Below are 72,089 nucleotides of genomic sequence, written 5' to 3'. Positions count from 1 at the left end.
AATCTTATGTTGTCAGTAGTCAAGGGAGAAGTGGTGGAATTGGTATTTTTTGGAATAATATAAGCAATGTTGAGATTTTGGGTGATTCTTTCTATCATATTGATGCAAAAGTGCATGTGGGACAAGATCCTTGGAGGCTCACAGTCATTTACCGGGAAGCACAAACTCAAAGTAGGCATCAAACTTGGGATGTGATGAAGTGAATAGCAATGTTGAATGACCTGTCGTGGTTATGTTTGGGTGATTTTAACGAGGTTCTACGTCCGGAAGAACACCAAGGAGTAGCTAATCGTAGTAATGAACAAATACAAGTGTTTTGGGATGTTGTCAACGTGTGCATGCTCATGGACTTAGGCTATCAAGGCCGCTTCTGGACCTTTGAGAAGAAGGTAGCTGGAGGGTCATATACGCAGGTCCGGCTGGATCGTGCGCTGGCATCCCCCAGTTGGAGTGCCTGGTTTCCCTTGGCATCTCTGAGCCATCTCTCGACCGTGTCCTCTGACCACGGGTCGATCTTGCTTCAGTTTGCAACCACACATGCTAGGTTCCAAGAGCTTTCGTTACGAGGTGATGTGAGAATCACATGAGGAATAGCAGCAATCAATCTCGTCTCGATGGAACTCGGTTTCTTCGGGTTATGGGGTCGGTGATTTCCATGACAAGCTGCTGAAGATCTCGAAAGAACTCACGGTGTGGAGCGGAGTGTCATTTGGTAGTGTCCGAAAGGAAATAAAAGACTTGACGTTCTAACTAAAGCAGCTACAAAATGACCTGGCTAGGACTAGACCAGTACACTTGAAAATCAAATCAGTGACAGACTGGTAGAACTATACCATAGGGAGGAGATCATGTGGCGTCAAAGATCCAGGTTGCAATGTCTGTCTGAGGGGGACAAAAATACTAAGTTTTCCATATGCAAGTGAGTATGAGGTGAAAAAAGAACGTGATTAAGGCGCTCTATAACTCCCTTGGCATTTACATAGAGTATCCGGCAACTCTGAAGGCAATGGTATTGGACTTTTACAAGTCGCTCTACACATCCGAGGGTGTTACTGGTATTGTTGCATGTCCCATGCAAAGTGACGTCGGCTATGAATGAAAACCTATGTGCACCATACTCGAATGAAGAAGTGTAGCATGCACTTTTTCAGATGTTCCCAACTAAAGCACCAGGCCTGGATGGCTTCCTAGCACAATGTTATCAGAGGCACTGGGATATGTGTGGCGATGAAATTACTATTGTTGTTATGCGGATTATCAGAGGAGAGGAAAGTCCAGAGAGCATAAATGATACAGTCCTTGTCTTGATCCCGAAGGTAACAAGCCCCACTCTGCTAACTCAATTCAGACCTCAATCTTTGCAATGTACTGTATAACATAGCATTGAAGGTGGTGGCATATAGACTGAAGATAATTCTACCTGACATTATCTCACACGACCAGTCAATGTTTGTGCCTGGTAGACTCATTACTGACAATATTATTTGTGCATATGAGTGCCTTCATTTTATGAAGAGGAACAGATCGAAATCTAACAATTTTTGTGTGTTGAAGCTTGACATGATGAAGGCATACGACAAGCTTGAGTGGGATTACTTACAGAACATCATGAGTTAACTCAGTGTTGCTCAATGGTCAAAAGCTCAAACAATTTAAACCATCCAGAGGTATTCGACAAGGAGATCCGATTTCCCCTTACTATTCTTAATTGTAGCAGAGGGCCTTTCATGCCATTTAAAATCCAATTCTCAGTCATCATCGCTTGGTGGCTCCGATAACTCCAATTGTGAACCACCTCCAATTTGGACATGGTAGCCTCTTGCTTTTTAAGTCTAGTGTGGAGGGAGCAAACTCGGTATCAAACTTGTTGAACATTTATTGTGCTGCTTCGGGACAAAGAGTAAATCATGACAAGTCCTCAATTTATTTCAGCAAGGGGTGCCCTACTTCACTCAAGGAGGAAGTGAAAAATTGCCTGGATGTACAGAATGAGTCCATCGGTGAGAAATATTTGGGTTTGCCAACAGAGGTGGGACAGCCCAAAAATGGCACATTCAAGTACTTGAGGGATAGAGTTTGGGGAAAAGGTGGAGGGATGGATGGAGATGTTATTGTCTTCAGTTGGAAAGGAGGTTCTTTTTAAATCTGTGACGCAAGCTATTCCTGTTTTCTCTATGTCATGTTTCAGATTACCAAGGGGATTGTGTGACAGCATCACATCGATTATACGGTAGTTTTGGTGGGGAAGTAAGCAAGGGAAGAGAAGGCCTTGTTGGGTGTCATGGGATGTTATATTGCGGCCAAAGAACCTTGGAGGTTTGGGCTTTAAACACATGGAATTGTTTAACCTTGCTTTACTTGCTAGGCAAGCATGGCGCATTCTACAGGAGCCAAACTCCCTAAGTGCCCACATGCTGAAAGCAATCTACTATCCAAACTCGTCTATATTGGATGCGAAGCTCGGATCACACCTGTCTCAGATTTGGCGAGACATCATGCGACTGGGTATTATTCGTAGAATTGGAGATGGTGTTTCAACACAAATCTGGCCACATAATTGGATTCCGTGGGACGGACTTTCCAAACCAATCACACCTCTAGTCGCTAACCCGCCACAGTAGGTGGCCGAGCTGATTGATTCGATGACAGCTAGTTGGAATGAGGAGCTTGTGCGCCAAGTGTTCCTACCGATCAATGCGGTAGCTATACTCAAAATCCTGATCTGCACGAGACAAGTTGATGACTTCTACGTGTGGTCGGAGGATCCACAAGGCCTATTCTCGGTGAGGACAGCATACGATCTTATATATCGGATCAAATCTGGGAGAGAAGCATGGTTGGAGAATACCGAAGACTCGTCAAATCCTGACCAAGAGCACAGTTGGTCTTCGGTTTGGAAACTACAGGTGCCATCGGAACTCGGGGTTTTCACATGTCGACTGGCACATCACTTGCTACCCACTAGCGATGTTCTTCACCACCGGAACATATCGCCCTCCCACATGCGTGCTATATGTGGCGCGGAGGATAGTTGGAGGCACTCATTGCTGGACTATACCCTATCCCGAAGTGTTCGGACTCTATCTAATGATGAGCTAGTTCAGCACATGTGCATGAACAGAGATGAAAGTGCGAAGGGATGGTTATTTGTGGTGAGCAATTCCCTATCGCAGCTTGAGTTCACCATAATGATAACCACACTGTGGGTCATCTGGTATGCTCAGCGGAAAGTTATTCACGAAGGAATTCTGCAGACTCCTTTTGCAACACATGCGTTCATTGACAGGTTCCTTGCCGATCTTCAATGCCTCGTGAAGCCGAATGCCAGAACACAAGTGCCAGCTGCACCGCGACCAATGGGATGGATTCCGCCAGAACATGATCACATGAAGATCAATGTTGACGTCGTTGTGTCTCGGGCGGGAGGCTTCGGAACAGTGGTAGCTATATGCTGAGACAAGACGGCAACTTTCCAAGGTGCTTCGTCAATCTTGTTCAGGAATATTGAAGACCCGGAGGTTCTTGAGGTACTGGTTGTTAGAGAAGCCCTAGCCCTTGCGAACGACTTATATATATCCAGGGTTTCTGTTGCTTCGGATTGCAAAGCTGCGGTGGACGCGATAAGGAAGGGATCATCATCTTCTTATGGTGCAGTTGTGCTCGAGATTGAGCAGTCGTCTAGGAATTTTACTTCTTGCATTTTCTTACATGAGTTTAGAACCTTGAATGTCGAGGCCCACAAACTTGCACAGCATGCCTTAACGCTAGGGACCGGCCGCCATGTTTGGTTAGGCCACCCTGGAGATCTTTGCTTCGTCCCTGTAAACTGTGTGACGGATGAATAAAGCTTTGTGAGTTTGCCTAAAAAAATGTATGTACCCTCTGGTCAAGACACATTCTGATTCACACATTTTCCTATAATCATCGAGTGAATTCCTCATAATATGGTCTAAATTGATTGTACGTAGAAAAAAATCTTGATAAATTTTACAAGCTTAGCAAAACTAGGTACCCCTAAAAAAAAGCAAAACTAGGCGATGCTGAATTGCTAGCCATTCTATCAGGGGTCAAATCCGGACACCGTACTAGGACTTTATACTCCCTCTGTTTGGATCATCATTGGTCTTTAAGATAAGATCATCGCACTCACCTTTTGGTCAAGAACTAATCGTGCTTATGCCACAAAGCAACATCCATATCAATGGCTTTATGCATACCCTGCCGTGCCTAGACGGCTAATTTGACTTATGGAAGGCTCACTTGGCAGAGCACGGCAACATGAGCCGAATTGTCACGCGTGCCAAAGCTGATGGAGTCAAGCTAGAACTAGAATCAAAGACGGACCATGGGACCAGTGGTTTACTTGCAGGGTACGGCTATATCCTCATGCAACTTTGTGTGCTAAACAAGAGCTGCAAGGTCTCGAGGTCAGCCACCATTAATAATAAAGTCAAGAAACTTCAAGGATCATTTTGGACGAATGTTGTTACATGCTTAGCTTCATAGAAATCAATGAAGCTTGCTAATAGAATAGTCAAAGGAACGTTGAGCCATTTTCTCTTCTGAAGTTTCACCAGTATCAATATTTGGCAACAAAAAATTGTTGATTTATTTTTGTCAAATTGTCCAAGGTTTTTGGTTTTAAAAAGTGACCTTTTATTCCCTTTTTCTAGTTTTTTGTTGACTTCCTAGTATTTTTCTTTAAGCGGACATCGACATGTTGAATTTTTCTATTGATTGATTTCAGTGTCATTTTTTAAATGAATTAATTTGTTTTGCGACAGTTAAATAAATTACTTTTACATGAACTTGAAAAAAGAGTGTGGTGGCTGTTGAGTCTACGCGTTTAACTTGTACATACACAAAGCCTATCCGCTTAACACAAATCCAACCTGGTATACTACCATGTGATGCGATGGTATCAGTTTCCAAACTGTCGATTATTTGAACAAAAAGCTAAAACCCGAACGTTCGGATCTCAGCAACAGATCCGAACGATTCGGCAGTAAAAAAATTGAGAGAAAATGAAATTGAACCCAATACCTCCATCGTATCTCACGGTGCCCCTAACCACAAGGAATAAATTGAGGTTGTGACTACTTTTAGGTTAGGTATTTTTTGTACTTGTAAAAACCGTTACATGAATAATAAAGTATCTTTTTTTCTTTTTTACACTGAATTTTCCTTTTTTTCCTACTTTTTTTCATTTTAATAGTCAAATGGCTCGGCTGCCCTGTTAGTATTTTTACTGCACTGTGATGCTTTGACTCGCAAAATAAATGTTGGAACACACCACCGATGATTTGGGTGTAAATTGTATGATAATTTCTGATAACTTATGTGTGAAGAGCATGGTAATTTACGCATCGCACCTGATAACTTACGTACAACACTCTGATAACTTTGGCGGGGGTAGGGGTTGTTGTAATACACCCCTGATAACTTCTGTGTGAATATGATGGTAATTATGCACCGTAGACCTGATAACTTTTGTGCAACACATTGATAACTTTTGACCTGGGAAAACAAAGTTGAGGAACATCTCCCTAGTAATTTTTGTGCGAACTACATGGTAATTTACGGATCGCAAACCTGATAACTTACATACAAACACGGTGATAACTTTGACCCGATAAGTCATGTGTAAATATCATGATAATATATGCACAACTGACTTGATAACTTACTTAGTCAAGATGTGATAACTTTGACCGGGAGGGGGTCTTGTTGAAAAACACTCTTTGGCAACTCATGTGTGAATATCATGGTAATATACACACAACAGAGCTGATAACTTAGTTAGCCCAGGCTTGATAAATTTTTGACCAAAAGATGTTGTCGAAACATACCAACATGAGATCTAGTTTCGAAAGTCTTGTGGCAACGAATTTTTTATGTGAAAATGATTTTTGTATCGGAGCGACTGTTTGAGTTACAGAACATTTTTTTGAGTTTCGATGGAATCCTCCCCGACATTAGAATTTTTCTTTCTCTAGGGCACATGAATGTGCATGTGGGGAGAAGATCGAAGAAATTGTTTTTTATGCCCTGATAATTTCTGTGTAAACAACACGATAACTTACGCTCAACTGGCATGATAACTTGCGTTGCACATGTGTGGTAATTTTTTATCTGATAAAGTCGTCGAAACATACCAACATGGAATCTTGTTTCGAAGATCTCGTCGCGATGAATCTTTTATGTGAAAACAGTTTTTGATCAAAGCAACGGTTTGAGCTACAAAACATTTCGAAGTTTCAAAATAAGGAGAATGTAGAATGGCATCATAGTTTTGTCATCTAGTGCATATGTGCATGTGAACGTGGAAAACAAAGTTGGAAGACTATCTTTTCATCCCTGGTAATTTTTATGAAAATATCTTGGTAACTTATGCATCACAGTCGTGATAACTTACGTAACATATGCCTGGTAACTTTACCCAGAAAAAAGTCGTCAAAACATATCAATATGGGATCTAGTTTCTATGGTCTCGTCGCGACGAATCTTTTATGTGAAGACAGTTTTTCAATCTGGCAGATGGTTTGAGCTACAAAACATTTTGACTTTTCAGTTTTGAAAAAAATTCTGGTGACATCATCAATTTTGTTTTTTTCTGCATGCATGTAATTATGAGATCGAAACTGCTCTGTGTACTATTTATCTTCATCGTACACACTGATACGATCAGACTGCAGCTGCTATGACCCACAAACTGATTTATCTACCATTTATCTCTAACTGTACATGTTGGACGGGGAATTTATTATACGTAAAGCAAGGTCATCGTTATGAGATTCTAATTAAACCATGACAGTTGGACACACCCAAAGAAAAGGATGCATGCATGCTTTTTTCATGGGAGAAAATTGGGGTAGGATTTGTTCAGACCTGTTCCAATCTAGCGACTAGTCGGACGTTAGTCCACTCCTTATTCGAATGATATGTGACAATATATTCCATATACTTATATACATGCCACCCGCAAAAAAAACACTTATATACATGTAATGGAATCTTAAAAAAAATGGAAGTATTTGTGAAATGAAAATTGGGTTTAACACCCAATAATCAGCAGCGGACCCAAAATGAAAGAAAAAGTTTCTTGCATCATCGTGGATTTTAAAGATAATGGCACTCAGATTGGGTTTAACACTCCTTACTGGTCAATAGAAGGTTTCTTGCATCATCGTGGATTTTAAAGATAATGGCACTCAAATTTTGGTCAAGAACAAGTCGTGCTTATGCTACAAAGCATTATCATCTATATCGGCTAATTTGGCTTGTGGTGAGCTCACTTAGCAGAGCACCACAACATGAGCCCAAAATTTCAGGCGTGCCAAAGCTGATAGAGTCAAACTAGAACTTAGGATCAAAGATGCAACCGACGCTTACTTGCACGGGACAGCTATATCCAACTGCGGCATCTTTGTGTGCTAAACAAGAATCGGAAGGCCTTGGGTCAGCCGCCACACTTAAAGGATCGTTTTTGGACAAAATTTATAAAATTCCAGCTTCATAAAAGTCAAGGAAGCTTACTAAAAAAAGTCAAAGAAGCTTAAACCTTTCGAAGTCACAATCAGCTCCCGGAGTGAAAGATTGGACCGAAACAACGCGGGAAAGAAAGCAAACAAAAGTGTTCCCGACAGCACTGTGGTGGCTGGCATTATAATGTACAACCCCAGCCCCTAGATACTCAGTTATCCCGGTGAAATTCTTTTGCTTGACGTGAATTTTCTTTGACGCGAATTACCCTTGTGACTTTGGCAACCTTGGTGTGCAGGTTTCACGCGTCATCATGGTTTTTAAAGATGACGGCACTCACATGTTGGTGAAGCAAACGGTCGTGTTTATGCTACGAAAGCAACATCATATATACAATGGCTTTATCCACACCCTGCCTAATTAGACCGCTAATTTGACTTGTGGGAAGCTCACTTGGCAGAGCACGGCAAGCATAGATGAACCAAATTGTCACGCGTGCCAAAGCTGATGGAGTCAAACTGGAACTAGGATCAAAGATGGACCAGTGTTTTACTTGCACGGGACGGGACGGGACGGCTATATCCACGGTCCACCTGCATCTTTGTGTGCTGAAGAACTGAAGGGCCTCAGGTCAGCCACCACAATAAAGTCAAGAAAAAGTGAAGAAAGAGATAAAGAGAAGATAAAAAAAAGTACCCTTCGTTCCTAAATATAAGTCTTTTTAGAGATTTCACTACGGAGTATATACGGAGCAAAATGGATGAATCTACACTCTAAAATATGTCTATATACATCCGTATGTACTCCCTCCATCCCAAAATTATTGTCTTAAATTTGTCTAAATACGGATGTATCAAGTCATGTTTTAGTATTAGATTCATCCATATCTAGACAAATCTAAGACAAGAATTTTGGGACGGATGGAGTAGTTTGTATTAAAATCCTAGAAAGATTTATATTTAGGAACGGAGGGAGTAGTAGTGTAATAGCCAACCTTATAGCCCACATTATTGTATGGGTATCTATAGATTATGGCTATAAATGATATGCCAGTTCCTTATAGCCATCAGTTGGCTATATTATTAACCATGCTCTTAGGCAATCTTACCTTACCGTATCAACCCGATCTGATTTGGATTGATGAGATTGATATGGTAATGTATCATACCTTGTATAGGTGATTAGACAATCTTACCCTACCGTCTCAACCAAATCCGATTTGGATTGTTGAGAATGATACGGTAAATCTGATTTGGATTGTGGAGATCTTTTTTTCGCGGTTGATTGTTGAGATTGATACGGTGATGTATCATACATTGTACTATATATAGGAGATTAGGCAATCTACCCTACCGTATCTACCCGATCTGATTTGGATTTTTGAGATGTAATTAATGATACCTTGTATACGTGATTAGGCAATCTTATCCTACCTGTTCACGTCCTTGAACTTTGATATAAATCAATCACGAGCTGATCGCCCGAGTGTGGCGTTTCCCTCAAACCATCTTCCTCTCGGACAAAGACAAATAATCACTATGACAAAGAGCCGCTTCGCCTACGTGATGGCCATCTTGTTCATCGGTTGGGTTGCAGGGACTGCAGAGTGTGAGTATTCTTGCCATTACCTTCATATGTATTTCGAACAAAGCCGAATCATTTACCTTTTCAATCAGTGTACCCCCAACCAAAACCTTCCCTTCCAATTAAAACAGCAAACTGATGCAGACATACTCAAATATGCATGCAATAGGTCGTCTCGAGGCTGGAAGCAAGGCCGATCTGGATTATCATACCAAGACAAGTACTGCTGGTGATATCAATGAAAGCAAGCTAAATGTGAAGTTTTGTCTCCGAAAGAAATGTGGTTCACCTGATTCACCATTTGGAGTAGACTGCTACTGCTGCCTCAACAAGCCCGACGCCCCGTGTTTCGCCACAAGTGACGACTGCCAGAAAAAGTGTCCTACTTGCAATCCCAGCTGCGCTCTTTCTGATGTGAAGGAATTTCATCTGTGACCGAGTGCTAGCTTGTTTAAATAAAGATCTGTATTGCAAAAGAAAAGTACTGATATGTTCTATTTCTCTTATAAGGCATAATTGTTTCGCGTTTGACTTGAGCAAGAATTTCTTTTTCTTTACCAAAATGATCTTAGATTGTCACATTTTCTTGGATGGTTCTACCCATGCATGATCTTAGTTATCATATCTTTGCAAAAATGATCTTAGACCGTCATATTAATTCTCTATTGTGGTCTAATTGACCTGAATATTTGTGTCCGAATTATATTACAATTGGACTTCGGAAACACTAACACCCACACGTGTGGGCGTTTGCATCTCGCCCACACACGTGGATCCGCGTCCGTTTGTAGGTGCATGAATCTTGGCATGTCTGTGGTGCCACGTAGGACTGGGCTGGTGTGTGGCATTCACCCGGTCGCCCACACATCCGTTTCACCACACGGAGGGGCCGGTGTGTGGGCGTTTAGCAGTTAGCCCACACGTCAGTTTTCACTCACGCACAAGGGCTGGTGTGTGGGCATTTGCCATCTCGCCCACACGCCCGTCTCCTCTCCCACACCCAAGCTGTCAGTTGCCATGCGTTTTGCGGTGTACATGGCAACTGCACTACTGTGCTTATAAGCAGATGGCAACTTTCTTTTTTTTTATCCAAACATGTCAGTTGCCATATGTTTTGCAGGGTACACGGCAACTGCCCTAGTGTGCTTGTAAGCAGATGGCAACTCTCTCTTTTACCCGAACATGTTGTTTTGCTATGTCTCTTTGTAGCGGTACACGGCAACTTCCTAGTGTTAGTAGGTGGCAACTTCTAAGGTTTTCAAATCATGGCAACTGTAGTAAACCAGACCATACATGGCAACTGTTTAGTGTTAGTAGGTGGCAACCTCTAAAGTTTTCAAATCATGGCAACTATAGTAAACCAGACCATACATGGCAACAGCTGCAGTTGTCCAAAATGGCATCTGGCACTTGACCTGAGATGGCAACTGCAGTTGAGCAACCATGGCAACTGTAGTTGTCCGACATGGCAACTGTAGTTCAGCGACTTGGCAACTGCAGGTAAATGGACATTGAAGAGGGTCCGGACCATGGCAACTGCGGGGACGCGTGGTGACTGTCACGCTGGGCGCGCGGGACCGCGAGGTAGGTGGCTGAGAGAGGTCGTGTGGGCGTTATGCATTTTGCCCATACGTAGGCGTGTGAGAGGGACCGCAAGGAAAAAAAGAGGCGTGTGGGCACTAATTGTTTTACCCACACGTGGGCGTGTGGGCTGGTCTTCTTAGACACCACACAAAATGTGTGGGCAGCCCCCTTAACGCCCACACGTGTGGCAGTTATCGTCGTCCTTGGACTTTTAATGAGTGGAGAATGAGGTGTTTCATTTGATAATTTAATAATTAAAGGCACCACAGGGTAGCCAAAATAGACGAGTTGAAACTGGTGAGCTAGACACAGATCCAAAAGGGATGATCTAGGCAACAAAGTTGAAAGAGTTGCACGACATCTAAAAGTTATAGGGTGTGTTTAGTTTTAGACCCACCAAGAAATTGGCATGACCAAAATTTGAGAAGTGCTTCCATGCTTTCCAGGAGTGTTTTTTTTTGCATGAAAATTAAAGCCATCTAATGGCTGTGATTAGAGGTGCTAGCCCATCAGTTTCATCTAACAAAAGGGTACTAATAATAATACTAATCAGCAGCGGGCCCAAAATGAAAGCTAAGGGATTGAGCACGGCACGAAACTCGTCCCTTGGGCTCCCACTTAAGGACAAGATATTGTCCATCACCGGTTTTGCCCAAATGTAGCGCCTCAAAAGTTACCGGTTATGTATGTACCCTCTGACCAAGACGCATTCTAATTCACACATTTTTCTATAATCATCGAGTGAATTCCTCATAATATGGTCTAAATTGATTGTACGTGGAAAAAAATCTTGATAATTTTTACAAGGTTAGCAAAACTAGGCGATGCTGAATTGCTAGCCATTCTATCAGGGGCCAAATCCCGACACCGTACTAGGACTTTATACTCCCGGTGTTTGGACCATCATGGGTTTTTAAGATAAGATAATCACGCTCACCTTTTGTTCAAGAACTAATCGTGCTTACGCTACAAAGCAACATCCATATCAATGGCTTTATGCATCCCCTGCCGTGCCTAGACGGCTAATTTGACTTCTGTAAGGCTCACTTGGCAGAGCACGGCAGCATGAGCCGAATTGGCAAGCGTGCCAAAGATGATGGAGTCAAGCTAGAACTAGAATCAAAGACGGACCAGTGTTTTACTTGCAGAGTACGGCTATATCCTCATGCAACTTTGTGTGCTAAATAAGAGCTAGAAGGTCTCAAGGTCAGCCGCCACAATAATAAAGTCAAGAAACTTCAAGGATCATTTTAGGCTTCATAGAAGTCAACGAAGCTTGCTAATAGAATAATCAATGAACCTTGAGCAATTTTCTCTTCTATAGTTTCACCAGTATCAATATTTGGCAAAAAAAATATTGATTCATTGTTTCGAATCGTCAGACATTTTTGGTACTTTTTGTGATCTTTTATTCCTTTTTTCTAGATATTTGTTGACTTACTAGTATTTTTCTTTAAGCGGACATCGACATGTGGAATTTTATCTATTGATTAATTTCATTGTCATTTTTTCAATAATAATTACTTTACATGAACTTGAAACAAGAGTGTGCTGGCTGCTGAGTCTATGCGTTTAACTTGTACACACACACAAAGCCTATCCGCTTAACACAAACCAACCTGGGATACTTTTTTGAGCCTGAAACCGTAGAACAATCATTCTACGGTATTTTCATTAATATATTAAAAGTACAATAAAAGATAAAATACAATTAGCCAATGCCCGTTTTAGGAATCATGACACACAAAAAAATGGGTAGAAAGAGCCTAGTCCTGCTCTATATACTGAACCACCTAGTTCCTGATCTTCTCAGCTTTGCTTGGCTTAGCTCTTAATTCTGAGGCCCAAAGTCCTTCCTTGATATAGAATTTCCAGGTATTGAAATGCGGGGCTGCTGATCTGAAGATCTTGTCGTTTCTTACTGACCATATACTCCAACAACTCATGATGATGATGTCCATAGCTATATCTGAAGGAAATGAGGATATGGATAATGTGGCTTCATCATGAAAGGAAATATACCTCTCTTCCTATCTTGAATGAGATAGTTCCAGCAGCTAGTTGCAAATGGACAGTCCCAGAAGAGGTGAAGAGATGTTTCTTCAGTTTTGTCAGCACAGAGCACACAATTATAATCATCCAATTGCATATGCTTGCGATGGAGCAAGTTTCTGGTGTTGACCCTATCATTATATAACATCCAGAAGAAAATTTTGTGTCGAAACCGGCAAGAAGTGCTCCATAGTAGTTTGAAGATGTTGTGAGAAATGTGGCTCTTCTTAAGGGTTATGTACATCTTCATTGGAAAATAATTACTGCTGCTCCATGAATAGCACCATCTATCTTGTGCATCACTAGTCGTTGTATCTATCAGTAGTGATTGGAGTGAAGTGAATTGCTGATAGGCTTGTAGTGTGAGAGGTCTATGGAAATGTTGACTAGTTTCAGAGTGTTCCATGATCTTGGCCAGTGTGATGGTTCCATTTATGGCAAAGGAATGAAGTTCTGGATATTTGTCAACCAAAGGAGTACCATTCCAATTATCAGTCCAGAACAGAGTTGTGTCCCCTTTCCCTGGCTTACAGAGAGCCTGCTGCTTGTAGGAGGGGAGCAATTTCAAAACAGATTTCCACCAGAAGGAACCCACCATTCTGTCAGCTGGAAGATTGCTCTGGTAATAGCTTTCCCAGATGATGCTGACCCATGGAATGTCTTCTTTGTTGAGGAACTTATGAAGAAATTTCATCAGAAGATCTTGGTTGTGGATAGAAATATCTAGTACTCCTAGTCCACCATCCTCTTTAGGGTTACAGACTCTCTCCCAGGCTATAAGAGCAGGACCTTGGTCAGTGGTTCCATACTTTCTCCAGAAACAATGTTTGAGATACATGTTGATTTGTTTGATCACAGTCTTGGGCAGAGATAATGTGCACATGAAAAAGGTGGGCATGCTGGTGAAGATTGATTTAATCAATGTGAGCTTATCCCCAGTAGAAAGCAAAGTGGAACAGCTGAGGGGTCTATTCTCAATCCTCTGCAACATAGGAACATAATACACAACATTAGGTTTGGATGTGCTGAGAGGGAGTCCAAGATATGTGTGAAGCAAGGTTCCAATATTGCACCCTAGAAGAGCAGAGAGCATAAGCATTTTTTCTATGGGTGTGTTCATAGATATCATGGTGGATTTGGAATAATTCACCTTGAGTCTAGTGTATGATGCAAAATGGAGCAACGGGTTTTTTATGTGTGCGAGTTGTTGGGCATCTGCATTGGCCACTAGAATAGTATCATCAGCATAATGGATGATTGGATAATCAGGGCAAGAATGGTGGATCAAAGGTGATACTATCAGATTGCTTTGCATGGCTCTATTCATCATGGTTTGGAGCATATCTGCAGCTATGACAAAAATCAGGGGGGATAGGGGATCACCTTGTCTAACTCCTTTTTTACATTGGAATTGTTTCCCATGTATTCCGTTAAGAAGAATGGATGAGAAACCAGTGCCATAAATCATGGTAATCCAATCAATCCATTTTTCTCCAAAACCTTTTGCTCTCAAAATTTCAATAATTGTATCATGATTGAGCATGTCAAAGGCTTTCTCAAAATCAAGTTTCAAGAGCACAATCTGAAGGAAATATGCCCTAGAGGCAATAATAAAGTTATTATTTATTTCCTCATATCATGATAAATGTTTATTATTCATGCTAGAATGTATTAACCGGAAACATAATACATGTGTGAATACATAGACAAACATAGTGTCACTAGTATGCCTCTAATTGACTAGCTCGTCAATCAAAGATGGTTGAGTTTCCTAGCCATGGACATGAGTTGTCATTTGATTAACGGGGTCACATCATTAGGAGAATGATGTGATTGACTTGACCCATTTCGTTAGCTCAGCACTTGATCGTTTAGTTTACTCCCGAATACCGGAGGAACACATTGTGTGCTACCAAACGTCACAACATAACTGGGTGATTATAAAGGTGCTCTACAGGTGTCTCCGATGGTGTTCGTGGAGTTGGCATAGATCAAGAATAGGATTTGTCACTCCGATTGTCGGAGAGGTATCTCTGGGCCCTCTCGATAATGCACATCACTATAAGCCTTGCAAGCAATGTGACTAATGAGTTAGTTACGGGATGGTGCACTACGGAACGAGTAAAGAGACTTGCCGGTAACGAGATTGAGCTAGGTATTAAGATACCGACGATCGAATCTCAGGCAAGTAACATACCGATGACAAAGGGAACAACGTATGTTGTTATGCGGTTTGATCGATAAAGATCTTCGTAGAATATGTAGGAACCAATATCAGCATCCAGGTTCTGCTATTCGTTATTGACCGGAGACGTGTCTCGGTCATGTCTACATAGTTCTCGAACCCGTAGGGTCCGCACGCTTAAAGTTCTGTGACGATCGGTATTATGAGTTTTTGTGTTTTTGATTAACTGAAGGTAGTTCAGAGTCCCGGATATGATCACGGACATGACAAGGAGTCTCGAAATGGTCGAGACGTAAAGATCGATATATTGGATGACTATGTTTCGACACCGGAAGTGTTTCGGGAGGTTTCGGGCATATACCAGAGTACCGGGGGGTTACCGGAACCCCCCGGGGAGTACATTGGGCCTAATGGGCCCTAGTGGGAGAAGAGGAGGGCGGCCAGGGCAGCCGCGCGCCCCCTCCCCCTCTAGTCCGAATTGGACAAGGAGGCGAGGGCGGCGCCCCCCTTTCCTTCTCTTCCTCTCTCCCTTCCTTCCCTTCTCCTACTCCTACTAGGAAAGGAGGAGTCCTACTCCTGGTGGGAGTAGGACTCCCCCCTTGGCGAGCCCTCCTCCTGGCCGGCCGCCTCCCCCTAGCTCCTTTATATACGGGGAGGGGGGCACCCCTTGGAGACACAACAATTGATCATTGATCTCTTAGCCGTGTGCGGTGCCCCCCTCCACCATAATCCACCTCGGTAATATCGTAGCAGTGCTTAGGAGAAGCCCTGCGTCTGTAGCATCATCATCACCGTCACCACGCCGTCGTGCTGAAGAAGCTCTTCCCGGAAGCTCTACTGGATCGTGAGTTCGCGGGACATCACTGAGCTGAACGTGTGCTGAACGCGGAGGTGTTGTACGTTCGGTGCTGAGGATCGTTCGATTGTGAAGACGTACGACTACACCAACCATATTGTTATAACGCTTCTGCTTACGGTCTATGAGGGTACGTAGACGACACTCTCCCCTCTCGTTGCTATGCAGCACCATGATCTTGCGTGTGCGTAGGAAATTTTTGAAATTACTACGTTCCCTAACAGTGGTATCAGAGCCAGGTTTATGCGTAGATGTTATATGAACGAGTAGAACACAAGTGAGTTATGGGCAATACAAGTCATACTGCTTACCAGCATGTCATACTTTGGTTCGGCGGTATTGTTGGATGAAGCGGCCCGGTCCGACATTACGCGTACGCTTACGCGAGACTGGTTCTACCGACGTGCTTTGCACACAGGTGGCTGGCGGGTGTCAGTTTCTCCAACTTTAGTTGAACCGAGTGTGGCTACGCCCGGTCCTTTTGAAGGTTAAAACAGCACTAACTTGACGAAATATCATTGTGGTTTTGATGCGTAGGTAAGAACGGTTCTTGCTCAGCCCGTAGCAGCCACGTAAAACTTGCAACAACAAAGTAGAGGACGTCTAACTTGTTTTTGCAGGGCATGTTGTGATGTGATATGGTCAAGGCATGATGCTATATTTATTGTATGATATGATCATGTTTTGTAACGGGGTTATCGGCAACTGGCAGGAGCCATATGGTTGTCGCTTTATTGTATGCAATGCAATCGTCCTGTAATTGCTTTACTTTATCACTAAGCGGTAGCGATAGTCGTAGAAGCAATAGTTGGCGAGACGACAACAATGCTACGATGGAGATCAAGGTGTCGTGCCGGTGACGATGGTGATCATGATGGTGCTTTGGAGATGGAGATCAAAGGCACAAGATGATGATGGCCATATCATATCACTTATATTGATTGCATGTGATGTTTATCCTGTTGGCTGTATGCATCATTCTGATGCAGAGGCCGGGGAGTCCCCCCTTTTCGAAAAAAATGTGATGTTTATCCTTTATGCATCTTATTCTGCTTTGTTTGACGGTAGCATTATAAGATGATCTCTCACTAAATTTCAAGGTACAAGTGTTCTCCCTGAGTATGCACCGTTGCCAAAGTTCGTCGTGCCGAGACACCACGTGATGATCGGGTGTGATAAGCTCAATGTTCATCTACAAGGGGTGTAAGATAGTTTTGCACACGCAGAATACTCGGTGTCGGAGTAAATGGCCACGGGTAGCCTAACCGACTCCCCCTGGCTCCTCAAAAAATTATCAGGTCATTTAAGCCTTCAAGCATACGAAGCATAGGGCCGCCTTCCCCCGGCCGGCTATCCCCAGGGCCGACTCCCAGAAGGCGACCCAGTCCCAGAAACCTTCCCCAAGAAAGCTACGAGATGGCCGACTCCAGGAAGCTGGCTCCAAAAGGACCGACTCCCAAAAGCCGGCCATGAAGAACGCCGACTCCCAGAAGCCGGCCAAGACCGCACCCACCAAGACTGTGTCCACCTAACGGTGATAAGACCCCCGAATCCCGAAGCAGGCATGGCCACAGGGCACCGTACGGGTCAGCCATCCCCCGTCCGGCGCGGCACTGTAGCCATGTTGGCCTCAACGTCGTCCACGACAGACGCCAGTACGGCCCGCGGGCGGCGGGCCCCTTTAGCCAGAGAGACGCTCGAAGGCGGCCCGGCCTCCCCTAGTCGGCCAGGGGCGTAGCCGGCCCCCAGGAGCCGGCTACCTCCCTCCCTCGAAACATGTGCCACATTAAGGAGACAAGACGAGGTAAGGCTATAGTGAGAGCCCGTAAGGCGGCTACGCTGTAGCCACGCTTACCTCGACAAAGCCCTCGTCATCAGGGGCGAGGCAACAGTAACCAGCCGCCGACAAGACCCCCAAGCGGTGGGGCTGGCCTGTCGACCAAGAGGCCGGCAGCCGGCGGGACCCACCAGTCGGCGGGCCCCAATGGCCGGCGGAGAAGCCGGCGAACACAGACACTGACGGCTGGGACCCGCGCCCAGCCGGATTACTTTTGTACCCCTGGGGGGTAGGCCTATATAAACCCCCCGGGGCACCCATGCAAAGGGTTGGTCTCATAGAATTACACACACCATATAGAGAGAAGGGGAGAGCTAGCCTTGCTCTTCTTCTCCCTCGAATCCGACAGCTCAAGGAGCACTTGTAGCTACTCTTTTTGATCTAGTGATCATGCGGAGACCCCGCAGAGCAGGACTAGGGGTGTTATCTCCACGGAGAGCCCCGAACCTGGGTAAGATTCGCCGGCGTGCATGTCTTCGCCTCATCCCGTTTCCAGGCACCGGCGACGTCTTACTGGCTCCCACAATGATAAGCCACCCGTTGGCATATGTCGCACCTACCACCCGACATTTGGCGCCCACCGTGGGGCCAGGTGCACCGTCGTCCGGAGACCTGTTCTGGACGGGAACCCTTTTCCTCCCCCGCGAGCGCAGCCAGCCTGCTGCGCCCGATGGCGTTTGCCCCGACGCGCTGCAAGGCGTCGACGACGCCTGCGCAGCGAGCTGCCTCGCCGATCTGCTCGGCGAGACTCGCATCTCCGACGAGCCCGCGTCCGACGCGGGCACGGACTACCCCGAGAGCCGCCTCGTCAGCCTCCTCGACCAACTTCACGTCTCTAGCGAGCCTGCTGTAGACTTGGAGTCGGTCGGCTCCACCGACCCGATGCTTGTCGATTCCGACACGGCATCGCTCGACGCCTACCCCTCCGACGTGGTGGTCTTCGACGACCCTCTCCCTCGAGCTGACAGCGGCAGCAGCGCTGTCACCGAAGTGTTGGTCATCAGCCACGTCGCCAACTCGGGCGAGAACGCCCACGACGCCCTGCAAGCGGCAATGCACGACTTATTCGTCCCCATCCCGGCCGACGCCGACGCTGAGACCCTGGAGGCACGCCGCCTCGCCCTCATCGCGCAAGGCCAGAAGATAGCCTCCATGAGACGCCTCACCGAGGCTCACCAGCGCGAAGTCGACCGTGCCGCCTTTGGCACGCCGCCTCATGGCGGGCCGAGCCGAGCCGGCTTCGTCCAGAAGCGCGGTGCGGCTATCGCCAGCATGCTGGGGGCAGACCGCCCCGTCTACGCCACCCCGCTCGAGAATCTGCGAGCTGCTCAGGCGGCCGCTGAAGAGCTAAATGGGCTGGGAGCCGATGAGCTCCCCTACATGACAAGACGAATCCAACAGCTGATCGATGCGGCCGCAGAGCGGCACGAAGCCGGCGCCCGCGCTGAGAGTCCTCCCCCACGCTGAGAGCACGCCGCGACATCCCGGTCGCCGACTGCGAGCGGTGCCCGTGCAAGGAAAGACAAGGAGCCGGCTGCTAGCCGCAGCCGGACTCGGATCACCATCGAGCGCGACGCGGAAGGCCGCCCTCGAGCAGTGGAGCGCCAAGGAAATCCGCCTCCTCCCCCGCCTCAAGGGGAGAGATATCCCACCCCGCTGCCTGTCACGCATCCGACTCTTGGTAGCCGACTAGGCCACCGCGAAGGAGTCGGCGAGAACGACGCCCGCCGCCGGATCGATCGCCTAGCTCGATCCCTGGCGCTAGAAGAAGAAGACGATGTCGGCCCGCCATGCTTTGGCCCCCGCATCCGCGATGAGCCCTTCCCCAAAGGGTTCTCGCTCCCTAGAGACACGCCCAAGTACAACGGCTCTGTGAAGCCGGAAGATTGGCTCATCGACTACTCTACTGCTGTCAGCATAACCAACGGCAACAGGCGAGTAGCCGTGAAGTACGTCTCCCTCATGCTGCAAGGCACGGCGCGCACCTGGCTCAACAACCTCAAGCCCTACAGCGTCAACAGCTGGCTGGACTTCACGGAAGTCTTTGTCCGCAACTTCACCAGCACGTACACGCGGCCTCCCAAGCCTCGCCAACTCTCCCTATGCGTCCAAGGGCCCAACGAGTCGACCCGCGACTACCTCACGCGGTGGGCCGAGCTCCGCAACTCCTGCGAGGGGGTGCACGAGGTTCAGGCCATCGAGTACTTCACTGCCGGGTGCCGAGAGGGCACCCTCCTCAAGCACCGACTCCTCTGCGACGAGCCGGCTACCCTCGACGAACTGCTGATCATCGCGGACAAGTACGCCACGGCCGACTCCTTGATGAACACCGAGCTCCGAGTGGACGCCTCCGGGAAGGTGATCGCTCCTGCTCCCAAGACGCCGGCTGGCGACTCCAATCGGCGCCCCTACCAGAACGATCACAAGCGCAAGGCCCCTATGCCGCCTTCCACCAGTCGGCACGTGGCCACAGTTGAAGATGAGCAGCCCGAAGAGCGGCCCGCTCCCAAGAAGAAGGGTGGCAGGCCGGCTTGGCAGCCGGCTTTCTCCTACGAGCAGACTCTCGATGAACCCTGCAAGTTCCACAGCGGCGCGAAGCCGTCCAACCACACGACCCGAAAGTGCCACTGGCTCACACGGATCTCCAAGGGCGAGGGGCTGGTGCCGCCTCCCGGCCCGCCGCCTCCAGCCCCCCAGCAGCCGGCGGCTCGGCCAGCAGTCGGAGCCGTTCAAGATGAGTTCCCTGAAGAGCACGCCGCCTATGTCGTCTTCACAAGCCAAGTTGAAGACAAGCGCAGTCGGCGCCGACAGCACCAAGAGGTCAACGCAGTCGCCTCCAGCAACCCCGAGTTCATGCACTGGTCCGAGAAGCCCATCAACTGGAGCCAGGCCGACCACCCAGAGGTGATGTCGTCCCCTGGCTCCTACACATTAGTATTGGACGTCACCCTTGCAATGGAGAGGCGAGCCGCCCGATTCTCCCGCGTTCTGATTGATGGCGAAAGCAGTATCAACATATTGTACCGCGATACCATGGAGAAGCTGAACATCAAGGCGAAGCAGCTCATGCCAAGCCGGACCGTGTTCCATGGCATCGTACCCGGCTTGTCCTGTTCCCCGATCGGCAAGGTCAAGATGGATGTTCTCTTCGGAGACAAGGATCATTTTCGCCGAGAAGCGATCTGGTTTGAGGTAGTGGATCTGGAGAGCCCTTTCCATGCCTTGCTTGGCCGACCTGCTCTGGCCAAGTTCATGGCTGTGCCCCACTACGCCTACCTGAAGATGAAGATGTCGAGCTCGAAGGGGATCATCACTGTAGCCGGCGACTACAAGAAGTCCATCGAGTGCGCTATGGCCAGCAGTCGGCTAGCCGAGTCCCTCGTAGTGGCAGAAGAGAAGAAGATACTGGAACGGGTTGTGGCCATGGCCGGCAAGCAGCCGGCCTTGTCCCCCAACCCCAAAGATTATGATGCGCAGGGCTCCTTCCAGCCGGCCAAGGAGACGAAGAAGATACCTCTGGACCCGGAGAACCCGGAAAGGTTTGCTGTCATTGGGGCAAACCTGGACAGTAAATAGGAAGGCGAGCTCGTCGACTTCCTCCGTGAGAATCGAGACGTCTTTGCATGGTCCCCAAAGGACATGCCGGGTGTCCCGAAGGATTTCGCCGAGCACAAATTACACGTCCGAGCCGATGCGAAGCCGGTCAAGCAGCCCCTCCGCCGACTGTCAGAAGAGAAGCGAAGAATCGTAGGAGAAGAGATAGCCCGGCTCCTCGCCGCTGGCTTTATTATGGAAGTATTTTTTCCCAGAGTGGCTTGCCAACCTAGTCTTGGTATTGAAGAAGAACAACAAGTGGCGTATGTGCATAGACTACACCAGCCTCAACAAGGCCTACCCCAAAGATCCGTTTGCTTTGCCACGGATTGACCAAGTGATAGACTCCACGGCCGGATGCGAGCTGTTGAGTTTTTTGGATGCCTACTCAGGGTACCATCAGATCAAGTTGGACCCAGCAGACCGCCTGAAGACTGCCTTCATCACACCATTCGGGGCTTTCTGTTACCTGACTATGACATTCGGCTTAAGGAATGCCGGTGCCACTTTTCAGCGTTGCATGCAGAAATGCCTCCTCAAGCAACTCGGCAGAAATGCCCACGTCTACGTAGACGATATTGTGGTGAAGACAGAGAAGCGCGGCACCCTGCTGGAGGACCTCAAAGAAACATTTGCCAACTTGCGCCGATTCCAGATCAAGCTCAACCCCGAGAAATGCGTGTTCGGAGTACCAGCCGGCCAGCTATTAGGCTCTGGTCTCCGAACGCGGCATTGAGTGCAACCCTGTGAAGATCAAGGCCATTGAGAGGATGGAGATTCCCACCAAGTTGCGGGACGTGCAGAAGTTCACTGGGTGCCTGGCCTCCTTAAACCGCTTTATCAGCCGGCTAGGAGAGAAGGCCCTCCCCCTGTACCGACTCATGAAGAAATCCACTCACTTCGAATGGAATGACCAAGCCGACCAAGCCTTCCATGAGTTGAAGAAAATGCTGACTACTCCACCTGTCCTGGCGGCGCCGACTGAGAAGGAGCCCATGCTCCTCTACATTGCCGCGACTAGCCGAGTGGTCAGTACAGTTGTCGTGGTCCAGCGCCCGGAAGAAGGCCGAGTCCAGCTAGTCCAGAGGCCGGTGTATTATCTAAGCGAAGTACTATCCAGCTCAAAGCAAAACTACCCGCACTACCAGAAGATGTGCTATGGGGTGTACTTCGCCGCCAAGAAGCTGAAGCCCTACTTCCAAAAGCATCCCATCACGGTCGTGTGCACTGCCCCGCTAGCCGAGATCATAGGCAGCCGGGATGCATCCGGCAGGGTGGCTAAATGGGCCATTGCGCTGGCACCCTACACAATCTTCTACCAACCCCGCACCGCCATCAAGTCCCAAGCATTGGCCGACTTCCTCGTCGACTGGGCCGAAACCCAGTACCTACCGCCGGCTCCCGACTCTACCCATTGGCGGATGCACTTCGACGGGTCTAAGATGCGCACCGGCTTGGGAGCCGGCATCGTCCTCACCTCTCCCAAAGGCGACAAACTGAGATACATGCTGCAAATCCACTTCGCCGCCTCCAACAACGTGGCCGAGTACGAGGCGCTCATACACGGGCTCCGGCTAGCCAAAGAACTCGGCATACGCTGGATCCTGTGTTATGGCGACTCAGACTTGGTGGTCCAGCAGTCATCTGGCGACTGGGACGCCAAGGATGCAAACATGGCGAGCTATCGATTCCTCGTCCAGCAGATCAGTGGGTACTTCGAAGGGTGCGAGTTCCTTCACGTACCACAGGCCGACAACGACCAAGCAGATGCCCTGGCGCGGATCGGCTCCACCCGACAGGCTATACCGACCGGTGTCTCCCTCCAGCGCCTCCTCAAGCCGTCCATCAAGCCGTCTCCAGAGTCGGACTCTATCTTCGTACCGCCTACCCGCGATGCAGCCGGATCCGACTGGAGGAACCCCGCAGGCGGCACGGGGACTTCGACAACCGGCCCGGGGACTGTCGTAGTCACACCCAGCTCGGGGACTTCAGAACCCGGCCCGGGGACTGCAGCAGTCGGCCCGGGGACTGCAGCAACACAAGAAGTGGTGGCCGACTCCAATTCCACGCCATCCGACCCACCCACCCGAGTCATGGTGGCTGTACTAACAGTAGAAGAAGTCACAGCTCCATCATGGGCCCAGCCCATCCTCAAATTCCTAGTCAACAAAGAGCTGCCGGCTGATGAGATCTCAGCAAGACTAGTGCAACGACGAGCCGGAGCATATGCAATAATAAACAGAGAGCTTGTCAAGCGCAGCGTCACTGGAGTCTTCCAGCGCTGCGTCGAGCCAGAGAAAGGAGTGGCAATCCTCAAGGATATCCATCAAGGTGAATGCGGCCACCACGCAGCCTCAAGATCACTTGTGGCCAAAGCTTTCCGCCACGGTTTCTTTTGGCCGACTGCTTTGGAAGATGCCAAAGAGATAGTCAAGAGCTGCAGAGGATGCCAAGTCTTCAGTTCCCAGCAACACCTGCCGGCTTCTGCACTCAAGACCATCCCCTCACCTGGCCCTTTGCTGTCTGGGGGCTGGACATGGTGGGCCCATTCAAGACAACCCGCGGCGGCTTGACACATTTTCTTGTCGCCGTGGACAAATTTACGAAGTGGATTGAAGCAAAGTCGATCAAGAAACTGAACGGGCCGACTGCCGTGACATTCATCACCGACATCACTATTCGGTACGGTGTGCCGCACAGCATCATCACCGACAACGGCACAAACTTTGCCAAAGGAGCACTGGCACGTTTCTGCGCGACGCAGGGTATCCGACTGGACTTAGCGTCCGTTGCCCACCCGCAGTCAAACGGCCAGGTCGAGCGAGCAAATGGACTCATCCTCTCCGGCATCAAGCCCCGACTGGTCATACCACTGGAGCGATCGGCCGGCTGCTGGCTCGATGAGCTGCCGGCTGTCCTCTGGAGTCTGCGTACTACTCCTAACAAGTCAACTGGCTTCACTCCGTTCTTCCTTGTATATGGTGCCGAAGCTGTCATCCCAACCGACATCGAGTTCGACTCGCCTCGGGTCACCATGTACACGGAGGCGGAGGCCAAGGAAGCGCGAGAAGACGGCGTCGACCTGCTGGAAGAAGGCCGGCTGTTAGCACTCAGCCGGTCCGCCATCTACCAGCAGGGGTTGCGCCGTTACCACAACCGCAAGGTCAAGCCAAGATCTTTCCAGGAGGGCGACCTTGTGCTTCGGCCGATCCAGCGAACAGCCGGCCAGCACAAGCTCTCGGCCCCTTGGGAAGGCCCTTTTGTCATCAGCAAGGCACTAGGCAATGACTCCTACTACCTGATCGACGCGCAAAAACCAAGAGCACGCAAAAGGGATGATTCTGGCAAGGAGTCGGAGCGACCATGGAACGCGAACCTCCTGAGAAGATTTTACAGTTAAAAGCAGTATGTATCATGCTACCCTTTTGTATTAAGTACGAAACAACAGGCCCCCCGAGGGGCACTCGGGGACTGCCTTCCTTTATCTATGAATGACGAGTGTCATATTCACGAATGTATTATTACATTTGATTTCTGTCTGGCACCGGGTTCGACTAGTCGGCCCGGGGACTGGCCGCCTTAAGTTATATTAAAGTTCTACCTGAAGTCAGATAAGTAGTGTGCCGGCTCCCGAGTCCTCTCTTGTTGAAAGTCGCAGCTCGAAGAACCGACTGTCCGACTAGCAAGAGCCAAGGCAGAAAGGATGCCCACACGAAAAACGGCTAAGGACTAATGAACTTGTATAGCGAAAAGACGGCCTCCAACCACGCTTGTCGGCTGTCAGAACAGCCGGCTGGCCGGCTTCCCAAACACTTCGCTATAATCCAACAAAGCTAGAGTACTTGCCCTCCCAACTGGCCAAGCACTTCTCCAGCCACAGATTGCAGAGCAACTATCTGACTGGGGAGGCGGCAACCAAGGGAGGGCGGCAAAGGAAACAGTAGAAGGATGAAAAGCAAAGAACAAGGGAAAGCCAAACGCATGCATAATCATATCTACATATAAAGCCCCCAACAGGCCGGCAATCAACATAGTTTGAATACACCCCCAGTGGGTGGAATTGTGCAAACTTAACAAAATATTGTTCCAAAAGTGATAAGACAGGAAAATAAAGATAGCAGACTAGACTAAAGGCGCAGTGTGGGAGCCGGGTTGGTCGGTGGAGACGGCGCCACCGGCTGGAGGAGTGGCCAGCTGGCGGGTCTCGGCTTGATCATCGCCGGCTGCAGGCGGTGCACCCGCGCGTGCCGTGTTGCTGGAGGCACGGTCAAGCTGAGGCTGACCAGCCGCTCCACCATCCGGCCCGGCGTCTTCACCCTCCTCCTCCTCCTCTTCGCCCTCGTCGCTGGAGTCGATCTCCTCCGCCGAGTCTTCGCCGTCTGCCGGGTTCAGCCCGAACCATTCCTCCGGCTGGGCAACACCGTTGTCGTCCACCTCAGGGGCGAAGGCGCTGGTGTCGGTGTAGTCGGCGATCGCTGAAGCCCGTCGGATGATAGCCGGCCGCGCCGGCTCCAGCTCCGTGTCGGCCTGCTATCGCCAGGTGACCAGCTGGTCCAGACTCAGCCCGGGATACCAGGCCTTGACGAACTCCAGCGCCCGCCTGGTGCCGGACCGAGCCGTCGAAGCCTTCCAGGCCTCGAAGCGGCCGACCGCCACCTCCAGCCAGTCGGCAGTCCGACTGGGGGTGCGGGGAATCACTTCACCAGGCCAGAGAGCGGCCAACACCTGCGCCCCGACACGTTGAAGCCGGCGGAGCAGGCGATGAGTCGGCTGGAGGCGGGCCTGGATCGCCAAGAGCTGCTCCTCCAGCGACCGGCGAGCGTTTGGCGCGATCTCGGCGCCAGCCTACCTCTGTGCCTCACGGCGGGCCTCGATGATCTGGTTGGCGGCGGTAGAGTAGTCAAGGAAGTACTCTGCGCAAGAAAGAAAGAGAAAGAAGAGAAAAAACACCAAGTCAAAAAACGAGCCAAAACGGCAAGCGGCAAGCAAGGACGAAGAAGAAGGCGGCTTACCGTCAACCAAATCTTCGATCTGGCCATAGCCGTCGATCAGCGTCTGCTTCGCTTCGGCCCAGCTAGCCGCCTCTGTCTCATACTCGGCTTGGAGGGCGGCCTCGCTGTCCTGCACCGCCTTCAGGGCCACCTTGTGGCTCTCCTCCTGGTCGGCCAACCTCTTGGCTAGACGGTCACGCTCCTGCGCCAAGGCGGCAAACTCGGCCTCCTTAGCACGGAGGGCAGCCTGAGACCCTCCCAGCTGCTCCCTTAGACTGGCGTTGGCCGCTGCAGGGATGGCAGAGTAAAAGAAGCAATAAGAAGAAGTTGTCAAGGAAGATCCGACCCGACTGCTCAGCAGTCGGCCCGAATCTCGGGGACTACACCCAGTGGGTGCGCTGACGCGCCCCCACGTGAGACAAAAAACGAAGCACGTACCCCGGCTCTCAGATAGGTCAGCAGTCTTCTGGGTCAGCTCCCGAGCCTGGGAGTTGAAGGCAACCGCGCGGAGGTTGTGGTAGTCCTGCAAGTTAGGCAGAAGAGCGAAATGAGAACAAGAATAGCAAAATAAGGTCTGCTAGGAAGTTCCAAGCCGCCTGCTCAGCAGTCAACTCGGAACTCGGGGACTACACCCAGTGGGTGCGCTGACGCGCCCCCACGGAAGAAATCAAGATCAAAAAAGCAAAGACAAGAAGACTAACCCGGATGGCCGCCCGCGTCGCAAGGAACTCGTCGTTGTACTTCCTCAGCGCCGTAGCCTGGGCTTGGAGCCGGGTCCGGACGTCCTGCGCGGCCACGTTAATCACGGCTGTCCCTCCGCCCGGCGTCCATCCCGAGCTGGCGCTGGCCGCCTCCATATCCTGGGCCGACGAGCTGGAGCCCGCGGCCGGCTGCGGCTCCGATGCAGCCTTCTGCGGCTCTGATGCGGCCTTCCCCGTGCGCTGGCACGACGGCGTCCGGACCACCAGATCAGTCCTCACGACCGGTTCGCCCCCGGCCGATTGCATAGGCGACAGGTTAGGCCGGCCGCCTTGAGTCGCCCCAGTCGGCGGGGCCGGTGCCGCCACCCTCTCCAAGACGACGACGTCGTCCTCCCTCTTTAGTCCCGGCTGGTCACCGCCGGCTTCTTCTGGCGGGGGCTCTGGGGCCTCAGGCACCGCGACGCGCAGAGGGGTGACTAGCAAGGCCCCTTCTGCCATCGCCGCGGCCACAACCTCCGCTTGGGCCTTGGCCGCTGCGTCGGCGCGCGCCTTCACCGCCTCCTCCTCCTGCGCCGCCTTGGCGGCGGCCGCCCTCAACTCCTTTGCCTCCCGCGCCTCCCGCGCGTTCCGCTCCGTCGCCGCCAGAAGCTCAGCACGGGGGTCCACGCGGCGAGTGGTGCTCCCGGATCCTCCCGGCGACCCAACGACGGAGGCGGCAGCAACCCGCTCGAGCGACAATGGAGCCCTGGTTTTTTGAGAAAGGACAAGGATTCAGGAACTACCAGAGAAAAGAAGAAAGAATACACGACGGAGTATATACTTACGCCGACACCGTCTGCGGCTGCTTCACCGCCTTTCGGAAGCGGGCCGCCTTCACGGCCGCCTCTTCCCGCCTGGTCGCCGCCGCCCCGCCTCTGGGCTTCTTCGGCCGACTACCGCACAAGCCCGGTGCGGCACGACGCTTTTGCCCGCCGCCCCGAGCAGGCGGCGCGGTGGAGAAACCCGCGCCGTGGCTAGACGCCGGCTGGCGGCGTGGGACGACTTCCGCCTCGTCGTCGTCCGGCCAGTCGTCGAAGCTGACTCCAAGCCCGGAGCCGCCTGCCTCGCCGCCGGCTTGGCCACCGCCCGCCTCGGTGTTGTCATCCATGGTGGCCGCCCCCAAGTCGGGGTCCTCCAAGTCGTGCTCCGTCCGGTCGGGGACGAATTGGCGCTCCGCGTCCGACCCGCCTGCAGGCCGAAGAAGAGGGCTCTGTCGAGACAAGCCGACTAGTCAGAGTCGGCCAAAAGGAACTCGGCGACAAAACTGAGAGAAGAAAGGGAAAAAGATAACATACCGTGGGTGGCGGGTGAGCTCGGCAATATGGCTCCTTGCCAAACTGCCACTCTGCGGAGAGCTTGCAGTTCCCAAGGTAGTTCACCATGTGGGCCACTTCGTCGTGCGGCATGTCTTTGGTGCACATCCGACTCGGATCGAGCTGGCCGCTCATCTGACAGATCAGATGAGGGCGGCTCTGGAGCGGAAGCACCCGGCACGTGACGAAGGCGGCCAGCAGGTCGGGCCCAGATAGGCCCTCCGACTGGATCATCACATGCAGTCGGGCGACAGCCGCGGCTCCAGCCAGCGTCAGCGTCACGGCCCGATAGGACCACTGGGGCCGCCTACCCGCCGGCGGGCCGGCTTCGTAAGCCGGCAAATTGACGTAGTCGCCTTGTGGGGCGACGTTCTTCACATAGAAATATGACTTCTGCCAGAGCTTCACCGACTGGATCAGCGTGATGACGGGGAAGGGGTTGTCGGCTGTCACCCTCCGCATCGCGATGAAGGCGCCACTCTGAGCCGGCACGCCCTGCATATGTGTGCCCAGCTTGGACTGGAAGAACTCCCCCTAGAGCTCGAGGGTGGGGAGGACGCCGAGGTAGCCTTCGCACAAGGTGACGAAGGCGGACAGCAGCACCACCGTGTTCGGGGTGAGGTGATGCGGCTGGAGTTGGTAGAATTCAGGAAAGGAGCGGAAGAAGGCGCTTGCAGGCAAGCCGATGCCGCGCAAGAAATGCGAGCGGAAGACCACCCGCTCGCCCTCCTCCGGCTCCGGCGTGATCTCCTTCGCGGGCGCGAGATGGACCCGCACCTTGTCCGCGCCGGGCAGCCGCCGCGTCTTGCGGAGGAACTCGACGTGGTCCTCATGGACGTTGGAGCCGTCCCAATCCCCGCCGTACTGCATCGCGGCCTGAGACCGGCGGGAATGAGCGCGGCGGCGGAGAAAGGAGTGGTGGAACGGTACGGCGGCGAGACGCTGCTGTGAGGGAGAGCAGAAGGAAGAAGATGGCGGAGAGGAGAGGGGCGTGCGAGCGCCTGCCGCTTCCCCCCTCCCCCTACTTATAGCTTCGCGCGGCAAAGCCGAGGAGGCGAGGCGTGGGGTGGGACGTGGGATTAACTGCACCCACTCCCCCCACGCCCCGCGATTACTGCGCCCTAAAGACGTGCCGAAACCGCCGCAGGAAGACGTGCGGGCGGCTTTGGGCCGCAGAGAATCCGCGCCTGGGCCCGGGCGTAGGAGTGGAGGGCCCCCGACCTGCGGCGACGTCTTGTCGCGCGCGTGGGCTGGCAGGCTTTTTAGCCAAGGGATGCCACGTGGTTCACAGGCGGTGAGTGGCCGGCCCGCAGCCCGGCGCGCGAGCCAGCAGACTCCCGCCCTCCGACTTCAAAATCTTTCGACAAGGCGGCGCGCCCAGCCGAAGCCGGCTGCCAGCTCGTCAAGATAGGAAGCTAACCGAGCTTCTCGACTTCCACCCAACCTCAAAGCCCAATCAGCTTCGGGGACTACTGTTGGAGTAAATGGCCACGGGTAGCCTAACCGACTCCCCCTGGCTCCTCAAAAAATTATCAGGTCATTTAAGCCTTCAAGCATACGAAGCATAGGGCCACCTTCCCCCGGCCGGCTATCCCCAGGGCCGACTCCCAGAAGGCGACCCAGTCCCAGAAACCTTCCCCAAGAAAGCTACGAGATGGCCGACTCCAGGAAGCCGGCTCCAAAAGGACCGACTCCCAGAAGCCGGCCATGAAGAACGCCGATTCCCAGAAGCCGGCCAAGACCGCACCCACCAAGACTGTGTCCACCTAACGGTGATAAATCCCCCGAATCCCGAAGCAGGCATGGCCACAGGGCACCGTACGGGTCAGCCATCCCTCGTCCGGCGCGGCACTGTAGCCATGTTGGCCTCAACGTCGTCCACGACAGATGCCAGTACGGCCCGCGGGCGGCGGGCCCCTTTAGCCAGAGAGACGCTCGAAGGCGGCCCGGCCTCCCCTAGTCGGCCAGGGGCGTAGCCGGCCCCCAGGAGCCGGCTACCTCCCTCCCTCGAAACATGTGCCACATTAAGGAGACAAGACGAGGTAAGGCTACAGTGAGAGCCCATAAGGCGGCTACGTTGTCGCCATGCTTACCTCGACAAAGCCCTCGTCATCAGGGGCGAGGCAACAGTAACCAGCCGCCGACAAGACTCCCAAGCGGTGCGGCCGGCCTGTCGACCAACAGGCCGGTGGGACCCACCAGTCGGTGGGCCCCAATGGCCGGCGGAGAAGCCGGCGAACACTGACACTGACGGCTGGGACCCGCGCCCAGCCGGATTACTATTGTACCCCTGGGGGGTAGGCCTATATAAACCCCCCGGGGCACCCATGCAAAGGGTTGGTCTCATAGAATTACACACACCATATAGAAAGAAGGGGAGAGCTAGCCTTGCTCTTCTTCTCCCTCGAATCCGACAGCTCAAGGAGCACTTGTAGCTACTCGTTTTGATCTAGTGATCATGCGGAGACCCCGCAGAGCAGGACTAGGGGTGTTATCTCCACGGAGAGCCCCGAAACTGGGTAAGATTCGCCAGCGTGCATGTCTTCGCCTCATCCCGTTTCCAGGCACCGGCGACGTCTTACTGGCTCCCACAATGATAAGCCACCCGTTGGCATATGTCGCACCTACCACCCGACACTCGGGTTAAACTTGATGAGCCTAGCATATGCAGATATGTCCTCGGAACACTGAGACCGAAAGGTCGAGCGTGAATCATATAGTAGATATGATCAACATAGTGATGTTCACCATTGAAAACTACTCCATCTCACGTGATGATCGGTTATGGTTTAGTTGATATGGATCACGTGATCACTTAGTTGATTAGAGGGATGTCTATCTAAGTGGGTGTTCTTAAGTAATATGATTAATTGAACTTAAATTTATCATGAACTTAGTACCTGATAGTATTTTGCTTGTCTATGTTGTTGTAGATAGATGGCCCGTGCTATTGTTCCGTTGAATTTTAATGCGTTCCTTGAGAAAGCAAAGTTGAAAGATGATGGTAGCAATTACACGGACTGGGTCCGTAACTTGAGGATTATCCTCATTGCTGCACAGAAGAATTACGTCCTGGAAGCACCGCTAGGTGCCAGGCCTGCTGCAGATGCAACTGACGACGTTAAGAACGTCTGGCAGAGCAAAGCTGATGACTACTCGATAGTTCAGTGTGCCATGCTTTACGGCTTAGAACCGGGACTTCAACGACGTTTTGAACGTCATGGAGCATATGAGATGTTCCAGGAGTTGAAGTTAATATTTCAAGCAAATGCCCGGATTGAGAGATATGAAGTCTCCAATAAGTTCTACAGCTGCAAGATGGAGGAGAATAGTTCTGTCAGTGAACATATACTCAAAATGTCTGGGTATAACAATCACTTAATTCAACTGGAAGTTAATCTTCCGGATGATAGTGTCATTGACAGAATTCTTCAATCACTGCCACCAAGCTACAAGAGCTTCGTGATGAACTATAATATGCAAGGGATGGATAAGACAATTCCCGGGCTCTTTGCAATGCTAAAGGCTGCGGAGGTAGAAATCAAAAAGGAGCATCAAGTGTTGATGGTCAACAAGACCACCAGTTTCAAGAAAAAGGGTAAAGGGAAGAAGAAGGGGAACTTCAAGAAGAATGGCAAACAAGTTGCTGCTCAAGAGAAGAAACCTAAGTTTGGACCTAAGCCTGAGACTGAGTGCTTCTACTGCAAACAGTCTGGTCACTGGAAGCGGAACTGCCCCAAGTATTTGGCGGATAAGAAGGATGGCAAGGTGAACAAAGGTATATGTGATATACATGTTATTGATGTGTACCTTACTAGAGCTCGCAATAGCACCTGGGTATTTGATACTGGTTCTGTTGCTAATATTTGCAACTCGAAACAGGGACTACGGATTAAGCGAAGACTGGCTAAGGACGAGGTGACGATGCGCGTGGGTAATGGTTCCAAAGTCGATGTGATCGCCGTCGGCACGCTACCTCTACATCTACCTTCGGGATTAGTTTTACACTTGAATAATTGTTATTTGGTGCCAGCGTTAAGCATGAACATTATATCTGGATCTTGTTTGATGCGAGACGGCTATTCATTTAAATCTGAGAATAATGGTTGTTCTATCTATATGAGTAATATCTTTTATGGTCATGCACCCTTGAAGAGTGGTCTATTTGTGTTGAATCTCGATAGTAGTGATACACATATTAATAGTGTTGAAGCCAAAAGATGCAGAGTTGATAATGATAGTCCAACTTATTTGTGGCATTGCCGTTTGGCTCATATTGGTGTAAAGCGCATGAAGAAACTCCATACTGATGGACTTCTCGAATCACTTGATTATGAATCACTTGGTACTTGCCAACCATGTCTCATGGGCAAGATGACTAAAATGCCATTCTCCCGAACAATGGAGCGAGCAACAGATTTATTGGAAATCATACATAGTGATATATGTGGTCCGATGAATATTGAGGCTCACGGCGGGTATCGTTATTTTCTCACCTTCACAGATGATTTGAGAAGATATGGGTATATCTACTTAATGAAACATAAGTCTGAAACATTTGAAAAGTTCAAAGAATTTCAGAGTGAAGTGGAAAATCATCGTAACAAGAAAATAAAGTTTCTACGATCTGATCGTGGAGGAGAATATTTGAGTTACGAGTTTGGTCTACATTTGAAACAATGCGGAATAGTTTCGCAACTCACGCCACCCGGAACACCAAGCGTAATGGTGTGTCTGAACGTCGTAATCGTACTTTACTAGATATGGTGCGATCTATGATGTCTCTTACTGATTTACCGCTATCGTTTTGGGGTTATGCTTTAGAGACGGCTGCATTCATGTTAAATAGGGCACCATCGAAATCCGTTGAGACGATGCCTTATGAACTGTGGTTTGGCAGGAAACCAAAGTTGTCATTTTCTTAAAGTTTGGGGCTGCGATGCTTATGTGAAAAAGCTTTAACCTGATAAGCTCGAACCCAAATCGGAGAAATGTGTCTTCATAGGATACCCAAAGGAAACTATTGGGTACACCTTCTATCACAGATCCGAAGGCAAGACATTTGTTGCTAAGAATGGATCCTTTCTAGAGAAGGAGTTTCTCTCGAAAGAAGTGAGGGGGAGGAAAGTAGAACTTGATGAGGTAACTATACCTGCTCCCTTATTGGAAAGTAGTTCATCACAGAAACCGGTTCCTGTGACACCTACACCAATTAGTGAGGAAGCTAATGATGTTGATCATGAAACTTCAGATCAAGTTACTACCGAACCTCGTAGGTCAACCAGAGTAAGATCCACACCAGAGTGATACGGTAATCCTATTCTGGAGGTCATGTTACTTGACTAAGGCGAACCTACGAACTATGAAGAAGTGATGGTGAGCCCAGATTCCGCAAAATGGCTTGAGGCCATGAAATCTGAGATGGGATCCATGTATGAGAACAAAGTGTGGACTTTGGTTGACTTGCCCGATGATCGGCAAGCCATAGAGAATAAATGGATCTTCAAGAAGAAGACTGACGCTGACGGTAATGTTACTATCTAGAAAGCTCGACTTGTTGCGAAAGGTTTTCGACAAGTTCAAGGGGTTGACTACGATGAGACTTTCTCACCCGTAGCGATGCTTAAGTCTGTCCGAATCATGTTAGCATTTGTCGCATTTTATGATTATGAAATTTGGCAAATGGATGTCAAAACTGCATTCCTGAATGGATTTCTGGAAGAAGAGTTGTATATGATGCAACCAGAAGGTTTTGTCGATCCAAAGGGAGCTAACAAAGTGTGCAAGCTCCAGCGATCCATTTATAGACTGGTGCAAGCCTCTCGGAGTTGGAATAAACGTTTTGATAGTGTGATCAAAGCACATGGTTTTATACAGACTTTTGGAGAAGCCTGTATTTACAAGAAAGTGAGTGGGAGCTCTGTAGCATTTCTAATATTATATGTGGATGACATATTGTTGATTGGAAATGATATAAAGTTCAAAATGGATCAGCAAAGAAAGGGTTCTTGCCTGTGTTACAAGGTGTGAAGTTGAGTCAGACTCAATGCCCGACCACTGCACAAGATAGAGAGAAAATGAAAAGTCTTCCCTATGCTTCAGCCATAGGCTCTATCATGTATGCAATGCTGTGTACCAGACCTGATGTGTGCCTTGCTATTAGCTTAGCAGGGAGGTACCAAAGTAATCCAGGAGTGGATCACTGGACAGCGGTCAAGAACATCCTGAAATACCTGAAAAGGACTAAGGATATGTTTCTCGTTTATGGAAACTGAAGGAAATATGCCCTAGAGGCAATAATAAAGTTATTATTTATTTACTCATATCATGATAAATGTTTATTATTCATGCTAGAATTGTATTAACCGGAAACATAATACATGTGTGAATACATAGACAAACATAGTGTCACTAGTATGCCTCTACTTGACTAGCTCGTCGATCAAAGATGGTTGAGTTTCATAGCCATGGACATGAGTTGTTATTTGATTAATGGGGTCACATCATTAGGAGAATGATGTGACTGACTTGACCCATTTCGTTAGCTTAGCACTTGATCGTTTAGTTTACTGCTATTGCTTTGTCCATGACTTATACATGTTCCTATGACTATGAGATTATGCAACTACCGAATACCGGAGGAACACTTTGTGTGCTACCAAACTTCACAACGTAACTGGGTGATTATAAAGGTGCTCTACAGGTGTCTCCGATGGTGTTCGTGGAGTTGGCATAGATCAAGAATAGGATTTGTCACTCCGATTGTCGGAGAGGTATCTCTGGGCCCTCTCGGTAATGCACATCACTATAAGCCTTGCAAGCAATGTGACTAATGAGTTAGTTACGGGATGATGCACTACGAAACGAGTAAAGGGACTTGCCGGTAATGCGATTGAGCTAGGTATTAAGATACCGACGATCGAATCTCGGGCAAGTAACATACCGATGACAAAGGGAACAACGTATGTTGTTATGCGGTCTGACCGATAAAGATCTTCGTAGAATATGTAGGAACCAATATGAGCATCCAGGTTCCGCTATTGGTTATTGACCGGAGACGTGTCTCGGTCATGTCTACATAGTTCTCGAACCCGTAGGGTCTGCATGCTTAAAGTTCTGTGACGATCGGTATTATGAGTTTTTGTGTTTTTGATGAACCGAAGGTAGTTCGGAGTCCCGGATATGATCACGGACATGACAAGGAGCCTCGGAATGGTCGAGACGTAAAGATCGATATATTGGATGACTATGTTCGGACACCGGAAGTGTTTCGGGAGGTTTCGGGCATATACCGGAGTACCGGGGGGTTACCGGAACCCCCCGGGGAGTATATTGGGCCTAATGGGCCCTAGTGGGAGAAGAGGAGGGGCGGCCAGGGCAGCCGCGTGCCCCCTCCCCCTCTAGTCCGAATTGGACAAGGAGAGGGGGCGGCGCCCCCCTTTCCTTCTCTTCCTCTCTTCCTTCCTTCCCTTCTCCTACTCATATTAGGAAAGGAGGAGTCCTACTCCCGGTGGGAGTAGGACTCCCCCCTTGGCGCGCCCTCCTCCTGGCTGGCCGCCTCCCCCTAGCTCCTTTATATACGGGGAGGGGGGCACCCCTTGGAGACACAACAATTGATCATTGATCTCTTAGCCGTGTGCGGTGCCCCCTTCCACCATAATCCACCTCGGTAATATCGTAGTGGTGCTTAGGCGAAGCCCTGCGTCGGTAGCATCATCATCACCGTCACCACGCCGTCGTGCTGAAGAAGCTCTTCCCGGAAGCTCTAATGGATCGTGAGTTCGCGGGACGTCACCGAGCTGAACGTGTGCTGAACGCGGAGGTGCCGTACGTTCAGTGCTGAGGATCGTTCGATCATGAAGACGTACGACTACATCAACCGCGTTGTTATAACGCTTCCGCTTACGGTCTATGAGGGTACATAGACGACACTCTCCCCTCTCGTTGCTATGCATCACCATGATCTTGCGTGTGCGTAGGAAAGTTTTTGAAATTACTACGTTCCCCAACACAATCTCCTTCCTAGATTGCTGACATTGATGGATGTACTCATAAGCCCAAGCTAGGCAATCTTGTATGCATCTATTATTCAGGAACCCATATTGATTTGTATGAATCAGTTGAAAGATCACTTTCTATAATATGTTGGCCAGTAACTTAGTAATGATCTTCACTATGCAGTTAAGCAGAGAAATGGGCCTAAATTCTGCTGGTGTGGAGGCTGAGTCTGATTTTGGGATCAAAGTGATGAAGGAGTAGTTGATGCTCTGTAAGTTAACTGTTCCTTTGTGAAAATCTTCAATCAGAGTGTAAAAATCAGGAGCAATGATATCCCAGCATTTCTTAATGAAATCTGCATTGAAACCATCTGGCCCTGGAGCTTTATCAGCAGGGATCTCTCTAACAACCTTATCTATTTCATCCTTTGTAAATGGGGCTTCCAAAGCAGACAGATCATGATGTGGAGATAGGTGAAGGTGAAGCTGTAGGGGATTTTGAGTGGCAGTTGCAGTGCCCATCCTGTTTTTGAAAGATCTGAACAAGATGGCAGCTTTTGCATTGTGTTCATGGTGTTCATGCCCATCCTCATCCTTAAGAAAGGCAATGATATTCTGTCTGAATTTAATAGTAGCCTTTGGCTGGAAATATTTAGTGTTGGCTTCTCCCACTTTAATCTGCCTTATGGTAGCTCTTTGTTTCCAATATATTCTTTGGTGGTCTAGGAGCTTTTCCAGCTGCTTTTTGATGATGTTCCTACCATTAAACTCCCCTGTGCTGAGAGGTCTGAATTCTTCCATGGTATCGTAGCATAGTATCATGAAGTTGTTGTGTTCACCGAGCTTCTTGAGGTCAGGTTTGTCTTTGGCCCATATCTTAATCCCTTTTCTCAGTCTCTTAAATTTTGTAGCAATGACTTTGGCACTGTCTAGCATGTTAACATCTTGGTTCCAGATTCTGGCTACTAATTCTTTGAAATCAATGTGTTGTAACCAGTGATTTTCAAATCTGAAAATCTGAGATTTTGGGATAGTAGTACCAATTTTTATCATGAATGGCACATGGTCAGATGCAGTCCTGGCCAATGGATAGGCAAAAGTGGAAGGATAAATAAGTGCCCATGATTCTGAAGTGAAACACCAATCCAGCTTCTCAAGAAGAGGTGCATCTTGCATGTTGCTCCAGGTGTATTGTCTTCCTTTCAGTGGGATCTCAATAAGGGCTTGTTGGCTTATGGCTTCATTAAAAGTCAACATATCAGTGATAGATCCTCCTTGCCTGTTTCTGTCATGGGGGTATCTGATATAATTAAAATCACCGATCACCATCCAACAATTTGTATTTTCTGCCAGTTGGAAATCTTTAAACCAGTTGATGAAACTTGTCCTCTCGGGATTATTACATGGCCCATAAACATTAGATAGTGTCCAATTTTCTCCTGAGTGCACAGATGTGAAATTAATAGAGAGAGCATAATCATTTATATGAAATAACTGTCCCTTGAGAATCTGTTCATTCCAGGCAATGAGGAGACCTCCAGATGAGCCCACCGCAGGCAAAATTGATACTAGCATGCGATGGTATGGTATCAAGTTCCAAAGTGTCGATTATTCAACTAATGTGTAGGACCATATATTCCATTAAACTTATGCATGTCCATTTCATCGTTAAACAAAAGAAACAACCAAATATTCCAAAGGTCTATTGGGTGAATTAAACCCATATGTCACCCCTTAGAGCTGAAGTCCGACCAGCTAACTGCCAATTAGCGCTTCTTGAGAAGTAGCTTGCTGAGTTATTTTAGGACTTCCTTACTAATAAGCCTCGTGATTAATTAAATCTTTTAAAAATGAAAGTACTTTTAAGTAGAAATGGAGGTAGTTGTGAAATGACAAATGAGTTTAGCACCTAATAATCAGCAGCGGATCCAAAATATAGAAGAAAAAGGGACAATGCGCTTCACAAAATTCACCACTTGTGCTCTCACTTTGAGCAGGAAATCGTCCGCCGCCATACTTGTCCAAATATGACACGCAAAAGAAATCCAAATGTGTATTAATCCTCTTACCAGAAGTCCTTTTTGGTTCAATCACTTGAATTCCATATTAAAATGGTCTGACTTGATCATCCATACAACAAAAGCTATTGATACTTTCATGAAGTCTAGTAAAGATGGGCAATGTTGAATTGCCCACCAATCCATGAGGGTTCAAATGTCTCAAACCTTTCAAGACTTGATGCCTTGTTTGGGGCTTTATTGATTTAAAGGCAGGCGTTTTTTATGCCCTTCGTTTAGAAAAAACAAGGGTTCGAATCCTAACAGACACCATGGTATGATTTCAGCAAAGATTCTTGGATTTATCTCCAGCAGCTATAATTACGGCGTGTGTGGTGCATGAAACATACTGCCATAGACCTATAATGTTTAGGATTTTTCTGTCTCTCGCCAGGGCCGCCTTGTCTCCGGTGGCCTTAGGGCCATGGCGTCACGATGGATCCCGGCCCTTGCTGGCGGGAGGGCTATGTTTTTAGATGTTCCTTCGAGTCTTGTTAGGGTTTGTGTCCTACATAGAAAGACGAGACGACGACGGCTCCCTGAAGATGTAATAATGTTCTCCCCACCTAGCCTCCATCCCGGTGGCATCGTCGATGGGTGTGTGGAGGTGTGTCTCCGATGGATTTGCTCGGATCTGGTCGTAGTTCGTCTACGTTTGTGTTTCTTCAGGTTGGATCATTCCGATCTACTCTACTCTTCACCAGTGGTGGTTGCCGTTCTGCTGCGCTAGTCCCATGGGGCCTTATCACAACGACTTCCCGACCGTCTACTTTAGTGCTTGTAGTCGTCGCTAGGTGGACTATGGATCTAGATGTAATTTTTATTATTTTCGGTCTTTGTTGTACTGTCATGATTGAAATGAATCTCTACTCCTAATGGACGAGTTGGTTGAATAGTCCCCCCACTTCCGTCTGGTTTTTTTCGACTGGTTTTTTTTCGTCCGGTTTATTTTCGTCCCACCACTTTCAACCGTTTTATTTCGTTGGTTTTTTTTTCGTCTCCCATCCCACCTGCCTTTTCGCTTCACCACCCACATAAAACCATCAGATTAGTTACCGTATAAAAAATAAATCGCAGTCAATCAAGCATTGATGGGATATTTCCTTGTATTGATGTGATTTTCCCTTTCTTATATCAACCATCTAAAAAATAAATTGCAGCTTTCCTTTTCCTGCCAACCGACCGCGTCCCGCCTCCCTTCATCCGCCCTCGTCGCTCCGCCTCCCGCACGAAAAAAACCCTCGTTTGACCTCCCCCAAACCCCGCACGATGGAAAAACCCAGCCGCCTGCTTCCCCTCCTCTCGACCGCTCCATAGATCCAGATCACGGCCCCATTCCCATCCTCCTCTCACGTCACGGCGGCCGATGGACTGCCGCCACCACCCTCCCACTCACTCGCCGCCGCCGTCCTCCCGCTCGCTCGCCGCTGCCGTCGCCACCAATCCCGGCCATGGCGCCGTTGCTGCCATGTCGCCTCCTCCTTTCCCCGTCCATGCCTGCCCATGGCAACGGCGCCCCGCTCATGTATCGCGCGGTGAGGTTTGGTGTGGCGCGACCACGATCCAGTAGGGATCTCACCGCGTACCCGTCCTCTAGGATGGGTGTTGCCTCCGTGGCGAATGGGATCGAAGGGAGGGACTACTTCATCGTCAAGGTCGGCGAGGCAGCGGCCGATGGGGAGCCCGGTTGTGAACACGGGAGTTCGTCCCCATGGAGGAGGCGGCCGTGGAGGTCGGATGTGAAGCAACCCCACTCGCCGGTGGAGGAGGCTTGCCGTCCATGTGCTCCTTTCCTCTCCTGGTCCCCCCATTCCTTGCCTCCATTACAACAGCGAGCATGAATGTGAGCAGGGGCTGATTTTCATCAATTCATTTCTCATATTTTTAGTTGTTTTTTTGAGATTATACAAGATGCTCCCGATCTGTTTTGTCAAATTACTTGGATCGTCTTATGGAATTGACAGCCATCGTATTTTCAACTCAAGTTATTTCTTAATCCTTGTCCCACTAGGCCACTACATGTTTGGTAATGACGTGATGTTGAGGCGGCTAGGAGAAGCTCAGCAGCCAGATCAAGGGCTATCGAGATGGATCTTGGAGCCAAGTAGCAGTTCTTCTGTTAAATTTTGGTTATTATTTTTTCTATTGTTACGATTGTGGGATGGTTGATTTTTACTCGGTGTAACGTTTGCATTTGTTTCCCCAGCTTGTTGGCGTAGATGCGTGGCACTGCGGCAACTAATCAAGAGCGGGGGCAGTGCTCAGACGTGGCTGGGGGTTGACCTCGTGCAGCTCGCACTCCGAAGTAAAGAAAAGGATGTGTGTGTGTGTTCAGGACTTCAGGTACTGCAGGCATGCAGCCGATTCAGTTCTGCAGGCGTGTAACTTCTTGTTGCGCAATTTTACTTTATTTTTTAGTTTTGTCACGGCATTCTTATTATTAGCAAGGAATTTGAACCCATCTGCACACTAATTTTGGTGGACTGTTGCTGCTGTTTTGTAACAGTCTAGCTCGATATGAAGAACAAGAGATTTTCTTGTCTGGTAGATACATATAGAGGGATGAATAGTTGAATACAACCAACCTTGAAGAGAATCGATGACCTGATGTGAATGAAGCTGATAAAAATATCAGGCAAGCCAGGCGTACTTTGGAGTTTTTGTTATGCTTGTGGCTAACATTGTGTATGCCGGTGACAAATTCATTGGGGTATGTGGTCTACTTCAGCACTGAAATTGCACTGCTATTTGAGTGAGATTAAGATCTATTTTGTTTTGCCCTTTTTGTGTGTAACTCCAGCATTTTCTATTGCAGTAGCTTATTATTATTTTTCTTACTTTGCTTATCCGTAGTTCTTGATAGTAAATAAAATTCCACATATCCATTGTAGATAGGGATGTAAGGAGACGAAGATAGTGGGTGGAAGAAAAGATGAAATAGAACATAATGATGAAAAATGAGTGATTAAATGGTTAATAAAAATAAAAAAGTCGTCTGATATGCATGACGATCCTAGATACTATAGGTATGTGTATTTGAGTTTTGTCACGGGCATTCTTATTGTTAGCAAGGAATTTGAACCCATCTGCACACTAATTTTCGCGGGCTGTTGCTGCTGTTTTGTATACAGTCTAGCTCGATATGAAGAACAAGAGATTTTCTTGTCTGGTAGATACATATAAAGGGATGAATAGTTGAATACAACCAACGTTGAAGAGAATCGATGACCTGATGTGAATGAAGCTGATAAAAATATCAGGCAAGCCAGGCGTACTTTGGAGTTTTTGTCATGCTTGTGGCTAACATTGTGTATGCCGGTGACAAATTCACTGCGGTATGTGGTCTACTTCAGCATTGAAAAATAACTGCTATTTGAGTGAGATTAAGATACACAGTAAGCTAATGCTGGTGACAAATTCATTGTGGTACATGGTCTACTTCAACACCGACGAGGACGACGGCGGGACGACGACGGGGAACAAGGTACACAGTAAGCTAATGCTCCTCTTTTGGGCTCTATGATTTGAATTTCGGCCTCCAGGGATCGCAGCCTCCTTCCTCCCCTTCTTACCTTTTTACTTGTTTCCATCTCGTGTATAGGAGAAGTGCGGATGTGATGGCGCCGAGGCAGAGCGGGAGGCCGGCGGCATGGAGATCGCCGGTGAGCTTTTTTCATCTCAGTTTTACCTCATTCTTACCTTTCCAAGGATGCGTGTGTGCTTTCACGAGTCGATGCATGTAGTTTATTATAATGTTTAATTCTATTCTTGATCTTTGTTTTCATTTTAGTATTGTTTGCCCTTCCGTTTTGTTCTTGATCGAACCGCCATACATTTTCCATCTGGCGTTGACCTTTATTCCTAAAACAATAAATGTTTATTGGATGGTTTGCCTTTTTTGGGTGAAAATAGATTGTTTTCTAAGTGGATAAACATGCATTTTTATCAGATGTATCATGTCCATGTTGTACTGGTGACTTGGCATATTGTCTTTTTAATCACACTGCCACCTATTTCTCTATTCAGAGTACAGGGAGGAAAATATCAACCTCCTGCAACCAACAATGCAGTAATTTACTATTTTTGAGCTCTTTGGATATCATATGTAGATGTACATTTCAGTGCCTTTCTTTTCTGGACTACACTACTTTTCAGATTTCCAGTGTCTGAATCTTCAGTACAAAAGATAGTCAAGCTTATATGGTGTTTCACAGGAGCATTGGTACCGATCATTGAGAATATACCTCTCCGCTACATGTATGCGATTGTCATAGTACCTAGGTTCAAGAAATGTTTTTTAATGGTGCTAGAGTCCGGGAAGTAAAAACTGAACCTTTTATGGTGAAGGATCATCGCGGAGAAGGTGAATTTACGCCTTAGCTTTATCTGTAACTGTTTCTTCGTGTTGGTATTAAGCCGCCAAGGAAGTTTCAAGAAAAATGTGCTTTGAAGTACCATATTATGCAGTTAGCTCAGGGAGACAACGATACAGTTATCACCATCTTGAGATGTCCTCCTAACTACTATACTCATTCATGGGCGTTCTGCTCTATGGCACACCTGGAACGGGGACGATATTGTTTGATAGAGCCACCGCCCATTATGAAATGAATTGGATTGGATTACACCTTATCGTGTGCTTTATCAGGAGTTGTGTAAGTACTAATTATGCCAACCTGCGGCAACACTCTAATGGTTTCTCCACAAAGGATGCCTCCTGGAGCTCTACTTCTCTCCCACCCCAACACCGGTATAGTATGAAAATCCTATTACTAAATAGCTTACTGTTTGATGCTTATGTTTGTTGGTGTAGTAATCATTTTTGAAGGTCCAGTCCCGGAGGATGTTACTCGAGGCTTCCGGATAGTCGAGTGATTTTGCTTTTGCATGCTAATAATACAATATAGATGGATATAATTAATAGTTCTTGGTGCATATTATTTTGTCTCAATACCATAAATTCAATGTAAAGGTTTGCATTATTATTGTCGAATCTAAATTACATCAAAGACTTGAACAGGGAATGATGCCTCTTTTAACTGATTGGTGTGCTTTTTTAACTCTCTTTAATGAGTAAATCATAGTGTAGTTGCATCTTATATTCTGTTTGGGCATGTAGGTGTGTGCTTCCTCGCTTTTCCCTTTCTTATAAGTTGTCCTCATTTTGTTGCTTCTATTTAGGTTTGGATTTCTTCAACCCGCAAGGCCCGTCCAGTTGTGAGCTACAATGAATTTGTTAAGAGTTGGAGGAGACAACATTGCACATTAGAGCTACGCTGAATGTAGCGAGGCAACCACGAATTGCGTATGTTCACACGAGGGATGGGAGAGGAGAGGAACATTAACATTTTTCATGCTTTGGATGAAAATTTCAATTCATAGTTTCTCTGTACGTGGCAACACACTAGCGGTACTGATGGGCTTAGGATGAAAGTAGCGCCAGCAGCATCAGTAGGTTGGATGGGAAGGCGGTTGTTGCCCATGTCCCTTGGTGCGGGACTACCGTGGCGGCCTCACTAACTTGCTCACTGCGAATACGAGTTCGTGGGGTCGTGAGTTGCTCCAGATTTGTTTTTATCACTTTTTACAATATTTTTTATGTATCCCTAACTTACCGAGTCATTTTTAGCTTTGATTTCCCATATACGCCAGCCTGAATATCCCATGGTCAGCATATTTGCATGGTTAGTGGACATTGTCCCTTTCTTTCGTATTTAGTGATGGATAAAAAGTCGGAAATGACAATTCTACTGTATTATTCAATTTGAACTAATGTTTAGTATTTTATGTTGCTGATAGAAATAATTTTATCCGCTTGATTTAGGAAGTGCACATAGGTAAGTCAACATATTTTGTAGCTCTTTCAGATGTAAAAGCACATATTGCATAGGAAATTATTATCTTCGAAGCATACTCACATTTCACTAACAAATAGGGGGAGGTTCAGACTTCAGAGCAATGATAACAAGGTTTGTTCCTCACTCTTTTGTTGGAATTTTAGTTTCAAGTTAACATGATTTCTTATCAGCTTCATAGGTCACGCATTTGTTTAATTGTAGTTGTTAGGTGATAAGTAGAGCCAAAACAAAATTGATCATGTTATTGTGGGGTTTGTTTGAAATCCAGCATAAGGAATTCTGGTTTAAGAAAAAGGACTTTTGGCCTCTTTAATTACAAATTGATTGCAACATCGTGTTAGTCATCCATGATCTCCAAAAGGATTTTCTACTAACAATAGAATAATTAGTACCACCAGTAACCCTTCTATTTACCCACCTTCAGGATAATTGTAAATGGCATTTGGTTATTCATGTATACCACCAGTAGGACTCATGATTTATGGACTGTCAATAGCCTCATCTGATTGCTTGATGTACTTATATCGCGTTCTTTTCATTCTCCATTTCATCTGGGCAGGGTGGTGAGGGATAGAACTGGTCATGTTGAAAGTCAGTTTAGTGCATCAAGGATGGGAGGTTAAGAGATTTGCAAGAGGTGATGGAGGATGGTTAGTTATTGTGGCTCATTATATAGTAGTGAAATATGAGTACAAGCATAAGCTTATTCAAAATTGCAGTTCTTGATTCATGGGACATATATTTTGTAATCTTTTTCATTTCTTCTAAGAGGATCAAATATGTATTTTGTTCTTCCCAATGTTCTGAAGGACGGTTTGCATTGATATAGTATAACATACATTTACAATTATGAGTGCTCGATACTTGGTTCAAGACTTCTTGAGGAAAGATTAGTTTGTGAACTTTGCATCTTTAGCTCTTCAATTAAAACCATCAATGATTAACGAGATAAACATTTATCAAGAAGAGTTTGGAAATGCTGAGTGGAGCGGAGGCAATGCAGGTGGTTCGTGGGTTCAACTATGGGTTGCAGGGGGCATCAAATTAGGCACGCTATACGTCCGTGGGTGTGTCCCGGATAATGACCGGTCACCCCTCGAATCGCCACGTCCATAGCCTCGATCTTCATATACGATACCCCAAATCCATACTATGCATGCAACGTGAAACAAATGACTTTGACCATCAACGAAACAAACAGACATATAAATCTACATAATCTGGACATAGATATCCACATAATCTGACATAGATCAAAAGAGCACCACAGTTAGCCGATGAACATAGTTCTAAACAAATATTACTAAAAATGGTAACAAAGTCGAAGAGAAGGATGCACTTCTTCACCACTTCCTCGTTGCTACGGATGTAGCCGCCAGTGTAGGCGTCCGTGGCAGGAGAGGGGGGGCATCGGAGCCGTCAGTGATATTGGGGGAGTCAATCTAGCCAACCATCCTTCGAACGACGCAGTTTTGCTGCCTCACAAGCTTCGCTGCTTTCGCATCCGTTGTCGCCCTCTTCTCTGCCTCGCGCACCGACTGCTCGAGCTCGAGGCGGAGGGCCTTGGCGTTCTTCCGATAGATCCGGCGGGCGTCTATCTCCGTCGTCATCAGGGAGCTGGCCGTAGATATCGGGAGGACTATGCGACCGCCTCCTACGCCGGTGGCCTCTCCCTTGCATGTTGCCTCTCGCGGCGGGCTGCTGCTGCCTCTTCTTCGGACATCCGCGTGAATGTCGCCGGCGGCGCGAGAATGAGCACCCACTGATAACCTTTAGGAGCTATGGAGAGGAGGGTTAGGAGGGCGGCGGTCCAGTGGCGCGGAACTGGCCAAGCGCGCGAAGCTCTGTGCGGTGCCGAACGGGCCCGCGCTGGCATCCGCCCTAAAGTGGCGGGTAACAGGTGATGGAGTTGAGCCCGAGCTGCCGCCCATGTCGCTCTCCGTCTCAAGAATGAAGGCATCCCAGTCGTCCTCTTTGCCAGATCTGTCGCCTCCAATACCGCTGATGCTCGACATTAGGAAGGACAGGGGGATGGACGTGGAGTGGAGGGGAATCAATGGAGTGTGGATCGAAAGTGAAGTGGAGATAGGCTTTGTTCCGGGTGGAGATTTTAGTGGGACGGAGCGGAGTCGGTGTGGGCCAACGTGGGCTGGGCTGATGTGGTGTACACGTCTGGGTGCGCCCGGGCCTCCCTATATTTTTTCCAGATTTGGGTTGGATATGATGGATGTGGGACTGCCCAGGCATATAGGGTTGTTATGAGGCATCGGCCAGCATCGTTTTTTTACCCGTTAGTGACCGAGCCATGCAACCAGGCATATAAGGGCGGTTTGGGGTGCTCGGGATGTATGTGCTCTCAGGTGGGGTGTAGTGGAGGTGGTTGGATCAACAGATGAAGAAAGAAGGCAAACATTTGGAGGAAGAACAACGGCAAGCGAGTTTTAATAAAGTCAACATTTCTGATATTGTGCGAGAATTTCTTAAGCGCATCAAATAGATCTTAATTTGTAACCGATTTTTAATTGGATCATCATTCTATATAGTATGCATTGTCAAATTGCCTTTTTATTATCAATTTACATTGCAAGGGAAGTGGTTTAAACCCTTATCTGATTGTGATCGTGCTATCTTTTCTCTACATGTGAAATTATACAAAATAATTGTTTACATAACTCCCGTAAAATATTTGAAAAGCCCGTGGCAACACACGGGCATTCTACTAGTAGATCAAAAGTTTCTGGCAAAAGCAAAAAAAATAATTTACGGCGCGTGTGAGTTTGATTTCTGCAAAAGAAAAGAAAGAAGAAGAAGAAACATACTCTGCCTCGCTCTCGGTGGGAGGAGAAAATTCAACCGCGTGCAAAATCTAGAGTTTAGAACCTTCCGAAGTCACGATCGACTCCCGGGATTAAATAGCCACTGTCCCTCAAACAACACGAGAAATAAAACCAAAAAGTTTCTCGCGATAGCCGCGTGGTGGTGCGAGAGCGAGACTCCGGTCCAGAGCGGGGGCGGCCGGCAGACCGGCAAGAAACCAAGCCACCTCCCGTCTCCGTCCTCGGCCACCACCACCGCCACCTGCCCGCGCCCTCCACCGCTCCTCTACAAGAGCCCCTCACCCCCGCGTCCCTGCCAGCAGCAAACCCTGCGCCGTGCGAGTCAACCTCTCCTCTCTGCCTCTCGTGGGGATCTCGCGCGCTCCTCCCGGAATCAAGCGCCGGCGGTCGGAGGGATAAAGGCACGGACATGGAGGCGGTCGCGGCGGCCGGTGGCGCCGGGCTGACCGGGTGGCAGGCGGCGGCGCTGTCGGGCGCGGCGGGCTGGGTGTGGGCGGCCTCCTACTACGACCTCACGCGCCGGGCGCGCGCGCTGGCGCAGCCCTGGGTCACCCGCCGCGTCCACGCCGAGACGCCCTCCATCCTCACCTTCCAGGTCCGTTCCTCCTCCCCCCAATCCCTGCTTTTTCCACCGCGTTTCCACCAACGGAAGGTTCTCACCAAAGGAGGAAAGGGCACACACGCAGTTCCAGTTCCTACATTTGGGGATATCTTGTTGTGCAATCTGGATACCATTACCCGTTCCAGCACGCGGTTGCTCCTCGATTCGCTAGTCTTAGGACAAAGAAGAACCAATTATGTGATTGAATCATGTAAAGAGAGATTAATTTGGCTTGAAACAAGCGAGGAGACAAATCATCATCTTAGACAAAAACATTGACGATATCTACGATGTGTGCATTTACTTTTACACCTGGCCTCGATTCCTAAGCTGTTCCTGCTTGTATTTTTCTGAAGGGGAAAAATCCCTGTCTGTTCAATTATTGCAGAGGCTGCAGCACAGGTTGCTGGACAACTTCTTCTCCGTGCTGTCATGCGTTGTCTCTGTCCCTTTCTACACGGGATTCCTCCCCCTCCTCTTCTGGGTATGCTCCAGCCACTCCCCTGCCATGTCTTGTGGCGCATTGATCACCTATTATACTGCTTCTGTAATTGTGAGCTGTTTCCGTTGATATTGTAGAGTGGACATGGCAAGCTGGCGAGGCAAATGACCCTGCTGTTGGCCTTCTGCGATTACCTTGGCAACGCTGTCAAGGTTACCATCTACTCACACAAAAATGGGTGCGAGCTGGGTTTTTGCTGTTTTGGTTGGTTTGGTTGTTGACAGCTTGGAAATTTGTGGGTGTAGGATTTAGTGTCAGCTCCTCGGCCGTGTTCCCCTCCCGTGAGGAGGGTCACAGCTACCGAAGATGAGAAGGAAAATGCCATGGAATATGGACTGCCTTCATCGCACACTCTCAACACCGTTTGTTTGATGGGGTATATTCCCTGTTTTTGTATGAAGGGTTGTGCTGCTGTGTATTTATCGGGTTTGCCTGGCTAACACTGATTTGGAAAAATGCAGATACATGTTGCATTATGTCCTCACATATGGACCGTGTGATGGTTTCATGATTGCCACGGGTCTTTCTCTAGCTTTCATGCTTGTTACGTTAATTGGCATTGGTGAGTTTTTTTTATTTCTCCACAGAACTGTCTCTTACAGTTACTGAAAGATACTGATTGTGTGGCTTTACATGAAATTTGATAGCGAGGGTATACTTGGGCATGCACAGCTTGACCGATGTTATCGCTGGGATATCTTTTGGCATCGTGATCCTTGCATTCTGGTTGGTTGTCCATGATCATGTTGATGCCTTTGTCGTCTCTGGCCAAAATGGTATGTCCATATGCCTGAACATTACTTTGAATCCAGCGATAAATAAATTGTGATATTCAAAAGGCATAGAATATTCTCATGGTTGTTTTCTTCTGCAGTTACATTCTTCTGGGCAAGCCTTTCTCTAGTGATGTGCTTTGCATATCCAAGGCCAGAATTCCCAACTCCTAGCTTTGAATTCCACACAGCATTCAACGGGGTCGCTTTCGGAATTGTAAGAACTCTGACCTCTCTGTGTATGACATATGGTTACTTGATCCAGAGATCGTATTGCTCGTAATCTTGTGTTAGAATTCTTCTCAGACTGTAGATATTACTTAAGAATTTGTGATGGAAATTCAGTTACCATTCACATTTGAACTGTGATCAACAGAGAATAGTCTTCACCATTGACTGAATATAGTTCACCCAAAAGAATTCTTGGAATTAAATCTAGCTCTAGTTTCTCCTATCCTATGACCTTCCAGTTGTTGATAAATCATGTTTACCCTTATTGACACTGTTTTCTACCCTTACCGATTCAGGTCTACGGCGTCCAGCAGACGTACACCCGTTTCCATGGCCCGGAAGCCCCCCTCATTCTCAGCCATCAACTACCCCTCCTCGCGTACGCCGGGAGGGTCCTGGTGGGGATCCCGACCATCCTGGCCGTGAAGTCGTGCAGCAAGGCGCTCTCGAAATGGCTCCTGCCGGTCATGTGCAGCACCCTGGGGATCCCGATCGTGTCGTCCTGCTACGTGCCCGCGCTGAAGCCATCCGACATTGGTGGCGGCTCGGGCAACAAGGACGAGGCCAAGCAGGCCGGCGGGTACCTCCAGAGGGTGTTCTCCCTCTTCCCTCAGAAGGCGTACGACGTGGACACGGGCATCCGGTTCGTGCAGTACGCGGGGCTCGCGTGGTCGGTGGTCGACCTGGTGCCGGTGATCTTCACGCATCTGAACCTGTGAGGCCGGTCGAATTAGCGAGTCAAGGTTAGCAGCATTTTGTTTATTTCTTCGGAGGAGGGGTGATCTGATCCCTCCTCCATGTCTCGCAGGCTGTAGATCCATTGACCTCAGCCTCATTTTTGTGTTGTATGTTTATCTGTCTAGCACGTCCTCTAGCGGGTGGTGTTTTTATTTTTGTACAGTTGTCCAAAGTAGCAACGAGGAAAGTATACACGTGATGCCCTTGTTTTTGTTCGATGGGAACAGCTACTGACTGCCATGTGCGCCATTGTTAGTGCTTAAAACTGAACCCTCAGTGGACATATATGGCTGCAGAAAAGACAGTATGCTTACTTATCGCCTTTCATTCCTCTACGTGGCCGGGTTTGGTCGCCCCGTATTTTGGATCAAACTTTGACCATAAGTAATGGTATGCCACAACAGTCATATTATGGGATCTTCATTCTACAGAAGTTTGCTGTGATAATGTTTTTTTGTTGCATATAACTCATATTTTATTTGTCAATTTTGTGATCAAAATTTGAAAGAAAAGAAAATGGAGGCTTATAAACCCGATAGTTCTTTTTATTAATGTGATGATGAAATCTGAATGTGTGGCTTGACTTAGCACATTGACTGTGAATCATACTATGTGGACTGCCGTTGACAAGTCGTGCTTGCCAAGTGGAACATGTTTGTGCTCGTACGCAACTAGTACGTGTCGACGATCGCACCGCGGCAGTGGGTGTGATGATGTCAGGGAGGGAGAAACAATCTTTATCTGACCGTCACCATTGATGTTTTTTTTAGGGGAAAAGATCGCCGCTTTTATTAACTAAGTGTAGCTCGGAATGTCATCCGAAATTACATCTAAAATGCAGTCTGGGGAACCCCCAACCAAACCTTACACAATTCATCGCCTACCCCTACTTTTGCTAATTTATGCGCGGCAACATTACCCGTGCGTCTCACCCACGTCACTTTGTAGTCATTCTTCGTCTCCAGCATGTGTTTGATTTCCTGAATCCATGGTCCCGCTCCCGAATAATTGATGCCCTTCTGGTTGATCATTTGCAACACCGGCAAACAGTCTAGCTTCAAATGGACATTCTGTACATTGATCTCCTCTGCTACCTGCAACGCTCTTTTACACGCCAAAATCTCCGCTGCTTCAGGCTCCACAATGTGTGGAAAATGATGGCACACTCCGGCCAGAAATGCCCCATTATGGTCCCTAAGCACAGCTCCACCCCCAACCTTACTCCCTCCTTTATGCACCGCACCATCTGAATTAATCTTCACCCATCCATCTACAGGTGCTTCCCACTTTTGTGGCAGATCCGTCCTTTCTGGCCTCGGCTTTAGTTGATGCACGTTGTTCCATTCCGCCATGTGAGAGCAAACTGACTCCATTATTTCATGTGGTTGATCAATCCTCTTCCCATCTCTTGCTGCATTCCTAGCGAGCCATAGACCGTAAGTAGCCTGAATCATTGCCTCCCGCTTGTCCCCATCAGCAGCAGCAAGCCATTCAACGAGCCAGCGAGATAGCTCACCATGGTTGTCCAACGGAGCCGGTGGAAGTGCCACATAAACGCCCTTCTCCTCCCGTAGTAACTTCCAGAAGTGGACGGAGTGTGGACACGCCCAAAAACGGTGGTATATGGTTTCCTCTCTATCACATGCCACGCAAAAAACTCCTGGTTTAATTCTTCTACGGTGAAGCTCGGCGCTAACCTCCAGTCCGTTCTTAATCATACGCCACATATGTACCGTCACCATTGATGTTGGGAGTGGAAAGCGACCGAGGGAGGAAGAAGCTGTCGACATGCCTGCACAACCAGAGCACGTCACCACCCGGACCCGTTGCCGACTGGGCCTGGCAATGCTGCATCGCTTTCTACTCCCAACGTATTGCAGAATCGGCCTCTGTTACGCTATGATTTGTGGCTGCAAACAGCTCAAATCTTAGGCCGCTGACGAACATTGCTCAGAAAACAGTACACGTTGCCTAATCAAGCATGCAGAGTGATGGTATTTTTAAATTCACATGCGATTAAAACACAATGAAATACTCCTATATTGATCAATGCCGTAGTATGGAAAATATGCTCATTCGAAGAAAATACTGGTCGGGAGTGAAAATCATTTGTAAGCATAATAATGTCTGTTCTTCTTTGTGGATAACACCCACATCTTTGCATCATTCATAAACAAAAAATATCCACTAACCATACAAACATTCATACCACAGCCAACACCACACAGACAGTGCTCAACATGCTACAAGTATTCTATACGGAAAATCAATACGGGTTCACAACACCTAAGGGAACCATAACCATACAACTACATTGTCCATCTCTACAACAAATAATCATCAAAATGAAAAATTAGGCGAAATGTGCGAACGGGGAAAAAATTATGAATACAGGGGGGAAATGAAATGGCTTCCTGTCATCACAATACAAACGCTGCTCGATGCTCAAGCTCAGTTAGAGAGGTGAGTAACACAATGGACCCTTCCAGCTGTAGGTAGGTAGGTATACACTTTGATCACGATGCGGCGAAGCGGCTCGCAAACAGCCAGGGGCATCATGGGCGGAAAAATTAAGAAGAATAACACACAGGAGGTTGATGATTTTCAGCAAAAAGATTTATCTGCAGCCAGGAAACTTCAGCTAGTTATCAGACCTTTGGTGCAGAGGTCGACACCGATTCCGCATCATCACAGGAAATAGTCTGGCGTTCTACGAGTTACGTCTGGTTCTCCCCTTCTCGGGGCCGGCTCAAACTGCAGAATCACAAAATCACAACAACTCAATGACTGAAAATCCTAGATGTGCAAAAATATCCAATTTGTGTAAGGAGAAAAGCACTGGTCAAACATTTTGGTTAGACTTCCTATGGATTCTCAAATTGGCCATACTGTTATATCAACCGAACACTTATGCCAACAGGTCCTCCTATTCATATCAGAAATATGTACACTGGAAAATAATCTGCCAATCTCAACTTGCATCTACTCATCCATGTATCAGTGGCTAACTGCCCATCACCTAACCACTTCAGTTACTTATGTCACTTGGGGTACATAATTATTAATTTTTAAGCATTTATATATAATCATCAAATCTACCAGAACAAATGTAGAAATGAGATGTATATAATGTACCTGGATGAAAGTATGCTCCCGGCAATCATCAACTTCCAAGATTGATGCCATGTTTCCACAGCGGTAGCAATAATTAGGTGCACTAAATATGGTGACCACTTTTTGCTCCTGTTTGATGCAGTAATGTGTTAACTAGATATAGTATGGACCACAGACAAAAACAAGTGTGGAACTCAGGAGCAGATACTAACATGAGCCCAGTTGAATCCCTCCATGACCAACTGGTGAGCTCTAGCAATAAGTCTTAAGTTATTGGTATGATTGAACTGCTCTGATATATCCTGAAATGATAGGAGTTGCAAGGTCAGTGGAAAACTGACCTAAAAATTGGCATAATACGTTGAGCAAACAAGAATTTTCTGTACCAAGAAATACCTGTCCGAAGGTATATCCAGCGCCTCGAGGAGAAATACCCCAACCGCATCGATCATCGGGATCAGACCACAGAAGATCACACATGGGGCCTTCATGAGGAACTTCTTGGGTGCGGTCAAAGTTACGTATGTTATCAAGTGTCTCAATGGATGGTGATAATCCACCGTGCAAGCAAAATATTTCTGACTCAACCTATGAAATGTTTGCATGTCAATTTCACTAGATAACGTATAAAAAAACTTGACATATAGGTCATTCCATCAATGGAAATGCTGCAGAAGTGCAATACATACCAATGCTGTCAAGGGGAAGTAGTCGAACAGATCCGTAAAGGTTTTCCACACAGTTGCATTTCCATACCTGCAATTAATGTTGCCAGCTTTATCTCAGATACGACAAGCGGAACCATAATCTGAGGCATCTTATTATTTTACTACTAGATTATATACATTATTACATTATATACAAACAAAGACACTTACTTCCTTAAGCACTCATCGTAGAATCCATAAACTTGAGTGATCTGCAATGCCAAAATTATTCAGTGAAATTGTCAATGTTTAAAAAATGTAATGGAACTGAAATATGTAAAAAAAGAACATTAGAAGCTTTGTAGGAGTGTGATAATCTACCTGTCGGCTTTCATGGTTTCCTCTAAGAATGGTGATTCGCTGAGGATAACGAACTTTCAAAGACACCAACAGCTGTATATTTCAAGGTTACATTAGTCACAAGAGCTACTATAGTAACAAATATATCACAAATTTCTTGCTAAGCTACAAGGAGATATTGCTCGTTAACTCTTACCGTGACAGTTTCGACAGAATAGTAGCCACGATCTACATAATCACCCATAAACAAGTAATTTGTATCCGGACACTGATAAAAACAGAGAAGACGTCAGTAAAGTGAAGATCAGACTTCAGTCACTTCACTATAGATGACTCAAGAACTTGGCACAAAGGAACATGAACAAGAGAACTTGTACCTTTCCACCAATTCGGAACAGTTCCGCAAGATCGTGAAACTGCCCGTGAATATCACCACAGATTGTAACAGGACTCCTTACAGGCTGCAAGTATGCCAAAAAAAACACCAAAATTAAAACTGCCAGCAAAACAATAACCCAATCGTGTATCTGGCAGACAGGAGGAACATAATTATATGAAGGGGTCATTGCATAGCACAAGTTCCACAGATTCCGTGGGGCTAGCTTAAGTCTGCATGGCCCATAAAAAAATCTAACACATGCCAGTTGCCAGACACAAAACAGAACATAGTACATTTGGCATGAGTTCTGATAGTGGCCCCATCTTGTATATTCTATCCAAAACCATTGAAAGCAAGTAATTAAGGAAAATGCTGGAGCAAACTTTGCTGAGATGTCCAACTACCATTATCAGCAAGACACGTGGCTGCATTTATTAGTTCAACCTTTCACTAATCAATATAGTAGGACTGAAAGCATGGTACAGTCAACCAGTGCCATACATTGCTTGTGTTGTTCAGGAGACCTAGTTTTTCTTTGGAAGGCATGTCCTAGCAGCAGCGGCTATATCCCATCACCTTTGTCAAGAATGCACAGACTTCAGGAGCAACGAACAGACATCATGCAGTGTTGTTCTTTTACCCACATATTCAGGAAGTGCGTGCACATCACAACAGTGTGTTATTTCTGCTATCTGAGATTTATTGCTTGATTGTGATATTGAAACTGTGCTTACTATAATGGGTAAAAATAGTATTGTTTTAAAGTACTAGATCTATTGTTTGCTAGTGTTAGTACAAATTTAGAATGAAATACCAGTAGCAATCTTCCATACTTGTCAGTTGTCACCATGGATTATGAGTCCAAGGACTAGTCAAGACTAGTCTATGAGTCTCAACTCCAGGGCCGACTACACTTCAGTGCCGACTAGTCTATGAGTCGCAACTTCAGTGTCGGCTAGTGTAGATTACTCACGCTTAGTCTATGAGTCTCAACCTCGGAGCGACTCGTCGACTCGTAAACCTTGGTTGTCACCAAGGTTTTCGAGTCGATGAGTCGACAAGTCGTTCTGGGGTAGTGACTCATGACGAGTCGAGCCTGGCCGGTCGACGGGTCACGACTAGTCTCGACTAGTCGAGGGGTTTCAGTCAACCCTGGCAGTGCGACTAGTCGCGCGACTCAAAAACAGTGGTTGTCACAATATCATCATACCAGGTTTCTGACCTTGAAACTGCCAATATATTGCGATTACTATTGATGAGCCCGTGCTTGGCAGTTTGAGGTCAGGGTCAAGGGAGACCCGGTTCAATATTGGAGCATATTGTTTTTTAGTCCGCAGGAAGTACAGATGTCTGCACATCTCCTCGTAAAGTTATTTGCACTCCTTTCTTTGATTTTGTTTACTCGTCGATTTGGCCAACATACTCAAGTTATTTTGAGTTCCCGAATATGAAAAAAATCTACTTTGCTGAAAGTGTTTGGTGATATGAGCAAAAGATCCATGATAACAATAGAAACTCCACGAGTAACGGCTCTAGCACTCTCAACAGAAACAATTGTGCTTGTTGAACAATGTATCGTAGGATCCGTTATGTAACAGAGTTCTGTTACCTCAGGGTACATCTTATTCTGAACAGATAGAACCACCACATTCTAGAGTTTGAAAGACCAGTATTGTTCAATGTTCATAAAACCTTACGGTACAAGTTATAACAAATCCTTGTCTTGTTCACTCGACTAGTGCCTTGCGGCTTTCTCTGAATACCAAAATGGTGAGACTAATTGTGATGCACACAACAAGGTTGAGACGAGACAAGATGTGCTAGCTCATGGCAAGGAAGCTCTGACCAGTCGAGTAAAGGCAGACATCTCGGTAGAGAAGTAAAGTAGTATACCTGAACATTGCTCTCCTCCATCAAAATCTCCTTGGCCTTCTCGCACAGTGCTCTAACCTGTACGGCAAGTATTAAAGAATCAGAGCAAAATCAATGGTAACCTATCTAGCAGCTCTATGGAAGGCAGGCATCGCTTTGGCGGAAGGTGGAAACTTGGAGGTTTGGACAAGCCATATGCCTCCCTAACGAATCCACCCTGCGTGACTCCTCCAACTACCCCAACAAAGATCAACCAGCTGCCAAAATTCGTTTCTTTTTCAGCGGAGCAGCTGCCAAAAGTCAGCGATTTCGTAGAAACAGGACTACATCGCTGCGTGAGTCTCATGCAGGAATATCAATGTGACCTTGCGTGAGCAGGACGGGCCCTCCCCTCGAGCAGCAATCAATTGCGAGAGCATAACAACTCTGCTTCGCTCGCAATCGCGAGAGTAGCCAGCAACCACCGAAAAACCGCCGCACGGACCAGCGAAACGGCCATTTCTGAGCAAGCTAGTAGCGAAACGGAGCCCCGGAACCCCGATCTCCCCCGGAGCCCTGGCCGGCGCCCCGCGGGGCCGGAATTCCGCCAGATCTGGCGAGACCCGCCCGCCCCGGACCACCGGCAAGAGAGAAAGGCAGGCACCGGCAAGAGAGGGAGGGCGCCGGAGGAGGACGGCGGTTGGTTGGTTACCTCGGCCTCGGGGAGGGGCTTGCACTGCATGAGGCGCTCGATCTGGTCGTCGAGGCCGCCATGGGGGCTGCTCATCCTCGCCGGGGGTCCACCCTGGGCAGATCTCGCCGGCGCGCGCGCGTGGGGAGGGGAGGGGGGAACGAGAGGTGGGGAGGGGGGCAAAAGTTCTGGAAAGGTGGGAGCGGCGGTGGTTATATAATTGCGGTCTGGTCTGGAAGGATTGGAGCCCGGCTGGCTGTATAGCGGCGAGGCCGAGGTGGAGGAGAGGGTCGTGGTGAAGTGGTCGCCGCGCGGAGACAACCACAACCAGGGAGAGCGAGCGAGCGAAGGAAGGTTGCTATGCTGCCCACTACGAGTGATGATGCTCTTGTCTTGGTTGGGGGTTGGGTTGGGTTGGTAACAACGATCGATGTATGTCGAGGTAGAATAAAGTAGAGTTTCGTGGTAGATCTTGATGGCTGGCTGGTAATAAATTGATAACAAATCCAGCATCCGTAGGAACTAAACCTAACCATAAATTGATAACAAATCCAGCATCCATAGAAACTAAACCTAACCATTTGAACTATGCTTGGTTTGTAATTAAGTAAGCTTCGGGCTCACGCGCGCCACATGGCGCTCGGTCCCCCCCCCCCCCCCCCCCTCGCCGTCTTGGTTGCCCTTCTTCTCTTCTTCGACGCCGGCGAACATGAACTCGCCCCGTGTTGGTAGTGTCATCCTTTTCGCTCCATGTGGGTTCAACACTTACTTATCACAAATTATGCTACAAGGACATCATTGTGCGAGAGGCGTGAGGAGAAGGTGCCACTGGAGCATGTTGGGCAGTCGGTTATTATAGGCAGCTAGTAGGTAGAGCGGTGTGTCATGGGAGACGCGACGGTCGCCAAAAATCTATTCTTGAGCTCCCGAGGCGTTCTGGATATTATGGTTGTGTCGTGCCTTCAATGGTGGGTCCCAACATATCAAAGAACGGTAAAAAGAGTCTCCTAGTCAATATTTGTGGGCCCATGTCGAAGTGGCAAAGTGGAAATTATGGTCTCAATGGTGGGTCCCCCACATCGGCAGGAACGGTTAAGGAGTCAACCGAGTCGACACACACCAGAGTGGACAAATACAAATTACGACCTCAGCGGCGGTCCCCACATCAGCAAGAACGGTTAAGGAGTCAACCGAGTCGACACACACCAGAGTGGACAAATAGAAATTACGACCTCAGCGGCGGTCCACCACATTGGCAGGAACAAGTTAGGTAGTCAACCGAGTCGGCACACACGAGAGTGGAAAAATAGAAATTATGGCCTCAACGATGGTCCACCACATCAGCAAGAACAAGTCAAGTAGTCAACAGAGTCGGCACACATCATAGTGGGTAAAATTGAAATTACGGCCTCATTCTGGGGCCCACATCGGCCAGAAGGATCAACCGAGTCTCCTCCTCGTTGCGATTGACGTGGCGAAGTAGTGGGTCCCAGATGTAAGGAAATTGGAAATTCGATGGCAAACTGACGGCAACTGGCAAAGACGGTGCGGAATGGCATGGACAGAGACCGAAATGCGCAAGTTTGAGTGGGAGAACTCGAATATGCAACTTCATTTGTCGCATGGACCGGCTTTTCCCTATTGAGGAAGAGAGATACCAATGCAAGCGAAGAAGAAAGAAGTAGGACGCCGATATCCACCACACGTGTGGCATCTAGGGGGTGTGCCGCACGCCCCGTGTGGCATCGACACAACCCCGCCCGCACGACGGCGTCCGGGCACACCCAGCCACAGCCCACACGTCCGGTGTGTGGCGCGATCGCCCACACGTCTGGGCGAGCGACCCCGCAGCCCGCACAACCTCTCTCGCCCATCGTCCCTATCCGCCTGCGAACCACAGTGCCACCGTTCGTCGTCGTCTCCAACCTCTGAATCGACCAATCTTCCCCTACCTCCATCGTCTTCCTTCTCTAGTTGACATGGCAACCAAAACAGATCTCTAGCGCCCCCCCATCGACGGAAAACACGGCAACGAGCTAACAGGTCGTTCTCCTATCTCCTCCTCCTTCCCCTGGCCCCAATAATTTCACTTTCAGATTGCCCACGTAGATGGCGACTGGATCCACACTGACATGGCAAACACACCATAGATTTGTGTCGCATGGATCTATAACTAACATGAATTACGACCGTTCATGTTTATTCCCCTTTGCCCTCCAACGAACACAAAATATGCCATGTTCTATCCTAGATCTGATCTAAGCTTTTAGGTTGGGGTTGCTACCAGTAGGTGCTCGAGAAGGATGTGTAAGATTCACTAAGAGTTAGGATTCACTAAGATCAGGGCAGAAAAGAGCAATTTGGGCAGTACATATAGAGGGAAAAAAATTAGTTGCCACCTATCTTTGTTGTTAGTTGCCATCATGTTATGTTGTTACTTGCCATCATATTATGTTGGTTGTTGCCATCAGTTCTGAAGGAAATATGCCCTAGAGGCAATAATAAAGTTGTTATTTTATATTTCCTTATATCATGATAAATGTTTATTATTCATGCTAGAATTGTATTAACCGAAAACATGATACATGTGTGGATACATAGACAAAACACAGTGTCCCTAGTAAGCCTCTACTAGACTAGCTCGTTAATCAAAGATGGTTAAGTTTCCTAACCATAGACATGTGTTGTCATTTGATGAACGAGGTCACATCATTAGGAGAATGATGTGATGGACATGACCCATCCGTTAGCTTAGCATATTGATCGTTCAGTTTTATTGCTATTGCTTTCTTCATGTCATATACATATTCCGTTGACTATGATATTATGCAACTCCCGGATACCGGAGGAATACCTTGTGTGCTATCAAACGTCACAACGTAACTGGGTGATTATAAAGATGCTCTACAGGTATCTCCGAAGGTGTTTGTTGGGTTGGCATAGATCGAGATTAGGATTTGTCACTCCGAGTATCGGGGAGGTATCTCTGGCCCCTCCCGGTAATACACATCATAAGAAGCCTTGCAAGCAATGTGACTAATGAGTTAGTTGCGGGATGATGTATTATGAAATGAGTAAAGAGACTTGCTGTAAGTGCATCTAGTGCCACCCCTAGTTGGTTTTGGAGTATTGACGACAAACCTAGTTGATGGACTAATGTGTTTGTGAGAATTGCAGGATAACACAGGTAGTAGTCCCTCATTGATTCGGTTTACCTACCGGAGATGACCCCTAAAAATGTGTGAAGACAATGAAGACAATGGTGGTATCTGAAGATATTCACAACAAAGATTATGACTCGAGAAGACATTCACATGAAGACTATGGAGTGCGAAGACATAGTTGTTTAGTAGTTTCCTTTTCTTCTTTGTTGAGTCATAGGAACCACCGTACTGTTAAGTGGGGTCCAAGTGAACAAAGTCAGAGTGACTGAAGTGATGCTCAACCAAATCCTAAGTCTTCGAGCGAAGACAATGAGAGCAAATCTTATCCAGAGCTGGATGAGTCAGCTTTACTTATAGCCCAAGTCAAGCTGCCGCGTGTGTTTGAAATCTGACCGTTGGAACACGTGTCAGTTCCTTAGTGACCCAGGGTCATTTTGGACAAATCAAGTCGGGTTGCCTAGTGGCTATAAATAGCCCACCCCCTACACCATAAATTGGTGGCTGCTCAGAGTTAGTGCACGGCTTTTGTCGTTTGAGAGCAACCCACCTCCGAAGCATTTGAGAGAGAAATCTTTGCGAGGACAAAGCCCAAAACACCCAGAGTCAAAGAGTGTTAGGCATCACTGAAGTCTTTCTGTCCGCGTGATCTGAAGACTTGTTACACTTGAGGACTGTGAATCCTCCAGCCGGTTAGGCGTCGCGTTCTGAGCATCCAAGAGTCATTGTGGATTGCCGGTGAACGAAGTTTGTGAAGGTTCGGAAGTCTACCTTGAAGACTTACCAGAGTGGTTGGGCGAGGACTAAGTGTCCTTAGCTCAAGGGGAATAAGGTGAAGACACGGTCTTCTAAGTTGAATCTCAGCCTCCCTAACCAGACGTACAGTTGTCACAGCAACTGGAACTGGTCCAACAAATCCTTGTCCTCACCAAGCAACTGGTTCTATCTCTTCCCTCACTTATTTACAGTTTGTCTTCGTGAAGTCATTTGCATGCTTGCCTTATCTGTTTGACTTCACTGTGTGACGACTATTGTTGGTTGGCTTCATACCATCTTCCATCTTGATCCATACTACCTAACTGCTATTAGTCTTCGTGCTTTCACTTTATTGCATACTTGACTATGGCTTGTCTAGTGTAGCCTACCTTCCGCTGCATATCAATAGGTTCATTTCTATTGTTTGTGTTCATAACTCCCATGTTTTGAAGACTTTCATAAAATCGCCTATTCACCCCCCCTCTAGTCGATAACTAGCACTTTCAATTGGTATCAGAGCAAGATACTCCCTTGTTCTGTGTGATTCGGTTTAACCACCTGGAATTTTAGCTATGTCGACTGCAGGGATAATCAAAGTCTCCGCTGCGTGCCCTGTCTTTGAGTGCACTGATTACCCCTACTGGAAGAATAAGATGCGCATGCATCTTGAAGCCATTGATGTCGATCTATGGTATGTCGTCAAGAACGACATTCCCAAGACTGGTGAAGGTGTCACCCCTGCTGATGTCAAGAAGTTAGTTCAACTGGATTCTACTGCCAAGAACATCATCTGTGGTCATCTGACCAAAGGACAGTATGGCCGTGTGAGTGCTCTGGAAACATCGAAGCTAGTCTGGGACTGGCTCTCCAAGGTCAACGAAGGCGTCTCAACCCAGAGAGACTCAAGGATCAGTGTTCTTTGCAACCTCTTCAACCGCTTCAAGAGACACGACAATGAGAACGTCCATCTCACATTTGATCCACTACAAAAAAAAGACACATCCGTGACATTTTGGGCCGAACGAATTTTTTTCTGTCATACTTATGACACTTCTATGACGATAATTGTGACAAAACCCGGTATCATCATAGATGTGGTGGGCTCCTACTTCTATGACAAAAATCATGACAGAAAATGGGCTTTTCGTCCTGGGCGGGCCGGAGACGCAGCTGCATGACATTCTTTGGGTCGTCCATGACGGAAAAAACCGTGGTAGAAGCGAGGGCGAGGAAAATTTCGGCGAGTTCCCGGTTACGGTGGGTGGTCGGGGCTGAGCGATGCGCGTTTCTCTCGTACACGTACGCGCGTGTGTGCGAGGCGTTGGCTCTAACTAAACCCGAGCGAGGCGTTGGGCTCTAATTGAACCCGAGCGATTGCACTGCAGGCTACGCGTTACTGAAGCCGAGCGATCGATCGATGGCTGTTAACTGAACCCGATCGAGCGATTCCTTCGCTACTGCTACTAACTGAAGCCGATCGATGCTGCCTCTGGATGAACAGTGAGCGTTGCGGGGGGGGGGGGTGGATGAACAGTGAGCTGTGGGGGTGGATGAACAGGACCCCGTGGCGTTGCCTCTGCATGAACAGGACCCCGATCGATCGAGCCGGTTGGGGCTGGATGAACAGGACCCCGTGGAGGGCTGGATGAACAGGACGATCCCGTGGAGGGCTGGATGAATAGTAGATGGTGGAGGGGTGGATGGACAGTAGCCCGTGGAGGGGTGGTTGAACAGGAGCCCGTGGAGAGGGGTGGTTGAACAGTAGCCGGTGGAGTAGCGCGCGGTGGAGGCTGGATGAATAGGAGCCCGTGGATGAACAGTCGCAGGTGGAGACTGGAGGAGGTCGATGGTGGATGAACAGTAGCCCGTGGAGGCTGGAGGAGGTCGACGGTGGAGATGAACAGTATCCCGTGGATTCCCGTTTTGCGGTACGCCACACCCCTCCCGATGAACAGGACCCCCGTTTCGACCGTAGCAACACAAGTCCGTTTCCTCCGTTTTGCAGTACGCCACACCCCTCCCGATCAACAGGACCCCGTTTCGACCGTAGGAGGTCCAACACAAGTCCGTTTCCTCCGTTTTGCGGTACGCCAGACCCCTCCCGATGAACAGGATCCCGTTTCGAACGTGGCCGGTCGAACACAAGGCCGTTTCCTCCATTCTGCGGTACACCAGGCCTCGTTTCCATCGCCTGTTCCGTCCAAGCCCTCCCGATAAACACGACGACGCATTCCGTTTCGACCCAGCCGGTTGGCTCCCCATGAACACGACGACGACGCTGTTTCTCCGTTCCGACCCAGCCATGTACACGAGGCCTGGCCGTACGTATATATGCGCGAGTAGGCGTTCAAGACCCCGCCCGTATGTACGTACGCGGCCGTATTTTCTTTCTTGTACACTGGCCGTTGTACGTACGTGTACATGCTACGTGCGCGCCTCTACTACGACACGTGCGCGCCTCTACATCCACCAGTATGCACTGGCGGAGCTTCAGCAAGGCTCAATGGGCCATGGCCCGCCCAGGGCTGGAACAATTTTTTTATATAAAGCCAAGCCCCCAACGCTGACCTACGCCGATGTAGAGCAGGAACGCAGCAGACAGGAGCCTCCCATGCATTGCACTGAAGCATTTGCTTGGTCGTTCCTTGATAAAAGCACTATCTCACGGTACTACAGCGCACATCAGCCGCTGGCTACCGTGGCAACCATCAAATTGAATGTCATGACTTATTTTGTGCTCTCTGGCCCGCCCAATATTTCTTTTGTAGCTCCGCCACTGCCAGTATGTACGTACACGTTCGCGACCAGAATGACAACGCTACGTACGCTTCGACCAGGTGGGTCCCGACTGTCAGGCACTTCCTTGCATGCGAAGATGTAGATGGTGGGTCCCAACAGTCAGGGGGCGAATCGTTTTTTTTTTGCCCGGACGCACTTCCTTGCGTGCGAAGATGTAGCTGGTGGGTCCCAGCAGTCAGGGGGGCGAATCATTTTTTTTCGGACGCACTTCCTTGCGTGCGAAGATGTAGCTGGTGGGTCCCAGCAGTCAGAGGGAAACGTTTTTTTCACGAAATACAGTGACCCGTCTGGTGGGTCCCAGCTGTCAGGTGGAGGAATAATTATTTTCCGCGTAATAAGGAGGCACTTCCTTGCTGCGGCCGTGGACCCAACTGTCAGCCTCTCCACGTACAGTCCACGTCCGATGGAAGTCGTTTCTTGACCACGTTGACAACGCCGCGCCGAGAGCACCACGGCGGTGGACGACGGCGAGGCCTAGGAAGGGGACGAAGCGGAGCTGGGGAAGACACGGCAGTGGATGCCCACGCGTAGAGGAGTATGAGGGTTCACTCGTTCGGCTGCGGTGTGAGGCTGTCGTCGCCGCAGAATAACAAGGGGTGTGGGTGAGTAGAGGAATGGCCTGGCCAGCGGCAGGAGTAGTAGAGGGCGGTGAGGCCTCCGCGGCATCACAGCCGGCCACGGGAGGCAGGAGCACACGGCACGACCGGCGCTACTTTGGGTGGCTGGATCAAGAAGACCAGAGGTTGAAGAAGCACTACGGCCGTTGGATGGACATCGTACGGTCACTGGAGCTAGAATCGTTCATATTGACTAAGTTGACAAAGCCCTCCGTCCCCGTCAACTTAGTAGGCTCACAAGTCAGCCTCCCACCAAGGTGGGTCCCAGCTAGCAGGGGGAGTATTCATTTTTTCTGCTTAATAAGGAGGCACTTCCGGTGGGTCCGAGCTGACAGCGGGGGGAACGTTTTTTTGCGAAATATGGTGGCCCGTCAGGTGGGTCCCAGTAGTCGGGGGGAAACATTTTTTTCGTAAAATATGGTGGCCCGTCCAGTGGGTCCCTGCTGTCAGGTGGAGGAATCATTATTTTTCGCGTAATAAGGAGGCACTTCCTTGCTGCGGCCGTGGACCCAGCTGTCAGCCTCTCCACGTACAGTACACTTCTGATGGAAGTCGTTCCTTGACCACGTTGACCACATCGCGTTCCGTTGCATGCATGCGTCCATGGGCAGTCAGGGGGGAAACACCACTCCCAGACTGGAACGACCCGGAGATGGGGAAGACGGGGCAGTGGAGTCGCAGATGGAGAGGAGTGGGAAACTTGACTGGTTCGGGTGCGCGGCAGCACAGCCGCGGTGCCGCCCACGGGAGACAGGAGCAAGAACAGAGGTTGAAGAAGGAGCACGGCTGTTGGATTAACATCCAACGGTCCAGCTGCTAGAATCATTTGTTGATTAAGTTGACAAAGCCATGCGTACACGTCCGCTTAGTAGGCACACAAGTCAGCCACTAAATCTGACGGTTCCCAGCTGTCAACGGGATGAATAATTTTTTTTGCAAAACAAGGAGGCACCTCCTTCCGTGCGAAGAAACAGCCGGTGGGTCCCAGCTGTCAGGTGGAGGAAACATTTTTTCAGCTTAATAGGGAGGAACTTTCCTTGCATGCAACCATGGACCTCGTGGGTCCCAGCCGTCAGGCTCTCCACGTTCAGTCCTCTTCCGATGACTCTCGTTTGTTGACCACGCCGCACCGAGCGCAGCGAGGCGATGGACGACGGCGAGGCCCCGGACGGGAACGACTCGGAGATGGGAAGATGCGGCAGTGGAGTCGCAGATTGAGAGAAGGAGAAGGGTTATAACTGGTTCTGGTGCGGCGTGGGGCTGCAGTCGGTGGAGAATAACAGGAGGTGTGGAGGGGTGGAGGGATAGCCTCGTCGGCGGTGGGGTAGCGCTTCGCAGCGATGCATGCTAAGCTGAGCCGCTAGCCGCCGGAGGCCGGACCAGGCGGTCCCGGCGACGCTGGAGGAAGAAGACGAGAGATTGAAGGTGCATGCCGGCCGTTGGATATAAATCCAATGGTTGTGGATGTCACAATCATTTGTTGACCAAGTTGACAACGCCCTGCGTAGGCTTCGACCTATTGGCCCACATGTCAGCCTGCAAAAATGTGGCATATATATAACCCATGTTTTCTAGAATGTACAGTCCATTTGCTGGGCTGGGTGAACAAATAATTTGGCGTCAATCAGGCCCATTTATATTTTCTAAGAAATCCCAGCCCATTTGCACTTCCTTGAAATGAATTAGCTGGGCTCGTTATATATATATAATGTTATGTTAAAAGGAGCAATTAATATCAAAGAATAAACCGGAGAGGCACATTATATATATATAATTAAAAAATTAGCGAGTTATTGCTCAGAATAAAAATGAGCGCGTTATTATTAAATTGGTCTTTAAAATCTTCGCAAGATTTTGTACGCAATCACCAGGATTTTCCTTGCCTGTGAGTCAAAAACAACCAGGATTTTCCTTGCCAACTTCTGTTAAACATTTACTTTTGTAAGTTAATAACACGTGGGACGTTTTTATAATGTATATATAAGTCTCTATAAAATATACGATAATAGTAATAATATAAATATATATAATGTGGTTAGAAGGGGAAACATAAATTGGACACAACATTATTATTTTTATATATAGATAAATAGAACAGAGACATGCGTTTTATTAAAAAAATACATTGGGCTGCTGATCTTTAAGAAAAAGCCCATAGGCTGGTATGGACCTCAAAAAATAAGTTGAAACCACTGTCTCTATATGTCGTGGGCTACGCATGTTAAAATACAAAACCTAGGCCTAGCTGATACTTGTTCGCCCTCTGGAAAAAAATGATACCAGATCCCCGAGCGAACTGGATTAAAGAGGGGGCCGGCGGCACGACTGAAGAAGCACATCAGGAGCGATTTTTTTCTTCAGTGGATGGCTCTCAATAGCTTTTTTACTTGCCTCTGCACCATACAACTTGTATTTTTAGCCTCCCAGTCCGTCGTGGTGGACCAACAGCCCATTTGCTGGGCGGGCCAACCTACAGAAACCAGCACTCGATTTTTCATCAAGCCCCAAAAACAACACAGTACTATGTTTGTTTTGAGGCCGAAAACATTATGGCAGGGGTTGAGCGGGGGAGAGGGGAAGACAGAGTAATAAAAAGATTGAAAAGAGCTGATGCGCTGTTGCTACTCTAACAAAGCAGGTGCAATTCTTCTCGGGAAGAAGGTGTGCCGTTGACACCCACACGTCAAATACCCCACAGTAGGCATACTAACAAGTTCACACACAAATACAACAGAAAAGGTAAACATTCGTATCAAACTCAGGTTCACAGGACACGTTCATATTCATAGACAACATTCACTATCAACAACTCAAAAGATTCATATATACACAAGCTCAGCATATCTATGCATCCAAATGATTGATAGATCACACGACAATATTCATACATAATTCACAAAAAGATTCAGATATACACATGTTCAGTATGTTTATGCATCCAAATGATTGAGATCACAACCAATATGATCCATGGACGAACTTTAATTACCTAGGGTACAGACTGGTAAATGGTGTTCAGTCGGAGGTACTTCTTGCTAAAATTAATTCTTGTACGAGTAAACTTTCGAGTACATAAGAGGCAGCACACACAATCTGAACTTTGCTTGTAGGTTTATCCTCAAATAGTGGCCTCGTGCCGAGTGAGGTTTGAGCAACTTGGCCACTACTTTCATCCAACTAGTTTACTGGCTCATCTTGGTCCTGTAGCTCGCCAAAATTCTACATTGCAGACGAGAAAGGAGGCGGTTGAGAAAATGAACCACCCAAATTTTTTGTGCAGTTCAACTGAAATGGAGCATCCCTGGCGTGCAGACTGATTAAGTGCTAGATGAATATACGCGTCAACCAACTTGTCTGGAATCTTTACACTCCATGCCATACAGTTCGCTACCATATCTGCCGATAACCAAAAGGCACAAGTTGGGACCAAAGACTGGACTGTGTTCTTCTGGGCTATGCGCCAAGCAATATTTTTGGCGTTCACTCTCCTAATACTAGGGAGTTTGACAACTGGTTGACGCCGGTTGATACTCGAATGAATATAGGCACTTCTTGTCAACATCGATGTTTGTCTGAGTGAACTTTGGAGTACATAGCAGCAGCATAAGTATCTGTCCATCTGATCATTTTGTGCAGTTCTACTGAAATCACCCAATGCAATGATTTGCCTGCGAGTTCAGGCTCCAAGTTACTCCTTTATAAAATCGGCAAACAGTAGCACAATACCAAATTACCAATACATGACAAGCACAATAATCAGGATAAAGACCAGTACCAACCTGTGTGAGGTAGCATATCAATTACTATTTCCTTTGACTGGAAGCCGAGATAAGCGAAGCGACTGACAGCGAAGGAAGAAAGCAAGCCGAGATTAGCGTCTGACAGGAAAGGACGGAAGCTGTCGAGTCAATGAAGCACCCAAAGTTTTTGTGCAGTTCCACCAAAATCGAGCATCCCTGTTGGCACATATATTGAGAGAGTGAGATTACTGTAATAGTGGGACTAGTTGATGAAACATACACTAACAAATAGAAGCACCCTCATTATCTTAATGGGTAAAGTTAGCAACATAGTAGTCTTGCTTAAAGAGAGGTATTAGTTTATTTAATCAGTGCCAATTAGCTCAACACTCAAAGCATTGCCATTTATCATAGTTTGCAAAACTTTAACGTGCAAAGATAAAGGAGTTTCTCATGACAGTAGCACGATACAAATAGAGATGACAACAAACTAATATGGATGAAGGCCTTAGGCCCGTACCAACCTGAGAAAAAAAGCTTATTCATGTAGTCCCATAAGAGATGATAAAGCACTCACTGGAATCACTCAATAGTATATATTTTTGTGCACTTCAAATGTATGGTTGAAATCACTCTTGTTTACCAGTGCTGAGATTATATCGAAAGATTATCAAGAACTTCCAGCAGAGTTAAAGCACTGGCTGGGATACAGTTCATTGTATTGTCTTGTGTAGTTCCACTAAAATGTATGATTGGCACAACATGATCCCTGTTTGCACAAGTAGGAACAAGGTGAAACCTTCATTAGCTTAGTGAGAAAGGATAGGAAGACATTAGCATATTACTCTAACAGTAGCATCAAATTCATGATGGACAATACGCAAAACATTGCCTCATTGAACCAATGGCAATAAATTGACATGCAAAACAATAGCACTATTATGTCATGACACTAATAATATTCCCTCCCTGCTCCACCACATGATTCACCTCCATAGACAAACATACACACGTACATGATTCAGCATAGGGTCCTACTAAAGATTTGTTTAACTCCGACAGGAAAATTAGGCAGCAATAAATTAGTGGTACTTAAGTACTCCTAATTAATTAAGTGAGACAGCAGAAGTGGAAGGGCTCCCTGGAGGATCGTCTCACATGTAAGGTAGTCGTTGCCGGAGCCCTTGAATGGCCTCGACTGAGGCCTCTGGCTTCAGCAAGATCGCTTTGGCACTGTTTATTCTTCTTCCTCCTCCTCTTCATGCTCTGTTTCTCTTTCTCCTCACCAGTTGGTGAAACCAAGTACATGATTGGCCTTCTATTTCAGAATTGGTTTTGTCAGTGAGGGAGTACAAGTGTACTAGTAAAAAATAGCATTATTTTCTCATGGCAGTCGGAAAATAGAGATGAACACATGCATTAAATATCATTCTTACCTAAAGGAAGGTTATGGCGCCAATATGGATGATGAGGATTGTAACACAGATCTCCCTTTGTGCAGTTCCACCGAAATGAACAAACTGTTCCATTCTGACATTCCAGTTAAACAGCACAAAAGTCACTTCTTTTAAGAAGAGTTTTGTGCAGTGCACCAAAAGGTCACAACAGCAACCAGGTGAATTGGATATCCCTGTTTGCACAAAAAGGTACAGAGGAAACAGTCAGAGTCTCAAACAATTACAGGCAAAAACATTTGGCTAAACTTGTCATGGCTTATAACAGTGGCATGGCTTCATTTTTACCAGGGACATTAGATTAAGAACAGCTAAATATTTGGTATAAGGGCATGGGACAGTGGGTGCACCAGCAGTCCAGCACCATGTACGTAAACAGGGGCATAAAGTGGTGATTCATAGTTTGTTGCCCCGAGAAACAAACATCCAAGAAACATATCTGGGTTGGTCCCATTTTTGTTCACTCTAGCCACCTACTCCTATGTGTGGATAGCAAATCTAGTCCTGGTCATACCACTGTGTACAGCGTTACCCCTATATTTCCCTTTTCGACCAAGAGACCGGTTGGATGACCAGTCTGTACTACTTTCACCCCCTTTCCTTCCTGTTTGTACCAAGTCCGATGTACATACTAAATTCCCCCACCCCCACTTTATTTCTTGTTTGAACCAAGTACCCCTCCGTCCGGAATTACTTGTCATCAAAATGGATGTGTCTAGAACTAAAATACATCTAGATACATCCATTTCAATGACAAGTATTTCCGGACGGAGGGAGTACAAGATTCGACTCCATGAAGTAGCTTTACCTCTAACAATAGAAAAAAAATAGGTGACGTTGGACCATCCGATCGAGAGGGGCTGAGAGGTAGAAAATGATGCACATGCAGCGACGTAGCGAGTTGGGGAAGTAGAGCTAAGGCGGTTTCGAACGAAGATATACCTAAAGGTCGTCGGGATGTGGATAGGTGGGCGGCGGGAGGCCGGATCCGCCCACAGGCAACGACGAAGGGATCGGAGGACCTCCCGCGCCGGCGCTCGGCCAGAGATAACGGTGCGGCCGGCAGTGAGTCTCCTCCCTCGCTGTCGACGACGGCCTAAACGCTGCCCCTCCTCCCCTTCACCGATGGAGGGGGATACGTCCAGATCTGTAACCAGCGGTGAGGATAGAAAGACGGTGTTTTTTGAAGGGAGAAAGACAGTGTTACCACCCCTATCTTGTTTAGATCTGGAGAGGATGAGAGTGTGTGAATAGAGCAACCCTAGCAAGCAAGCGCGGAGGCTCCGGCCTATATATACGTAGTGGGGTAGTTTTCCTTTTTCACTCCATCAAAACAATCGTTTAAAATTGTGTACTACATGCCAGGTCGCGGTTTTTTTAGTTGTTGATTGTTTTTTGAGATAGCTACCCGCTTGTTACAAGTGGTGTTACGGTGTGCCAGGTTGCACTTTGTATCGTTCAAGTCTGGTACTACAAGTCCCTCCATTAAATGAACAACCACCCCCTCGTAAAAATTGTGAACAAGCCCACGGCTAAAATTAGCGGAAACGTGGGTTGCCCCAACATGCATTATTATTTATATTTTCTACTCCCTCCGTTCCTAAATATAAGTCTTTTTTATTAGCCACACCTAAGACAAGAATTTTTTTATTAGCAGTGAACCCCACATGTCATAGACACAAAAATTGTGGCAAGATTCCCTTAGGCAAGCCAAAGTGTGTCTAACAATTTGAGCAACTCAAGTTAGGCAAGTGTGGCAAGTGTGGGAAAAATAATGTGGCAACATAAGACAAACATAGTCACAATCCAAACAGCCCCGTAATTTTTTGTGACATGCATGAAAATTTGGTTAGTTAAATTTATAGTCAAAATTTGGCAAGGTGCATCAAATCAACACATGCAAGTATCAAAAGGAAAGTCACGGCATGCATGCATGCGTTGTACTCCCTCCGTTTCCAAATATAAGTCTTTTTAGAGATTGCAACAAGTGACTACATACGAAGCAGAATATGTCTACATACATCCGTATGTTGTAGTCCATTTGAAATGTGTAAAAAGACTTATATCGAGTGCAGTGCTTTGATGTGTCGCGTCAACTCGTACAAGACCGAGAAGTTTGATTACTACAACGCCCTCTCCCTCGCGGACTGAGCTCCGGTGCCTTAACTGCACCTGCCTTTGGCTGCATGACAGGAGGGCCAACCACCTGTTGGGCCCACCTGTCATAGACGCAAAGGCAGGAGCAGTAAGTAGAAGCTTTCGCTACACGCTATCCCTCCCGCACGAGGTGGACGGACATGCAGCAGTGGATTCGATACTGTAGAAGTAGGAGTAACATCATTGTTCGTCTTCTCGAAGAGGCGAAGAGCCAAGCGCAACCCGAACGTGGCAGTTGCGAACGCTCGCGTGGTGCGGTGCCTTGGAGCACGCATATAGTAGCCAGGCTCTTGCATGAGACAAAATTGCTATTTGAGCCCACTATTGTAGTAGTACTAGTACTTGCTACTCCCTCCGTCTAGGTGAGTAAGTCATTGAATTTGTAGCTAAGCTTCCCTCATTGAATTGTTTAACAATTAAACTCCATCATCCATTGGTTGATACTCATTCTGCATAGGTCCACGCGCTTAGCACCGTTTCCTCCTGGGGTCACCAATGTTTATTTGCTAATTAATAGCATTGCATGCAATGAACTAGCCACTGCATGTCGT

At 47.9% G+C, this 72,089-nt stretch overlaps 2 protein-coding genes across 2 annotated transcripts; one reads left to right on the top strand and one right to left on the bottom strand.

The window, feature by feature from the left end:
• The first annotated feature begins 47,062 nt into the window (after positions 1-47,062).
• On the top strand, positions 47,063-50,129 carry LOC123123333 (lipid phosphate phosphatase delta). The gene is made up of 8 exons (XM_044543824.1): positions 47,063-47,562; positions 47,957-48,052; positions 48,148-48,222; positions 48,316-48,446; positions 48,532-48,632; positions 48,718-48,846; positions 48,945-49,060; positions 49,371-50,129. The coding sequence occupies exons 1-8, from the start codon at positions 47,377-47,379 to the stop codon at positions 49,791-49,793; spliced, it is 1,257 nt and encodes a 418-aa protein (XP_044399759.1). The 5' UTR covers positions 47,063-47,376; the 3' UTR covers positions 49,794-50,129.
• A 1,924-nt stretch (positions 50,130-52,053) lies between these two features.
• Positions 52,054-57,204, bottom strand: LOC123123332 (serine/threonine-protein phosphatase PP2A-2 catalytic subunit). The gene is made up of 11 exons (XM_044543823.1): positions 56,876-57,204; positions 56,206-56,262; positions 54,311-54,394; positions 54,130-54,201; positions 53,955-54,026; positions 53,805-53,845; positions 53,616-53,682; positions 53,323-53,514; positions 53,139-53,228; positions 52,948-53,055; positions 52,054-52,566 (listed from the first exon to the last, which is right to left on the bottom strand). Exons 1-11 carry the CDS (start codon positions 56,948-56,950, stop codon positions 52,501-52,503), a joined length of 924 nt encoding a protein of 307 aa, XP_044399758.1. The 5' UTR covers positions 56,951-57,204; the 3' UTR covers positions 52,054-52,500.
• Positions 57,205-72,089: the final 14,885 nt, after the last annotated feature.

The sequence above is a fragment of the Triticum aestivum genome, chromosome 5D (genome assembly GCF_018294505.1).
Source record: "Triticum aestivum cultivar Chinese Spring chromosome 5D, IWGSC CS RefSeq v2.1, whole genome shotgun sequence".
NCBI classification, from domain to species: Eukaryota; Viridiplantae; Streptophyta; class Magnoliopsida; order Poales; family Poaceae; genus Triticum; species Triticum aestivum.
Note: the sequence above shows the minus strand (reverse complement) of the source record. Positions and strands in the feature narration are given on the sequence as shown.

Coding starts and splice junctions, on each gene's coding strand:
- LOC123123333 (XM_044543824.1), top strand. CDS start 47,377: ATGGAGGCGGTCGCGGCGGCCGGTGGCGCCGGGCTGACCGGGTGGCAG. Junction 47,563..47,956: donor CCTCCATCCTCACCTTCCAG/GTCCGTTCCTCC, acceptor CAATTATTGCAG/AGGCTGCAGCACAGGTTGCT. Junction 48,053..48,147: donor TCCTCCCCCTCCTCTTCTGG/GTATGCTCCAGC, acceptor TTGATATTGTAG/AGTGGACATGGCAAGCTGGC.
- LOC123123332 (XM_044543823.1), bottom strand. CDS start 56,950: ATGAGCAGCCCCCATGGCGGCCTCGACGACCAGATCGAGCGCCTCATG. Junction 54,202..54,310: donor TGTTCCGAATTGGTGGAAAG/GTACAAGTTCTC, acceptor TGTTTTTATCAG/TGTCCGGATACAAATTACTT. Junction 53,515..53,615: donor ACTTCCCCTTGACAGCATTG/GTATGTATTGCA, acceptor AACATTTCATAG/GTTGAGTCAGAAATATTTTG.